The sequence below is a fragment of the Dendropsophus ebraccatus genome, chromosome 2 (assembly GCF_027789765.1).
Source record: "Dendropsophus ebraccatus isolate aDenEbr1 chromosome 2, aDenEbr1.pat, whole genome shotgun sequence".
Taxonomy (NCBI): Eukaryota; Metazoa; Chordata; class Amphibia; order Anura; family Hylidae; genus Dendropsophus; species Dendropsophus ebraccatus.
The window spans coordinates 90,949,944-91,022,032 of record NC_091455.1 but is presented as its reverse complement, the minus strand read 5'-3'; the positions used below and the strand labels follow the sequence as shown (position 1 = coordinate 91,022,032).

The 72,089-nt window shown below is 43.6% G+C and overlaps 1 protein-coding gene across 2 annotated transcripts; it reads left to right on the top strand.

The window, feature by feature from the left end:
* The first annotated feature begins 13,621 nt into the window (after window positions 1-13,621).
* On the top strand, window positions 13,622-68,569 carry RNF144B (ring finger protein 144B). 2 transcript variants are annotated; one of them, XM_069957940.1, is made up of 8 exons: window positions 13,622-13,993; window positions 30,516-30,717; window positions 45,584-45,688; window positions 49,642-49,702; window positions 57,020-57,224; window positions 61,426-61,570; window positions 65,697-65,786; window positions 67,146-68,569. In XM_069957940.1, exons 2-8 carry the CDS (start codon window positions 30,553-30,555, stop codon window positions 67,287-67,289), a joined length of 915 nt encoding a protein of 304 aa, XP_069814041.1. In that variant the 5' UTR covers window positions 13,622-13,993; window positions 30,516-30,552; the 3' UTR covers window positions 67,290-68,569. The 2 variants fall into 2 exon arrangements, with proteins under 2 accessions (XP_069814041.1, XP_069814042.1); XM_069957941.1 differs by lacking the exon at window positions 13,622-13,993 and adding an exon at window positions 14,029-14,152.
* The last annotated feature ends 3,520 nt before the right edge of the window (window positions 68,570-72,089 follow it).

Sequence of the window (72,089 nt, the reverse complement as noted above, 5' to 3'; positions counted from 1 at the left end):
TGCCAAAATTGCTGATAAATTCGTAGCAAGAGGATATAATAGAAGAGATGTGTTACGGACAGAAAATTAAGTGAAGAGGATGGAGAGGAGGACAGTGAGAAGTAAGAAAAAGAAGGATAAAAAGGGTAATGTAAGACCTTTGTTCAGTATGACATATGACATTCTAATTTGATTAAAAAGAGTGTCCTGAAATATTGGGGATTGCTAGCGATCCTAAATATGGACAACTATTTAAAGACAGACCTGTGTTTGCTTACAAAAAGAATAAGTCAATAGGTAATATGTTGGTCAGAAGTGATATTCAGAGGAAAAAGAAAGATAGACAGACATTCTTAGCGAGTAGCAGAAAGGGGACATTCGCGTGTATGAAATGTCAGCATTGTAACAGCATAATCAAAGGAGATTCCATTCATCATCCCAGTCAGGGTACTAAATTTAAAGTCAAAGGATTTTATACCTGTAATGATAAGAACTTAATTTACTTTCTGAAATGCCCATGCGGACTAGGGTACGTCGGACAGACGAGCAGACAGGTTAAAATAAGATTAAATGAACATAAGGCTGCTATCAGAAAATGTATTGAACGCAAAGAACAAAAAGATAGTAAAGAATTTGGAGAAGCTTTAGTAGCGAGGCATTTCGCTGAAGTAAGGCATAATGTGCGTGATCTTAGGTGGCAAGTGCTGGAGCAAGTAGAGGTATGCACTGACAGTGAAGAGAACCACAAGCGGCTGCTGCGGAAAGAGACTGTTAGGGCCCCCGGGAACACAGAGACACAGGACAAGTGGGCCCTATAGCTAAGACCCCCCACACTTTCCCTACCTGCTTGCAGAGCAGGCCCTAAACGACCGTCCGCAACTGGGCGACGTTCCCTTCACTCAAATAAGTGTGAACACAGACTAGAGACAGTACAGACGAACAAGGTACAATGACAGCAGACAAGGCAAAGTCACAAAGACACACAGAAGGACAGGACCAAGAAAGCAGCAAGGAACGTAGGACCAAACAAACGGAGGACGAAAGCCAGAGATGCAACCAGGTAACGGTGAAGCCAGAGATAAAGCAAGAAGAACTGAGCCCTAAACAAGGTAAACTGAGGACTAAGGAGAACACTGAACCAAAAGACAAAGAAGCTAATAAACAAGCAAGGGATCAGGAAACCAGGAATACAGGCAATATCACAGAGGCAGGATCTAACAGACAGACAAGCTGCAAAACTATCAAGAGCCCTGAGTGAAGGGAGGGAGAAGCTTATAAGGGAACAGAAGTCCCGGACTCCAAGCGGATAGGTGGAGCAGGAGAAACACACAAGAAATCACAGAAAGCCAGAGGTGAGGAGACCTGCCCATCACAACACAGCAGACAACAATCAGAGAACAGACCACAGCAAGGAAAGTGCAGGGAGAACTAAGAAAACATGGACCGGAACACAGAAGACACAAGTAGAAAACACAGTAAAACAAGGAACGGATCATGGCCAAAAGCGTAGTCTTTGGCGCAGAGGTCGGATCTTCACCGCAGAGGGTGGCACTGATGCCTTTTCAGGCACGATCATGATAGAGACTTATTGGATCACCAAACTGAATACACTTAGCCCACAAGGGTTAAATGAGGTGTGCAGCTTCAGAGCATTTTTGTGATGCGGTCATATAGTTGATATTACACAGTAGGCTCTTTGATGTTCCCTTCCTGTGTAGATCACGTGTCTTTGTATTCTTGAAATACTTAATGATTATAAGGTATATGTTACGTGATATAGCTCATAGAGGGTTTATTACATCACCTGTGTCTATCCTATAAGACGTTCCTTTCCCTTACGTCCTCCACGCATGAGGAAGGAGGAGTCCCGTCCTCCGAAACATTCGGCGGGAGGCCATAGTGTTTGGCATGTGTAACTGAATACTCAGCCTGTGAGCATTTACTGCGATATACCCTGCAAAAAAAAGCTATGAAAATAAAAAGCAACAAAAGTGTACACTCTGAGTATGAGGGAGAGCTGGCCTACTGAAGATGACGTGATTGTCCCAAGATGGCGGCCAGGGTTGACATCGAATACGTAAGTATAATGCACCACACTTCCGGGTCTAGTGTGGGTGGGGGGAAACATGGGGAAGGGGGGCATTCACTTAAATAACACACATTACAAAGTTGTATAACTTTGTAATGTGTGTTATTTAGTGAATAAATGCTTAACAACGCACTACCCCTTTAATCCATGGTCTGTCCTGGGGTCCATTCGACAGGTGATGCCGTTATTGTCATGAAAAGCAACTTTTAAACTTGCAGCCCTGGGTCAAATTGGCGTGGCCTAGAGTGTCTGTGCATTAGGCTGGCACAACCTCTTTGTCCCTCCTCTCCGCCCTCTTCATCATTAGGAATGCTCCAGACAGGTATTCTCCTATTCTTCACTTGTCTGAACACTGCACAGGTGCCTTAATGATCCAGCCCATGTGCGGTGCTTACACAGGTGATGAATACACCCCTTGAAAAAGGCTACACCGAAACGTGCATCGGGGTGGGGGCAGCCGGTGGACACTTGGATTTTTTCACCACTGAGGGTATTATACTGTTTACCATTATTGTGCATTCTATGTTTGTAAATTATGGATTCGGTTATACACTATTAGGATGTTCCTTATTACTTATAGCACTTAGACTCTTTCATGATACATATTTTTTCATACTTACTGTGCCCTTACCAAAACAACTTATTTATTTATTTATTGTGTCCACCTGCAGCAGCCCCCTCGTGTATGTTTGCTGTTTTTAACATTCTATTCAGCCCTGTTTCATTGCTCATTGAATTAATTACCATGAATTATTATTATCATGTTATATTTTTAACAATAAAACTTATATGTGTTGTAATACATCAGAGGTTCAGTTGTTTCTGTATCGGTGCATAGTTGTAACTAGAACCCAAGTTCTTTAATATTCTAACATTTATTCCCATATATTAGAGTAGTATAGGTAGTCTCTTGTATGGTGGAGTTCTGCATATCTTGTATATGTGTTATGCACAGGTGATGAATAGTAGAAAATATGCCTGGAGCATTCCTAATGATGAAGAGGGTGGAGAGGAGGGACAGAGAGGTTGTGCCAGCCTAATGCATAGACACTCTAGGCCACACAAGTCTAAATTTAGATGTTGACCTGACTCTATGGAGCCACGTCCTCCCAGGATACAGATAAGACATTGTATCATGATTATAAGCTTGGATAATGGCCCAAGTTTTATTATGGTAATCACATTTTATAGACAGAATATGGGGCGGTACTACTCATTCATATGAAATATGTAACATCCAATACAGGCGGGGTTCCAAGTCACAAGACACATACATGTCACACTCTGGTAGGCCAGTCCATAAATGGTCAGTAGCATCCTGTACTGCGCAGTCAAGGTAACACAATGTTTTATTATTCTAAAATTGTTTATTGATAAATGTCTCTCCTTCGTTCCTTGGGTATTGTGAATATAAATGATAACTTTCCAGGAGCTGTTCTCATTGACGTGCTTCCAGCATTCCTCTTCTTCATTCAGAACATCTCTCTGTCACCCTCTGATCCCGCTCTGATCATCTCCAGTCTCTTCAGAGGGCAGTATATATAGGTGTAGTCATATAGGTACGGTGCAAGTAGGTAAAATCACATAACCTGGTCTTATCAGTAGCTATCTGAAGGTACAAGCAGTTTGGGGTGGGCAGATTGTGGGTACAGAGTCACTTTAAGGTCTCTGTTCCTGCCTTTATCTTGCAAGTTATTGAGTTAGTCTCTTTCTGCTTCTGGGTTCTGTTTCCTTGTATCTCCTAATTCTTGCTTTATATCTTTGATCTCCTTTGCTTGCTGCCTGCTCCTGACCATATTGCCTGTTTTTTGACTATGCCTATTGGATCTTGATTTTGTACTTTTGCTGCCCGACCGCTGTGACCCGGATTGCTGACTATTCTTATTGTGTTTGTTCGTCTTGTCTTGTCTTTTGTTTCACGTATCCAGGCCAGGGACCGCCACCCAGTTGCCCACTGTCACTTAGGGCAGATAGCGGCAAGTAGGGTACACTGTCCCTGTCTCTCCTCCATCGCTCTGTGACCTCGTGACAAACGCAATGAGCCGTGACTATCTGTGATGGCCAGGCTTTATGTGATTAGTCTCTTTTTTTTCAACCAGCACAGTTGTGGGCAGAATTGTTCCGCTGAGTGCTGTACCTGTTAGTTTCTAAATGGCTATGTTCACACTACATTCAAAAAAGAGAAAAGCCATCCGCTTTTTCTATTTAAAAAGACGCCAGTTTTTGCCGCAATTTAATTAACTTCAATGCAATGAATGACGGACTGACGTTTTCTGCACGTCAAAATAACGATCATGTAAATTATCTTCGAACGTCTTTTGCAAACACTGGATGTTATTTTTTAGTTGTTCACACACAGTTTTTCTTTATTCACTGTCCTTTCACCATTTTACTATTACATTCAAAAGACTTTTCAATTAACCCTTTGATGACCAGCAGGGCTGTGGAGTCGGAGTCGTGGAGTCGGAGCTAGCTTTGGCTGGAGTCGGAGTCGGAAAAAAATGTACCGACTCCGACTCCAGCTTTAAAAAAATCTTTAAAAAATGTAGAATTGAATTTTGATATTAATTTTACAAGTTTTGCTCATGAATATATATTATGAGCAAGATTCTAATAGGACACTGGCCTTATTACATAAGGGTGGTCATGGAAAGTTGTCGGTCACTATTTGGCAGTTTGTTTCTGAGCTGGAAGAGTCCATTGTGTGGGGGGAGATCTGTGCTGTTCTCTTCCTGGATGCTGGATGACTCTATATGAGCAGCAGTATAATATGAAGATATCCTGTGTAATATAGAGGAGGAGGAGAAGACATAAGTAGTGTAGCTGTAACCTCTGTCCTCAGGGTGGTGTTTTCTCTCTAGGAGAAGATTGTGTGTTTTTCTTCAGTGTTCAATGGCTGCAGCTGTGTGTGTGTATGTGCTATGGCTGCAGTAGGCTGTGTGTGTGCTATGACTACAGCAGGCTGTGTGTATGTGTGCTATGGCAGCAGCAGACTGTGTGTGTGTGCTATGGCTGCAGAAGGCTGTGTGTGTGTGTGTGTGTGTGTGCTATAGCTGCAGCAGGCTGTGTGGGTGTATGCTATGGCTGCAGCAGGCTGTGTGTGTGCGTGCTATTGCGTGCCCCCCCAGTGACCTTCTATATCACTGTGTGACCTCTATATCACTATGTGTGACCCCTCTATATCACTAAGTGTGACCCCCCTCTGTATCACTATGGCTGACCTCTATATTACAGGGATCTGGCATTGTTAGCAGTGTTTCTTTAAATATGGTGAATATTTAGTTAGAAACATAGAAGACTGTCAGCAGGAAAAGATCACCTGCTCCATCTAGTCTAGTTCTGAGTAGTTCAGGACATGGAGGCTGGAGACTGGCTGCATCCACTGCCCACACAGGAGAAGTTGCTTTATATCTTTCCTTATTCCCTCAGATGTCGCCCCAGGATCATGTAGGACATTAGGGAGAAGCTGCTGAGCCAGTGTGATAAATAACTCTACTAGTATATGACTGGCCATTTATGAAGGAGCAGGAGTCGGAGTCGGGAGTTGGAGTCGGTACTGATAAAATTCAGGAGTTGGAGTCTGAGCTGCGGCTTACCGACTCCACAGCCCTGGTATAAATGCCATAAACTATAACAAAAGCTATATAAAATGGATATCACTGTAATCATACCGACCTGATGAATGTCATTTGTAATGTATAGTAAACGGAGTACAAAAAAATGATGAAAAACAGCTGCTAAATTGTGTTTTTTTATTTGTACATGATATACATGATATAATTGAGTCAGGAGTCGAAGTCGGTCCTGATAAAATTCAGGACTCGGCGTTGCGGCTTACCGACTCCACAGCCCTGATGACCAGGCCAAATTTTGTTTTTGCGATTTCATATTTTTCTTCTTGTGTTTGCAATATCAATTATACTTTTCAGTGACAGACTTTTTGTGTGGGTGAAATAAAGTTTCAGAGGGTTCCATGTTCATGCAGTTCGTCCTATGGTAAAACTGACGATATATATGTTTCTCACATCAGTACGATTACAATATGTCACTTAGATAACTTTTATTCTATTTGACTTTTCGAAAAAAGTAAATACTTTATATATGAAAAAACTATAACAGTTGGAGCTATGTCCTATAATAAATTTGTTAACAAGTGGAAGCCTTGGATGGATTCCAGACATTGCATTATGCACTAATACTAGACATATAACAATTCCCCCCCCCCCCCCTCTCTCTCCTAACCCTGTGCGAGTATCATCATCACATCCCCACTTCGGGAGATACCCTTCACAATTGGACCGTAATATCTCTCCTACAAATCTTTAACCTTTAATTCGGGACTGTACTCCAGTACAATATCCACCATGCCGAATATATAACCCCATATGTTATTGGTATTATAATTGTGTACTATAATTGGTTAGTTGGTACAACTTACTGTTAACTTATTGTTTACTTACTGTTCACTTTGTCTGGTATAGGATAAGCTATGTTGTCTAGCAGGGCCGGCCTTAGGGTAGATGGCGCCCTGTGCGAAACTTTCTTTTGGCGCCCCCCCCCCTCCGCCCCTGTTGATACCCCCTAATGGTGACATAGACTAAATCTCACAGCCTCCCATCCCTCCAGACAACCGCCCACAATAAAACCACAAACGGGACGGGAGGCTGTAGTATTTAGATACAATATACTAAATCCTACTACAACAAGCTCCACCCCTAAACCCCAGCCCCCCCAAAACCCCCGACCCCCGATAGAAGTACCATCTATGTATGTATCTATCAATCATCTACCCCCCCGCCCCCCCATTATATATGTGACCTTTTAATCAATTTTTGAATTTTTCCCTGAGATGTGACTTCACTAAAAAACAGCAAATTTGGACTTGGCCTATTAGGCAATTACACTGTTTACCGTGCTGGGGGCAGTAGTTATGTACTGTTTAGCTGTTGGGGTATGCTGGGGATAGTAGTTATGCACTGTTTAGCTGTTGGGGTATGCTGGGGGTAGTAGTTATGCACTGTTTAGCTGTTGGGGTATGCTGGGGGTAGTAGTTATGCACTGTTTAGCTGTTGGGGTTTGCTGGGGCAGTAGTTATGCACTGTTTAGCTGTTGGGGTATGCTGGGGGCAGTAGTTATGCACTGTTTAGCTGTTGGGGTATGCTGGGGGTAGTAGTTATGCACTGTTTAGCTGTTGGGGTATGCTGGGGGTAGTAGTTATGCACTGTTTAGCTGTTGGGGTATGCTGGGGGCAGTAGTTATGTACTGTTTAGCTGTTGGGTATGCTGGGGGCAGTAGTTGTGCACTGTTTAGCTGTTGGGGTATGCTGGGGGCAGTAGTTATGCACTGTTTAGCTGTTGGGGTATGCTGGGGGTAGTAGTTGTGCACTGTTTAGCTGTTGGGGTATGCTGGGGGCAGTAGTTATGCACTGTTTAGCTGTTGGGGTATGCTGGGGGTAGTAGTTATGCACTGTTTAGCTGTTGGGGTATGCTGGGGGCAGTAGTTATGCACTGTTTAGCTGTTGGGGTATGCTGGGGGTAGTAGTTATGCACTGTTTAGCTGTTGGGGTATGCTGGGGGTAGTAGTTATGCACTGTTTAGCTGTTGGGGTATGCTGGGGGCAGTAGTTATGTACTGTTTAGCTGTTGGGTATGCTGGGGGCAGTAGTTGTGCACTGTTTAGCTGTTGGGGTATGCTGGGGGCAGTAATTATGTACTGTTTCAGCTGATATATAGATAGATAGAGATAGATAGATAGATAGAAGGGAAAGAGGTAGAGAGACAGAGGAGAGAGAATCATCAGACTTACAGCAGGGGGACAGGATACTGGAGGCTGCACCAATTGCTGAGGAGGAGGAGGGAGGAGGCACATGGCTGGGCAGAGGTCACAGGTCACCACACTGATGGGACCTGAGCACACTGCAGGCTGCAATGTGGCAAGAAAAAAGTCAGCCTCCCACCCGTGGTGTGTACCGGGGGCGGGGCTTGTCGGCGGGGGGCGGAGCTTACCGGGATCAACCCGGAACATTACTTTGCCAGGTTCCTAGCCCGTCTATCTTCTGGAGCGCCCAAACCAACTACTATGTAAGGAGGGCAGGCGGCCAGCTAGAGGGGTGCTCTGCCAGATAGACAGAACGTCTGTCTGCCAGACCAGTTAGGTGTGCAGCTGACTGTCTGCCAGAGCGCCCCCTAGCTGGCCAAGAGTGATGCGCCCTGTGCAACCGCACAGCTCGCACACCCCAAAGGCCGGCCCTGTTGTCTAGTTCCAGATTTGACAGTTTGCAACACATATATGCTCGAGTCGCATTGCCTCACTAACCCGAGTAACTATCTATCATACAAACGATCGTAGATAACCAACTTACTGTTGTGATTGGATGACTAATACCATATTTACAATTTATTCTGTTACTGTTTCACTGTACAAATGTACTGTTTATTCCTTTTGCCACTATATTGCTATGGTATAACATTGCTGTAAATGACAAAAAACCTTTGAACCTTAAAAACATTGAACTAGGGCTGGGCGGTATACCGCAAAAATACCGATACCGTCACTGGCGTTGGTTAACCGACCTCAACACGGCCAGGACGGTATCTGCGGTATTTTTCCTCCCCTCACCCGGCGGCCGCATGCTATGCTCCCCTCTGTTAAACTCCCTCGCGTCCCTGCTCCTACGCTGCCTGGCCAACTATTCTGCTGTCTGGGGGAGGGTGGGCATGTGTGACGCTCACATTTCTACCTGTTACAAGCACGCGGGGCAACGAGCATTCTGGTGTAGGGAGAGAGAGGGGTGGAGAGGTGGGGGCTGGACAGCTGGATCCTCCGATTAACCTCCCGATCCCAGCCAGGTCGCACATTTACTGGTGCAGGGCAATGGATGAAAGATGCTGCTGCAGGGGCTGAAGATGTGACAGGCTGCATCCAGGCTGCAGCTCTCTCTCTGGTGTGTTCTCAGCGCTGCTGCCGGGCTGCACGGTATTCCCTGCCCCCCCTCTCCCGCACATACTGTGGCTGCAGGGGGTCAGGTATAGGTCTGCACATCCTCGCTCCACGGGGCACCGCTCTCTCTCCTGCACAGGAATCCGTCAGTGCTGGAAGCAGTCCATGTGTGACGCTCAGTCCGCTGCCGGCAGATATATGTGCTACAGGATTCCTGTGCGAGAGAGAGCGGTGCCCGGGGGAGCATGGAAGTGCCGACCCCATACCTGACCCCTGCAGACACTGTATGTGTGGGACAGGGGGGGCAGGGCAGCATGTGACAGTGTGACCGGGGGTAGATATTAGATAGAAAGATATAGGTACCGTATTTTTCGGACTATAAGGCGCACTTAAAATACTATGATTTTCTAAGAAATTGTAAGTGCGCCTTATAGTCCGGTGCGCCTTATATGTGGACCGGGACAGCTCCGGCCTCCATGGCACAGATAGACACAGCACAGCGCAGCGCTCCCTCACCTGGACTCCTGTGCTGTCCCGCTCTCTCCAGACGGGGCTGAGCGCTGCTGTGCTGAGGTGTCTGCATTCCGAAGGGGAGGGGGAGCCCGAGTGGAGGCAGAGGGAAACTAAGGCCCTGTTCTCACTGAGGAAAGGTAGCGGAATTCCACGGCGGACAATTCCGTCGCGGAATTCCGCTACCTTTCCTCAGTGGGAACGGGGCCTAATGCTGCGGCTCTGCGGTAAGCTCGGCAAGGGTCCGGGGGAGACGGTATTTGCAGGCAGGCTGTTCTGTCAGGCACTCTTACCTGTCAGATGAGGGAAGAGTACGGGCTGCCATGGGCTCCCTGCGTGTCCCCGCTGATGCTGTGTGTGACGGAGCAGTCTGCCACACCGCTCCGCCGCCGGCATATGAGCAGGAGGGAGAGGGAGCCGCAGGGACTCCGGAGCCATGTTGCTTTGACCGGGCAGAGGGGAGAGAGGCTTCCAGCTTTCTCTGTGCAGCTTCCTCCGCCGCTCGCCTGGATCAATGAAGGGTTTAGAGTAAAATAAAGCCTTGCTGTGCAGTACAGCAGCCGTTCGAAGCGGGAGCTCGGCCAGGACACAGCCGCTCTCCTCAGTGGCTAAACCACGCCCCCTCTCTCCCACTGTCCCGCTCTCCCTGCTCTGAGGCTCCTAACTATGGTGGCCACAATGCTCCATGCAGAATTCTGACAACGGGATTCGCTGGCAGAATTCTGCCTATCCTGCATGGTGCATTAGGGCCACCATAGTTAGATTCCTCAGTACTGTGACATAAGGAGCTTCAGTAAGTACTGTGACAGGTGACAGGTGACAGGTGACTTGCAGCAGACCCCAAAAATGCCTCCTGTTAAAAGACATGCTTATAATGCTGATTTTAAGCTTAAAGCAATAAGCTATGCAGCAGAGCATGGAAATAGAGCAGCTGCAAGGGAATTTAACATTAATGAATCTATGGTGCGTAACTGGAGGAAACAAAAAGATGCCCTACGCCAGGTAAAGAAGAGCACACTGAGTTTCAGAGGACACAAAGCAAGATGGCCACATTTGGAGGATAAAGTAGAACAGTGGGTTATCGAACAGAGAACTGCAGGGAGAAGTGTCTCCACTGTCTCTATCCGACTCAAAGCCACAGCGTTAGCACGCGACATGGAGATCAAGGACTTTCAAGGAGGTCCTTCATGGTGCTTTCGTTTTATGAAAAGGCGTAATCTCTCCATCCGCGCCAGAACAACTGTCTGCCAGCAACTGCCAAAGGATTATGAAGAGAAGCTGGCCATGTTCCGCACCTACTGCAAAACCAAAATAAATGAAAAGAATATTCAACCAGAACACATCACTAACATGGATGAGGTACCCCTCACTTTCGACATCCCTGTACAACGTACTGTTGAGAGAACAGGGACCAGTACAGTATCTATACGTACCACAGGACACGAGAAGTCTTCTTTCACTGTAGTCCTCGCCTGTCAGGCTAATGGCCAGAAGTTACCACCCATGGTCATTTTCAAGAGGAAGACTTTGCCAAAAGAAAAGCTTCCTGCTGGTGTCATCGTCAAGGCTAACCCAAAGGGCTGGATGGACGAGGAGAAGATGAGTGAGTGGCTAAAGGAGGTCTACGTCAAGAGACCGGATGGCTTTTTTCACAAATCCCCATCCCTATTGGTCTGTGACTCCATGCGCGCCCATGTGACCGATGCTGTCAAAGCCCAAGTGAAGAAAACTAACTCGGAGCTTGCCGTCATTCCAGGTGGATTAACCAAAGAGCTCCAGCCGCTAGATATCGGCATTAATAGGTCATTTAAAGTTAAATTGCGAGCTGCATGGGAGCATTGGATGACAGAAGGTGACCACACATTCACCAACACAGGGAGGCAACGCCGGGCAAGTTATGCTACTATGTGCAAATGGATCGTGGATGCCTGGGAGAAGGTATCAGTCTCCAGTGTCACCCGAGCTTTCAGGAAGGCTAGAATCATCACTGAAGAGCTAAGCAGCAACGAGACCGACTCAGATGATGATGATGATGATGATGAGGGGGACCAGAGAATGCTTGATGCCGAAATCGCCCAACTGTTAAACTCCGACACTGAAGATGAAGAATTTGATGGATTTGTAGTGGAGGAATGAATTGAGAATATACCGCAAGTGTACTGATTTACAGTTACAACTAAACAAGTTGTCAGTTAGTGTTAAAAAGTTAAATAAAGTACGGTATGATTTACGGTCTGTTTTGTTTCATTTAAAGAGAATCAGCATCAGATGCACATTATTGCCATAATTTTTTTTTTGTTTGTATGATCGTTTTTCGTTTGTTCAAACTAGATGCGGTGCGCCTTATAGTCCGGTGCGCCTTATAGTCCGGTGCGCCTTATCGTCCGGTGCGCCTTATATATGAACCTAGATGGCTTAGCAGGCTAAAATTGAAGGTGCGCCTTATAGTCCGGTGCGCCTTATAGTCCGAAAAATACGGTAAATAGATAGGAGATAGAGAGATAAATAGATAGATAGGAGATAGATAGGAGATAGATAGGAGATAGATAGATAGATAAATTTATAGGAGATAGATAGATAGATAGATAGATAGATAGATAGATAGATAGGAGATAGATAGATAATAGATAGATAGACAGATAGATAGATAGAGTCCTATCTGTCTATCTATCTATTATCTATCTATCTCCTATCTATCTATCTATCTATCTATCTATCTATCTATCTATCTATCTATCTCCTATCTATCTATCTCCTATCTGTCTATCTATCTATCTCCTATCTATCTATCTATCTCCTATCTATCATCTATCTATCTATCTATCTATCTATCTATCTATCTATCTATCTATCTATCTATCTATCTATCTATCTATCTCCTATCTATCTATGTATCGCAAACAGTAAAGGCAGCACACAAATCCCAGACCTTGGATCAAGTAAAAAAAACTCTGCAGCACTATGATGGTGGTACAAACGTGGATTTATTCCATATAACAATGTGCAGCAAACTTCACAAGTAATATATGGCGTTCCGGCATCTCCTATGCCATTTTCAAGTGCCACTTGAAAATGGTGTAGGAGACGCCAAAACATTGTGTATTACTTGTGAAGTTTGCTGGACATTGTTATATGGAATAAATCCACGTTTGTATCACCATCAGAAAATGGGGTTTTCAAAAGGGGTGTGGCTTTTAAAAAGGGCGTGCCATAATTATCGTTTAATTTATCGTTACCGCGGCTGCATGTGCGATAAACCGCGATATTGATTTAGGCCAATATCGCCCAGCCCTACATTGAACCAGAAAAAAGTAAATGTTCTTAAAATTGCTCTATTAGCATCCTTAAAACGCTTTCATCCTTTGGTTTATTGGGCTGTGTAAGTGCCATTTTTTGCGCCACGATCTGTACTTTCTATTTGTACCTTGCTTATGTATATATGCAACTTTTTGAACGCTTTTTATGACAATTTTCATGGATTTTTTTTTTTTTTTTTTTGGGGGGGGGGGGGTTGGATCATATCGCCAGGGGGGGGGGCTATACCACCAATGATGGAGGACGAAGGCCCTTTTAATGTACCAACAGCCGTCATTGTGCAGACAGACGACCAAACAGCGAAGTGAGGGATGTCATTTGGAACTCAAAATGATAGATGTAATTTTTTTCTTTTCCAAAACAGAGAGGGAAAAACGTAGTGTGAACATTGCCTATAACTGAAATTGACTTTCTACGGACTTCCTGTGAATCAGACGCTGCCCCGAGCAGAGCCAAGTGGTGACAAGCAGGAAATGTTATATAAGCTCCATTTACACTATATTTTTTTACAGTAAATTAGAGGGGTGAGGAGTTTTGTCTGTCTGCTGAGACAGCAAAGTTTTTAGGGAGGATAAGCTCCTCTTTACAGCACATGTGGGGAGAATGGAGGCTCTCAGGAATAACACATATTGGGCAGACAGCAGCCCAGGGCAGGTATGGAGGCAGTGCACCATCTTAGGTCTGTCAGTGTGTAGTAGCATTCTTCTTCCCTCTCCTGTGACACAGCAGGGAGGAGGAGTCAGGATACCCATGCTGCCCTACTGTGATACATTGCACAGCATTAATAAACATTCTGTGGGTTTCATGTTGTACTATGGCAGCAGAGCAGAACAGTAGCAGCAGCCGCCCTGAGGTTGATGTAATCACCTGCAGCTGCACTGAGGAGCCCCAGATGGGAAGTAGGAAGTGCTGCTTGTAGGCTTCCTGTACAATTCCATGCAGCGCTCTCCTACATACTGCACACAAGCCGTGACGTGCTCTCAACATAATGGCAACTTGCTTCCAATAGACGGAGGGCGGGGATTACCTCAGTGCCACAACAGCGGCAGCGACACGGTGCCTGGGAAGGTAGAGAGCGGCTGTGTGTGCAATCCTCCCGGGCTTGTGTGTGTGGAGAGAGGAGGGGGCACAGCTGCCTCACCGCGGGCTGCTCGTATACAAGGTAAGCGGGCTGCATGCAGATGTGCCCGGCTGGGCTGGAGCAGTTTGTGGACCCTGAAGACGGGCTGTATGGATAACATAGCTGCATATGACTTATACTGACAGGAAGATACAAGGATAGGACAGTTGTCTGCCTCTGTCTACAGCTATTATAACCACGGTATACCTTCTATTATAATGTGTGTATACATATGTATCCTGGCATATCAGGACACCTACCATACACCTAGTGCCCCCCTACCTGCCAGCTTCTTCCATTGAGGAAACAAAGGACCCAACACTAAAGTAGGTGATCAACAATTCCTGTCAGTCCACAGGACACATGCTCAGGTCTCACCTATCACTACAGGCGGAGTCTTGTATAGAAACAGAAGATTGTCTGCAGGAAAAGACCACCTGGTCCATCTAGTCTGCCCTCTCAGTATTTCCTTATTACCTTAGGATAGATATACGTCTATAGGTTTATATTCTGTTATTGAGAATTTAGCAACTGGAAGTACTGTATCCTCCAGGCATCTACTACTTCATTAGTTAAGTAATATTTTCTCATGTTTAGTTTTTTAATGAAAACACTTTCCTCTTGAACCTTAGCCCTTTAACATAATTAAATGAGTACTCCAGATACACAAAAGATATCATTACATAATAAGATTTAATACACTGCTTTAATAAAAGTTTTATATTGCTGTAAAAAGTGTACTTTTTCCTATTCATATGTACTTCTATTTAGTGGCAGCAGTAAGGGGCAACACGGCCCCTCTGCTGCCACCTATGTTAGTGTCAGGAACTACAGGGCTCTAAACCCTATAATTCCCAATCCCCTGTTCTAGCATTATCGCTATACAGAGTGGGGGTTTGTTCCTTCTATCTACTGCTTATTCATATATATACAGTACACTAGGGTGAAGGCTGCCTGACACAATCTTATCTGGCAGCCTCTGCACAATGAACAGAGCTAGTGGTGATAGCAATCACTGTGCGGAGGCTGACAGACACCATGATCGTCTCGGGTAGCCGCACTATTAAAGGGGAAACAATCATCCCAGTCGGGCTGATATGGTTCCCTGAGCTGCTGGCCATACTGGCTGCGGCTGCAGCAGGAGCTGTATACCCGGGGGAAAAAAAGGACTTTAATCCCCCGGGCGTGTGACAGGCAGCGGAGGGGAGGTAGTCATCTGGGCGGCTCCCCACCCGTATCTAGTCACCATGCTCTGCCTTTCAGTGTGCGCTCGGAGAGGATGAATGACAGGTGGAGAGGTCCTTTACTGGGCTCTCTGCCTCTCATTCATCCTCTCCGAGCGCGCTGACAGGCAGGGTGGGGAGCTGCCCAGATTACTACTTCCCCGCCACGGCCAGTACGTGCCACTGCTGCAGGAGCTGTATACAGCAGTCCAGGGAACCATATCAGCCCGATTGGACTGGTTCCCTTTAAATGCAAACCAAGCCACAAATATATATGAAACAGTAATAGTGTCTGTGTGTGTCCTGACATGTTAGGAGTAGCCTTCAGAAAGGTCATCTGAAGATGTAAGTTGGCCCGGAGTCATCTTCTGTCAGGCACCCTCTTCCCGTGTACTGTATATAAGAATATACAGTACACAGAGGGAACAAGCCCTGCTTTGTATAGGGATAGCGATGTTTGGCAGTGCTAGAACAGCAGGGGATTGGGCCTAGAGCCCTGCAGTTCCTAACACAAACAAAGGTGGCAGCAGAGAAGCTGAGTCGCCCTTTACTGCTGTCACTAAACGGAAGTACATATGTATTTGAAAACAATATTGTTTTGTAAAGTAATATAACTTTATTAAAGCAGTGTATTGGCAAAAAAATCCATTTTGATCATAAACTATTCAGATTTAGATCCTTAAAGGGGTTGTCCTCCGTAAATCACTTATCTTTGATGCTGCGGAGACATAACAGAGCTGTATAAATACCCATCCAGCTCTGCCACAGCTGACGGTTTCCAGGTCTTCCACTGTCCACAGCGTTTTGGTGCTGTCCTCACAGCCTCTGCTGATGTGCTGTTTTGTCAGGAAATTACCACTAAGCACAGTCAGTATAGTGCCTATCGGAACGGGATGTCAGCAGTAGTTGTAATGAAGAGGATATTGGTGGTCAGCGCAGCGGGTGGCCTGGAAACAAGCAATTCCAGCAAAGTGAAAGGTACGTATAAAGCTTTATTAGATCTCCACAGCATCATCATTTCATTATCATCTTATGCTGGACAACCCTTTTTAAGTATTATATGTTTTATGCATCAGACTGTCCACCATTTTTGTAGTTTATCTTTAAACCAATTCTATTATATTATGTATTTGTAGGTGAGGTCTCCAGAACTGTCTGCACTGTTGATTTATGGCTGTCAGAAATCACTACCCCATAATCCCTTTCTTCTGAGTTTAGAGGGGTGATTATTCTCCATCCACAGCGGGGCCCAGAGTTACTTAGGAATAGACCATGAGTTGCGCATGCACGCTGTTGCTTTATTCTTAGTCTATAAAGCTGACTGAGATGGGCCAGTACTAGAGATGAGCGAACCGGGTTCGGGTTCGAGTCCATCCGAACCCGAACTTTCGGCATTTGATTAGCTGGGGCTGCTGAACTAGGATAAAGCTCTAAGGTTGTCTGGAAAACATGGATACAGCCAATGACTATATCCATGATTTCCACATAGCCTTAGGGCTTTATCCAACTTCAGCAGCCACCGCCAATCAAATACCAAAAGTTCGGGTTCGGATGGACTCGAGCATGCTCGAGGTTTGCTCATCTCTAGCCAGTACAACTCTCAGCTTAAGCAGCTCTTCATAGACCATAAATGGAGTACATGGCTCACTGCTTAATTCGAAACAAAGACTCTGCCACATTCTTGAAATTGGGGGTAAGGGGAGGTCCCTCCGTGATACACCACCAATCTACATTCTGGTCTTTGCTTCTCTCGGTTGCTTGTTAAAATGGCACTGGCCTTGGCGCTGTACAGTGTACATTTAGGCCTAACTTCGTAGCAGCTTTAGAATGCTAACAATATAGGTATGTTGACATTGGCACTGCTCTTTATTTTTACTCTTTAAACTCTGCTGCCACTTGTGACTGTAGTAATGCTAGGAACCGTAAGGTTATTAAAGGGGTAGTGCGGTGCTCGATATTTATTCACTGGTGCGTCATCAGCTGCTCAATCGTGACTGAGCAGCTGAAGACGCCCTGGAGGGGGGGGGGGGGCGGCATGAGGGACGGCTGGAGCAGTCCGGCCGGCCTCCTGAACATTATGTCATTGTCCCAAGATGGCGGCTGGGGTCGACAGTAACGCGGTGAGTGAAATGCACCACACTTCCAGGGGTGGGGGGAACACGGGGAAGGGGGCCATTCACTTAAATAACACACATTACAAAGTTGTATAACTTAGTAATGTGTGTTATTTAGTGAATAAATGTCGAGCACCGCACTACCCCTTTAAGGGTTTGTGTTTATAGCTATGGCACTGCTTTTTGCTGTTATCAATAAGCAAGAATGATGTTGTCCATGTCATATGTCCACAACCAATATAAAGTAAAGAGAATCTGTTGCCGAGATTTGTTTTTACTGATTGGAATGTGTTTTTCTTTTTCTTGTTTCTATTTTCTGATTTTCATTTTTTACATTTTATTTGTAGTACATTGTTAAGGGGGCTGCCATCTTGCGTAAGCTGTTTACAGCTGTTGGTGACATGCTTTACAGCAAAAAGTACTAGAAAAATATGGTCTAGCTGATAGGGTCAGTTCACACAGAGTAAGGCTATGTTCACACAACATATTTTTTCGTAAAACGGACGTGATTTATACGGAAATATATCGATTGCTGCCTAGGAATCCCGGCCCAAGCGTATACACATAGTATACACTCCAGCCGGGATCTCTCACGGCACCGCAAACAACTGACAAGTTAGTTTTCTGCGGCCGCTACTCATTGAATAGTGGTCGCAGAAAACCATGTCAGTGCACACTATGGAGCGAGCGCATCTGGCCGGAATAATCTTTTCAGAGAGCGGCCGGGTCACGGAACGGACGGTCTCTTGTGCTGTGGGAGGATAGCCTAAAACTGGTGGAATTCTGTGGCAGAAATCTCTGCCGCAGAATGCAGCTAGTCTCCGTGTCATACAAGCAGTCTATGGGAGGGCTCGCGCCTCCTCTCTCTGAGCGAAGAGAGGAGACATGAGCCCTCCCACAGATTTCCGCCAGTTTTACTCTGTGTGAACTGGCCCATACAGTATCTGTTGTATTTTCATAACAACAATGTGACTGAAGCAAATGAAAATGAAAGCAGAATATAGACACACTGTACATAAACCATGTTTGAGGATTTTGACTTGTTAGAATAAAGAATCCTCTGCAAAATCTTGTTTGTAGTCAGACTTCCTGGTGTCCTGTGTCTTTTGCATATAAACATAGTAGACAGTAGGTTATGAGACAGGTTATTTAATGACCTGGCTTGCCACCATAGATGATTGGGTATCTCAGGAATTTAGGTTGCAGAAGGCAATGCAAAGGTGCATGTGGCCATAATTATGGTAGTTCTTTTCTGAAAACTACAGAACCTTATGGTTGCTGTGTCATGCCTCTATAAGATAAACACATTACAAAAGATCCTTGCACAGGAAAATAAATGCAAGTGTATTTCCTCTCGTACTGAGATAATCTCATTAGCGGTTCCTTTGAAATCCCCCAATATTTTTAGCAAGATCAAAAGTAAAGGCTGTAGATTTAGGAGTGCTGATAATGTATTGCTGAAATGCAACTTCCTAAGCAGCAGGGGCCACCGCAGTGGTGGATTTAGAGCCTGAGCAAAAAATCATGCTTTGCATGTAGCATATGTGAAGTAAACTGCCCATTAAGGTGTGCAATGCAGATAATGTGGTGACACTGTGACTAGTGGTAGCATTAAAGAGGTAGTTCACCAAGAGCACCGGCCGGTTCCGGTGCGTTAGATCAGTGGGTTTAGGTTAAAGCGGATGTACCTGGTGGTACATCTTTTTTAACTTATCCCTTATCCACGTAATAGTTGATAAGCCTCAGACCTCAGGATGAAAACATCTATATATGGTTTGATGCTACCTTAAAAAAATGTTACCCTGTACATCTCTAAGGCTAGGTTCACACTGCGTTTTCAGCATCCGTTTAACGCATCCGTTTTTTGCAAAAAACGCATGAAAAACGGATTGCAAAAAACGGATTCATTTGTGTGCATCCGTTTTTCCATTGACTTCCATTATAAAAAAAAACGGATCTGTTTTTTTTGGCGGACCAAAACGGACCAAAAAACGTTGCTGACCCTATTTTTCTGGACGTTAAAAAAAACGGATCCGTTAAACGGATGCTGAAAACGCAGTGTGAACCTAGCCTAACATAGAACACCTAAAGAGTACTTTGTGCCCCTTGTAATAAGCATGAATCCCTCAAAATTTCAAAACTTATAACAAAGCTTTAATAAATCCATCACAAAAAAACATACACACCCCAGGATCTGACCGCTCGGACCCTCCCAAAATCTCAAAAATGGTGCCCCTACTCCTTTGTTTCAACAGAGCAGTGACTCACAAATATACACTGTGCATGTATTGCCTGTGGAGCTGCTGAACCCTGCAGAGTACAGCAGTCCTGTGGATAGAGGAGATGCTGCTTTACTCAGAATAAGACTTTGCATGAAATTAGGAGCACACAGTGGTTTAATCTATAGGCATAATACATTTCAGAATTATATTAAAGCAGTGTGCATGAGCTCTCATATAGAATTTTGTGTTGACACAGAATATGTACACTCTATCACAGGAAATCCTGATCGAGTCCAAGCTTGTAGGAAAAAAAAAAAATTGTAGTATGTCAGTGCCTTCTACCTGACAGGTATGTTCTGTATGCTGACTGGTGTGGTATTGTTTTGTGTGACATTTGTCTGCCTCTTTTGAAATATTTTGCTAGGTCAGCCTAAATCCTTTAGGTGTGAGCCCAAATTCCATAATGTCCTAACGATTGTAAAAATCGTGTTTTTTTTTTTAAGCAAAGCATGGAAAACACAGGACTTACTGTGTGTTTTAGACTTTCGCTGAGCCAGGACTTTCGCTAACACCAACCCCCCAACCCCCCCCCCCCCCTGGACTCACCTACTCGCTGCTGCCGCCGCGTGTAATAGCGGTGGCAGAAAGCGGGGAACGAGGAGCAAACGAGCACTAATAGCGCTTGTTTGCTCCTCTCAGTCGGTCTGTGGAATAGGGCCTTATAGTGATGTCACGATACCAGAATTTTGAGTTCGATACCGATACTAACTTTTTTATTTCGATACTCAATACCAGTTCGATACTTAGTAAAGTATAAAAAAAACAAAACAAAATACAGTGGTAGAAATATAATACCCCTGCACTATTACAGTGATACCAATTTTTGGACTATTTTTATTTTATTGTGTTAAAAATAAAGTTAGTGATATCTGTCTAAGACAGCTCTGCTACATCAGCTATCACTAAGACAGCTCTGCTGCATCAGCTATCGCTAAGACAGCTCTGCTGCATCAGATACCTTGACTGCCCACACAGCTGCTATCTGCACCAATCACCAAAATTGCTGAGGAAGAGGAGGTTACACAGGATTGCACACAGACTATAGCCAGAGCAAGGCCGACCCCCCCCCCCCCCCCCCCTTGTCACCCCCCACATCACTGATGTCTGCTCCTCACAGCCCCGTCCCCTCCCCCACCTGCCAGCCGGCTGGATCCTCACATGTGCTGCACATCCACCCGCCTCCTCTGTCCTTCTCTCCGGGACCTCCTGCTCTCAGTCTTCTCTCCCCAGCCGCCTCCTCCGTCCTCCTCTCCGGGACCTCCTGCTCTCAGTCTTCTCTCCCCAGCCGCCCAGACCTCTGTGCAGCTCCGGCTCCGCTGCATAAATCATTTCCCTGATAACAGTGTCTGGCCGAGCCGGACTCTATTATCAGAGAGACACCAGCAGCGGGGGTCTGCTACACACAGTAGCCACCCCTGCTGCATACGGAGTGGTTAGATGCCGCTGTCAGTGTGACAGCCGCATCTACACAAGTGCCGGCTATTTGAAAATGGCGCCGCTGGGAGCTGAGGGAGAGCACCGCAGCGGAGGTGACCGCAGGGGGCAGGGAGAGGCATACAGAGAACACGGCCGGCGCTCTGATAGCCGCCGGCCGTGTTCTCTGCACTGTACTTTATGCACTGCACTATTATGCAGCGTAACATGAAGTATCGATACCAGGAAATCCTGGTATTGAATCGTTTTTTTTTGCCCGAATATCGATAGTAGTATCGATATTTCGGTGCATCGTGCATCCCTAGGGCCTTAACTGTAATCTGTTGGCTTGATGAGTATACCCATAATCCATCATTGAGAGGTTAAGAACTATCTTTAGCATAACGGGGAAAAAAAGGAGTCTTGGATATAACAATATACTCTCCTTGCCACAACATCATTAAAGGGAACCTGTCACCGGGGACGCGGGCACATTTATTGTTGTTTTGTGGGACTCCAAAGCATTGTAGGCCATGCCTGTTGAGTCCTGTAAAATTACAGTATATACTTGGAAATAGCCCGAACAAAATCATTCGGAAACTTCATTCAGTTCAGTGGGGTCCAGCAAGGGTAAGCAGCAGCATACAATGGTATAACTTATGCCTACATAGTTTCGTAGAGCACTTGAAGCACTTTTTTTCTTTTTTTCTTTTGCATACTGCAATCTCTGAACACAGCCTCAGGTAAAGGGTTTCCTACTATAAATACTGATTTCATAGAGCAGTAGTTCTCAACCTTTCTAATGCTGTGACCCCAAACCAGAAAAAAATGTGGCAAGTTGCAAGTTTTTTTTATATAGAACAGTGTGAACTACGTCATAGGATACACTGCAGTTTCTGCACAGCATGTCATGTTTCAGGGCTCTTTCACACTATAAAGTAGAGGTTTCTACGGTTGAATCCACATCTCATTTACTTCAATGGAAGACCGGTGAATTCCGCAGAAGAGTCAGAAATGCAGTTCTGGCGCATGTCTCTAACTCCTATTCAAGTCGAAGTGGGAGGCTGCAGCAGATTCCGATGAAATATAGAGTTACTAGGAAAAAGCCTAGTGTGGAAAAATTAAGCAACATGCTCTATATTTGAGCGGAATCCATCGCAGCCTCCCATTGACCTAAATTGGAGAGAAAGAAATGTGTCAAACTGTCATTTCTTCATCTCTTATTGAAATCTATAGGAGGCTGCGGCGGATTGTGTGATAAACCGAGATCCTCAGGAGCTCTCTTCCACAAAATCCGCCACACTCACAATGAAATCAATAGAGGGGATTCAATGCCGGAAACTGATGATTTAATCAGTTTCCGCATTCAGAATATGGGAAAATAGTGGGAGATATGAGAGATAATTATACGTTGGGGAACAGTGTGAACTACATCTTATAGTAGACCGATGTAGTTCACACTGTGTAAATGTATGGTGTTTTGTTCACACACAAAGAACCTTACACTTACACCGTATTGGGTCTATGGTGTGTGCACTGTTACATTATTAACCTTTTTTACAGGCTGTCTCTCAGGCTCTCTTGGCTCTCCACCTCAGCGTCTGCCGTTCGGCAATCAGCAAGCATTGGACACACGTGTGGAGCATTTCCCCCGCCTGTAACCCCCGTAGGATGATGCAAACACGTCTGCGCAGGCATTCAGTTTGGAATGCTTATCAATAACCCTGTGCGTTCCAGCTGAATAGTGCCGCTGCTGCAGACGGGAGTGCGAATTCTCAGCGGCTAAATATACAGTGGGAAAAAAAAGTATTTAGTCAGTCACCAATAGTGCAAGTTCCACCACTTAAAAAGATGAGAGAGGCCTGTAATTGACACCATATGTAGACCTCAACTACGGGAGACAAAATGAGAAAACAAATCCAGAAAATCACATTGTCTGATTTAGTAAGAATTTATTTGCAAATTATGGTGGAAAATAAGTATTTGGTCAGTAACAAAATTTCATCTCAATACTTTGTTATATATCCTTTGTTGGCAATGATAGAGGTCAAACGTTTTCACAAGGTTGGCACACACTGTTGTTGGTTTGTTGGCCCATTCCTCCATGCAGATCTCCTCTAGAGCAGTGATGTTTTGGGGCTGTCGCTTGGCAACACAGACTTTCAACTCCCTCCAAAGGTTTTCTATAGAGTTGAGATCTGGAGACTGGCTAGGCCACTCCAGGACCTTGAAATGCTTCTTACGAAGCCACTCCTTCGTTGCCCTGGCGGTGTGCTTTGGATCATTCTCATGTTGAAAGACCCAGCCACGTTTCATCTTCAATGCCCTTGCTGATGGAAGAAGATTTGCACTCAAAATCTCACGATACATGGCCCCATTCATTCTTTCATGTACCCGGATCAGTCGTTCTGGCCCCTTTGCAAAGAAACAGCCCCAAAGCATGGTGTTTCCACCCCCATGCTTTACAGTAGGTATGGTGTTTGATGGATGCAACTCAGTATTCTTTTTCCTCCAAACACGACAAGTTGTGTTTCTACCAAACAGTTCCACTTTGGTTTCATCAGACCAGAGGACATTCTCCCAATACTCTTCTGGATCATCCAAATGCTCTCTAGCAAACTTCAGACGGGCCCGGACATGTACTGGCTTTAGCAGTGGGACGTCTGGCACTGCAGGATCTGAGTCCCTGGCGGCTAAGATGGTAGTCCTTGTTACATTGCTCCCAGCTCTCTGCAGTTCCTTCACTAGGTCCCCCCGCGTGGTTCTGTGATTTTTGCTCACCGTTCTTGTGATCATTTTGACCCCACGGGGTGAGATTTTGCGTGGAGCCCCAGATCGAGGGAGATTATCAGTGGTTTTGTATGTCTTCCATTTTCTAATTATTGTTCCCACAGTTGATTTCTTCACTTCAAGCTGGTTGCCTATTGCAGATTCAGTCTTCCCAGCCTGGTGCAGGGCTACAATTTTATTTCTGGTGTCCTTTGACAGCTCTTTGGTCTTCACCATAGTGGAGTTTGCGGTCTGACTGTTTGAGGGTGTGCACAGGTGTCTTTTTATACTGATAACAAGTTTAAACAGGTGCCATTACTACAGGTAATAAATGGAAGAAAGAGGAGACTCTTAAAGAAGAAGTTACAGGTCTGTGAGAGCCAGAAATCTTGATTGTTTGTAGGTGACCAAATACTTATTTTCCACCATAATTTGCAAATAAATTCTTACAAAATCATTTTGTGTCTCATAGTTGAGGTCTACCTATGATGTAAATTACAGACGTCTCTCGTCTTTTTAAGCGGTGGAACTTGCACTATTGGTGGCTGACTAAATACTTTTTTTTTTTTCCCCCACTGTATGTATTTTCCCACTGCTTTAGGCAACCCCTGTGTTTTGCCAGGTTTGCAACCCACAGGTTGAGAACCGCTATCATAGAGATACATGTAGCGGCAGCAGCAGCATGCAGATCTGGGTGGGGTTCAGAGGGGAGGGGTCTGCGAGCAGCCAGAAGATATCTGATAGGTGTTGATGTCATACTGTAGCTTACAGAAAGTCAGCGGACAGATCATTTTCTCTGACACCTTGAACACTTTTTTTTTTTTTTGTGGTCCAGGCTGGTGATCACATGACCCAGGTACCGTAGCCTTATTATTTATCTGCTCAAATCCTGATAAGTAAATGGACACCAGACAGGAACCCAATAGACCCCATTAAAGTCAATAGGATCTGTTGGCACCTGTTGTGCAAAGGACTGTACAAATCTGTTTTTTTTTGTGTGAAGTAAACGGACTGTAATAAAAATACAAAAACAGAATAGAGCAGGCATGTCCAAACTTTTTTCGAAGAGTGCCAAATTTGATGAAGTGAACATGTGCGAGGGCCGACCATTTTACATGCTACATGCTATATGCCTTATAACACAGGCAGATAATAGCAAGCTGGATACCTGGGGGGCCGTAAAAGTTCGGAACGCGGGCCGCAAATGGCCCTCCGGCCGGACTTTGGACATGCCTGGAATAGAGCCTTTTGACGCAGATGTGAACTAAGCGTTTTGTACATGCTCCATCGTTGTTCATTGTAGTGAATTGATTCATAGATACGTTTTGATTAAAGAGGACCTTTCACCCCCCCCCCCCCATTTTGGGGTGACAGGCTCCAGATCCCCTTATACTGACCTGATCCGGCCGAGTCCCGCTCCCGGGGCGGAGATATCCTAGTCAGAAGCTGGCGCGCACTCTGTGGAGATAGGTCCGGCGCCCATAGAGAATGAATGGAGCCGGACTCATCTCTGCGCCGGCTTCTGACCAGGATATCTCTGTCCCGGGAGCGGGACTCGGCCGGATCAGGTCAGTACAAGGGGATCTAGCTGGGGGTCGGGAGCCTGTCACCCCCTGACAGGTCTCCTTTAACCATATCGCCGCCAAGACAGATTTCTCACCTTTGAAAAAAAACTGATAAAATCTGTAAAATTTGTAAAAGGAATAAAAATCATGTTTTACTTTCATACCCATTCCATACCTTCTGGCATATTGGGAAATGGCATCCAGTGCTTTATGGGTCTTTGGAAATATATATTAAATAAAATTGACTTTTTTTTTTTTTTTTTTTTTTTTTTTTTTAAATCGACTTGCTTACAAAACATAGCTATGTAGACTAACATCAGTTTCCCATTATAGAGTGAGACTGTTGCTTGTTGGCACATGCACTTTCTACTTGCAAGAAAGTACATCTGCTTGAGTCATTACATAGTGTGTCTGCTCTGATGATTACTTTAAATTTCCATACAGTAAAGGGATTTTCCTGGGCTTTTTGTAGGCGAATAGTAGGAAAAGTTCTTTAAGAATATACATATATCATTTTTTTTTTTTTTTAAACTCTGCCAAACATACAACTTTTATTTTATGTCATAGGCAACATTGTGACCCATTCTATCTCCCATACCAGCACTTAAAGTATATCATTGCTGTGCTTTACTCCTGTCCCAACATATCCCACTATATCTGAAATATGCTCACGCCATACTCCTTGCCTAATAACTTTTTTTTTTTTTTTTTACCTACAGACCCACATGAGCCCTTATTTTTTTGTGCCACTAATTGTACATTGCAATGGCAGACTTAAATTTTCCATAAAATATGCTGCAAAACTGGAAAAAAATAATTGGCGCAGTGAAATTAAAATAGAAAGCAATTTTTTTTTATTTGGGAGGGTACGATTCCAATGATATGTAACTTTTATAACTTTGATTTTATTTGAGGGCTATAAAATTAAAAAAATTTTTTTTTAAAAAAAAATAAATGTTCCTTTAAAATTGCTCTTATAACTCTTTTATTTTTTGGTCTATGGGACTTCATAAGGTGCCATTTTTTTTGCGCCATGATCTGTACTTTCTATCTGTACCTTGCTTGCGTATATGCAACTTTTTGATCACTTTTTATTACAATTTTTCTGGATTTGATGTGACAAAAAATCAGCAATTTCGCACTTTGGTGGGTTTTTGTGTTTGTCATTTACAGTGCGAGATCAGGAATGTGATAATTTAATTGGTTGGGTGATAACGCACGTGGCGATACCAAATATGTTTGTTTATGTATTTATTTTTATTTATAAAATGGCAATGGGGGGGATAATTTAACTTTATATTAGGGGAGGGGATTATTATTATTTTTTTTTTACACAGTAATTAGAAGCTCCCTGGGGGACTTCTAATACAACTACACATATTTATCATATAGATCAGTGTAGCATACATTATACAGACCTACTAGACCACCACGGATGCAGGGAAATAGCTATTTAAGTGCAGCTTTCAGCTTTGAAAGCTGCATCTAAATAGCTAATTAGTGAACTGCCATTGGAATGGACCGGCCCCCAATTCCCCCCCCCCCCAAAGGTTGGCCCATTTCAATGGCCACCGAGGGGGCAGGGCCTAGATGCCAGTGACATCACGTAGGGGTGAGGCCTACTGCACCGATGTGGGCGAGGCTAAGTGGCACAGTGGTGGTGAAGCCCCCCCCGCATAGGTGGCACAATCCACCACTGATAAAAATCTGTTTTCACTGAAAAAAGTACCAAGAAATCTATTATAAAGTAAGGTATGAAAACTGCAGAATTTAGGCTTTACAGCTTTGTAGAGAAGTCCTCCTACAGAAAGGGAGTGACAGTATCACTTTAAGTCAGCACTCTGGAATTATGGACGCTTTAAAAATTTGTAATAATAATGGAAAAATAAAGTTAGGATCCTTTTAATGGCAAAACAGAAACACTAGGACATGCTCTTCTAAATAAATCCAGCTGGGGAAAAAGGGGACAGCACTTTTATCTAACCCTGATAAATGTCCCCTAATATCTTTTCCTCAAGATAAGCCATTAATATCTGATCAGCAGAGGTCTGACTCCTGACACCTTTGCCGATGTAGATGTTTGAATAGACAGTGGCACTTGTGTGAGCACTGCAGCCTCTTCAATGGTTACTGCCCCTCCTTTTGCAACACATTTAGTAGCCATGATGAAAGGAACCATAGTGTTGTCCTGTTCACTTAAAGGTGCATTAAAGGGGTTGTCCAGCGACAATCTTTTCTTTCGGATAGCCGCTTTTAGGGTAAATTCACACGGGCGTCTCGCATAAAAAAACCGCATCTAATCCGCAATACACGTATTAATAATAATAAGAATAATAAATGTATTACGGATTAGCTGCGTTTTTTTTTTATGCGAGACGCCTGTGTGAATTTACCCTTAATCAAAGATCTGTCCTGGGGTCCGTTCGGCAGGTGATGCAGTTATTGTCCTAAAAAACAACTTTTAAACTTGCAGCCCCATGCCAAATGGGAGTATCTGTGCCCTAACTTTGCACCACCCCTCCGTCCCCCCTCCCCACCCTCTTCATCATTAGGAATGCCACTGGAACATTTTCTCCTGTCTGAACATTGGACAGGTGCTTAACGATCCAGCCCATGTTCAGTATTCACACAGCTGAGGGATAGGAGACAATCTGCCTGCAGCATTCCTAATGATGAAGGGGGCCAGAGAGGGTGTGCCAGCCTAATGCATAGACATTCTAAGGCCGGCCATAAGATTATGATGAGGTCACTTCCATTGTTATCCTCACCCTCCTTCCTTCTTTCACCTCTGGCAAAGATCATTGTGAAGGTATTTAGGTGTGTTATGGTAAGAGCAATATCTATAGCAACCTCCGGATTTCAGTTTACATGAAGTGAATAAACAAACATATCCCTCAATTTTTAGATGACTGAACCTGAAAGTATGTGTCGATGGAATGCAGAAATGTCACACAAAGCATATCACACCTTAGTAAGATCATATAAGAAACCAGCTCTGTGAACTATTTTAAAATCTAATCAAGTATATATACTAATCTTGCACTTATTTTTTATGTAATAACAAAACTGCTGACTGAAAAATCATTTATCTACCTTGCCTGCTTTTTAATTAAAGGACAACTCCGGCCAAAACTATTTTTTAATATGTTATTACATATGGAAAGTTAGACAAATTTCTAATGTACATTAATTATGGAAATGCACATATAGGGCTATTTCCCTTAATTTAGTAGATCAGGGAGACTTCAGATTCTCTAAAATACTGTGATGTCACGAACCGGGGGGTGTAATTACAATAGTGTCCAGCTGGGGGCTCACTATAGAAGTCGATGAGTACCATTGACTTCTATATATAGTGTGCCCTGCTGGACACTTGCTCCCCAAAGTAATCCATAAATTTATTTAACCAGTACATTTGGAGGGCACCGAGCAGGGTGGGAGAGATATGCCTATGCATCTACCTCCCCCGTCCCTCCCTGCTCTGTGCTGCTGCTGCCACTTATACATATTACTACTAGTCCCATTATCTGCTCATAGTACGAGCAGATAATGGGGGAGTGGTACCTGTGCAATCCCCATAACGCTGCCACACAGCTGCTCCTCACAAGGGCTTCAGCATGCCCCCTCCATCGCTCCCCCTCCTAGATAACAATTTCTAACTATCCCGTCTCTCCCACACTGCATGCCGGCCGGGGACAGGAAACACCCCCACCTCGTAGGGAGCATGGCGGTCCAGGTGCTTCCTGTCCCCGGCCGGCGTACAGTGCGGACCGGGAGGCTGTATGTGGGAGCAGAGAGCGGCGGTGAGCTGCGGGATAGTTAGAAATTGTTAGCTAGGAGGGGGAGCGGCGGAGGGGGCATGCTGAAGCCCTTGTGAGGAGCAGCTGTGCGGCGGCAGCGTTATGGGGATAGCACAGGTACTACTCCCCCATTATCTGCTCATACTATGAGCAGATAATGGGAGGAGTAGTACTGTGTATATGTGGCAGCAGCAGCACCGAGCAGGGGGGGGGGAGGTAGATTCATAGGCACATCTCTGCCTCCCTGCTCTGTGCCCTCCAAATGTACTAGTTAAATACATTTATGGATTACTTTGGGGAGCAAGGACACTTGCTCCCCAATGTATTCAATCAAAAACACACTGTATATTACATTTACATACATATCCATTGTAATTTCAATGGAGTGTCCAGCAGGGGCGCACTATATATAGAAGTCAATGGTGCTCACGCCAATTTGACACAGGGCTGCAAGTTTAAAAGTAGTTTTTTAGGACAATAACTGCATCACCTGCTGAGCGGACCCCAGGACAGATGTTGGATTAAGAGCAGCTATCCGAAGGTACAAGCGGTTTGTGGGGGAAAATTGTGAGTACAGAGTCGCTTTAAGAGGCTGGGGGGGGGGGGGCACCCGGGGGGGGGGCACCCATCTAAAACAGAGGCATGTGATCAACTACCAGTATGGCAGAACCGCACAGATATGGCAATACATCATATAGACACATCTATATAACGTTTAATAGAAAAAAAAAAAACTATCCAGAGTTTCCCTTTTAATCATCACATCTAAACAATTAAATGACTGACAATGGAGTAATCTCCTGCGTTGGTCATTACCAGTGGGTGCAGACAGCACCTCCTGAGTCTGCACCATACTCCTTTACCGGTGTTCGTCATGGGCTGGGAAGGGGTTAATATAAAAGATATAGGGATAAGCTACAAAGTGTTTGGTCTACTTCAAAGTGTCTGCTTTCTAATGTAGCCCATGTGTTTTTTATGGACATATTAAGTAGCTTTCCCTAAATGTTTCCTCTTGTGTCAACTACACATCAGTGTACTAAGTGATACAGTCATTTTGTTAACTGGTATAATGCCAACCATGTTTGTAGTCTGTTTTTTAAGACCTGACATCAAAGTACGAATTCATACATTCCTGAGTAATATACTCCTTTAGATAATTATTGCATAACTGTACCAATATATCACTATGTAGCTTACAGCAAGGTAATCAGTTTTGAAAAAGTTTTAAATTGGCCAGTATGTTACATTATTGTCTTCTATAGACTTTTTGGATGGATAATGGTAAAAGTATATTGGTAATATTATCTGCCCGACCATGTTGTTGTGATTGAATAGCATTGTTAGACCACATTCCTTAAACTTTATATTAATCTCTCTATTTTACCACTTTTTTTCTAGTACCAGAAGATAAAGATGTTGACCCCTTAAGACAAGTATGGCTTCTGCTGGTAAAATCTGTCATCATGCCATGATGAATGGCAATTCTTCTCCTGGGGAGTTGGCTCTGGAGCCTTTGATTTTGTGCAAGCTGTGTCTGTCTGAACATCCTCTTGACATGATGACCACTCTTCGAGACTGCAGCTGTATCTTCTGCACAGTGGTAAGAGGTTTGTCCTTATAATTGCTGTCAAATGTTATTATGGGTTTAAAGGTCTGATGATTGGAGAAAACACCATTAAAATAATTTTCTATAACCACACATTTTTAGGATCCCTAAGTTAAATTATCCTTAGGGCCCGTTCACACTGCGGAATTGGTGTGGAGATTCCACTTGGAAGCCCGGCCCGCGGACTCTGCGCTGAATCCTTCGGCATTCTAAGGGCCCGTTAAAACTACTGAATTCTACCTGCTATCTCTTTTAATGGGAGGCCTCTGTTCTCCGCGCCTCTCCGCTCAAAAAATTAAAATGTCAATTCTTTGAGCGGAAAGGCGTGCGAACTTGACAGAGGTAGCCTACTTTAAGTATATTCAAGTGAAGCAAGCATGGGATAGTAATAAGCATATTAAAGAATTAACAGTATCAGTAGGATTTATTAACCCTTGGTCACCAAGCCTATTTGGGCCTTAATAACCAGGCTAATTTTTCAAAATCTGACCTGTCTCACTTTATGCGCTTATAGCTCAGTGATGCTTTAACGTATGCTAGCAATTCTGAGTTTCTGAAAAATTTGGTCACATCAAAATATCTTGAAAAATTTTGAAAAATGTGCACTTCAAATTATCAATATGTCCTCTTTATTCTGGCTTCATTTCGTGAACTTTTTTTTAGAGTGTTTACAGGGTGTATCAGCAAATTATCAAATTTTCATGCAATTTCCAAACTTTTTTTTTTTTTTTTTTTTTTTTTTTTTTTTAGGGACCGGGTTTTTTTAAGTAGATTTGTATACTGGAAACCCACTTAAGTGACTCAATTTTGGAAACTAAAAATCTAAAAGAATTAATCTACAGGAAAGTATTCATCATTAGGCTGTAAAAAATGGAAAATAAAAATTTTTCACTAATCTATTTGTTTACATTAAAGTATCTCATTTTCACAAGCAACATGAGCGAAAACGTACCCCAAAATTTTTAACGCAGGTTCTCCTGAGTACAATGGTACCCCATATGTGGGAATAAACCCCTGTATGGACACACAGCCGGGCTCAGAAGGGAAGGAAGCGCCTATTAGCATTTTCAAGGCAGATTTTTCTGAATAAGTTTCTAAGCCCTTGATAAAGCTTGTACGGCGAAATGCAGCGTTGGGTGAGTGGTGGTACTGGGCAGGACAATACGCTATATACCCAGAGGTTTGATTATATACTTGTATGAATTATATACTATACGTGGTATTGCACTTGGTTGCACTTTAGACTGCACTTGCAGCTTTATACATATAGGTTTATTTTTTCATATTTATTAATTGTTTGGATTACTATGTATTATTTACCTTTTTTTTGCCTCTGTGGGTCGATTGATATACCATTAATGGCTTAGTATATAGTAGTTACATTATTTATTCATTTGCTCTGCCCTGTATACCATCTGATGTATGTATTGTATGGTTTTCTGCTCCCTTTTTAATGTGTTTTTAAACAACAAAAATTTCTTTGTATGTAATAAATTATTTTTTGATAAATGTAGAGTACTGTCCAGCATTGTTTATTTGTAGGTGTTGTATAAGTTTCTAAGCGCCAGGTGCGTTTGCAGAGCCCCTGTAGTGTAAGCAGAATAGGACTTCCCCCCCCCCCCCCCCCCCCCCCCCAAAAGTCATCCCATTTTGGAAAGTACACCACTTAAAGAATAAATCTTGGGGTGTGGTGAGCCTTTTGACCCCACAGGTATTAGAGGAAAGTATTCAAAATTAGACAGTAAAAATAAAAAAAAATAGAATTTTTCCAATAATATGTTTGTTTAGTTTGAAATTTCTCAATTTCATGAGGAACAGGGGCGAAAAGGCACCCCAATATTTGTAACACAGGTTCTCCTGAGTACAACAGTACCCCATATGTAGGCATAAACCACTGTATGGGCACACAGCAGGACTCAGAAGGGAAGGAGTGTCATTTTGATTATGTGCAATTTGAGGGTGTTTTTACTGGCTATCTGGAGTGGTAATGGACAATCTGGGGTGGTTACAGGCAGTCTGTGAAAATCTGGGGTGTTTACTGGCTATCTGGGTGTGTTTACTAGCTATGTGGGGTGGTCATTGGCAATCTGAGACAGTTACGGGCAATCTGAGACAGTTACGGGCAATCTGGGTGGTAACAGGTAATCCGGGGCACTTGACTTTGGTGACGGGATAAAAAGTGCCGACAGCATTTGGAACAAGCGATCAGCAGTTTATAGTATATACCGCTGATTGCTTGTACCGGGACCACACAGGGGGGTCCCCAATCTTTGCCCCATGCTCTCCGCCACCTCTAGTGGTGGAAAGAATGGGGCTTTGATCCTTTTTAGTAACCCATTACTGTGAACAGATGGCGGCGGGGGGCAGGGTGGGGACATGTTTTCATCTCCGCTCACCATGGATTCATGGTGAAAAGCTGCGCCGGCAAAGCTGCGTCGGCAATGCCTGTTACCATCGTCCGCCGTTATACTGTTAACAATGGCGACCGCCGGTGCGTGGGCCAGCCGGGACGGTAGCTGAGAGGAGGGGGCTGCGGGCCTTATCGGCATCGCTGCACTATTCTGTGCTTTCACGGTAAAAAGCTGATGGCAGCGGAATAGAGCCCATAACTGACTGCCGTAAAAATCTGTATCAGCGGTCACTAATATAATAAATGTATTCTCTGGGTCACTATGGTTACGGCGATACCAAATTTGTATATATATATTTTTTTTTAACTATTACAACTTTGGCACAATAGAAACTATATTCCTAACAAATCCACAAAAACTGTCGCCACATTGCAATATCCATAGCATTCCTATCTTTGGAGCAACAGAGCTGGCTTAGGGCTTATTTTTTGCGGAAAGATCTGTAGTTTCTATTGATACAAAATGTTACATATATATGATTCTTTGATCTCTTTTATGACGTATTTACTAAAGCGGATTGATAAAATACAGAAATTCTGGTACTTTTTTTTTTTTTTTTTTACAGCGTGTGTTGTGCAATATAATCAATGATATAGTTTTATAGATTGGGTCGTTACGGACATGGCGATACCAAACATGTATAGGATTTGTGTTTTGATCTGTTTTATGTAACGGTTTATTGTGTTTAGGAAATGTAATGCACTTTTATTATGGAGGGGGGTCTGGGGGGGTTGTTTTGTGTTTTGGTGCACTTTTTATTATTTAACACTAGTGTATATTACTGTACACTAGTGTAATACTAAACAGTGATCATTCATCACTGATAAAATAAACTGAACTGCTTCTTCTATAGTAGAGACAATAAACTGCCCTGCCACTGTAGTGCTGTGTATTGTGTATGTCAGCATCATGCTTACAGTCAATCTGCTCAGCAGTACCTCTGTTATGGCTGAGCAGAGGCATATCCATGGTAAGCCCGGGGGCTTTCATTAGGCCCCTGGGATTACCATGGAGACCATTGGGGAACCGGATGCCGGCGTGGGACATCGCGATCACATGAGTATGTCCCGCGGCCACTGGAACCCGTTAGATGCCGCTGTCATAATTTGACAGCGGCATTTAACGGGTTAAACTACCCGGAGCGGAGGATCCTCCACTCCAGGTAGTTACAGGGTGAGATCAGCGGTCACACTGACAGCTGAACCCCCGCTCTGCCGCTACAGGGGGGCGGCAGAGCATTCCGATACATACACGTAAAAAGGCATCTGTATTGTAATAAAGCCCATTAGTGACCGCCGTTAAAACACATATGGGCTGTCACTAAGGGGTTAAACTAGTAGAGAATAAATGTGACCAATCCTCCAGATGCTGAAATAATGGCCAAGTCTGTATGTTACAAACATTCTTGTCTTGGATATACTCAATGTTGTATACTCTGTACTCATTGGGGGGCATTTATGAAGTCCAGCGTTTTTTACGCCGGGCTTACAAATGTCCCCTGAGCTCAGGGGATTTATGTAGAGGCGCATTGCCTCTACATAAATCCCGATCGCACAGAACCCGTCCGTTCGAAAATTTTGGAACCTACGCCAGCTCAGAGCTGGCGTAGGTTTTAGTATTATTTTTCCACAGGAAAAATGATAAATGCAGTGCATGCAGAGGCCGCGCCCCCTCTGCATGCTGCCGCAACCCCCGTAACACCTACACCCCGCCCCACTGGCGAAGGTGGGGCAGATGCGAAAAAAATATTCGCAAAAATACCATTTGCAAATATTTTTATGCGGCGTGAAAAAAGAAAAAATTATTTTTTACACTAAAACGTTCTAGCCTTCAATTTTTCATTTTCATCTTAAAGAGATAAAAGGAAAAAAAAACACAAAACGTGTAGTGCAGTTTCTTCCGAGTACGGAAATACCCCACATGTGGACATAAAGTGCCAAGCGGGTGCAGGACGAGCCTCCAAAGGGAAGGAGCGCCAATTGGCTTTTGGAAGCTGGATTTCACTGGAATGGATTTCAAGGGCCACAACGCATTTACAGAGCCTTCGTGCTACCAAGACACTGGACACCCCCCACAAGGGACCCCATTCTGGAAACTACACCCCTCAAGGAATCTAACAAGGGCTGCAGTGAGCATATGGACCACACTGTTCCACATTTGTGCCTGTCACCAATGTGCCGTGAAAGTGAAAATTTGCCCGTCCATTAAGGGGTCCATATCCTCACTGCACCCCTTGTTAGATTCCTTGAGGGTTGTAGTTTCCAGAATGGGGTCACTTGTGGGGGGTTTCCAGTGTTTTGGCAGCACGAGGGCTCTGTAAATGCGACATGGCATTCATCATTCATTCTAGCCAAATCCAGCCTCCAAAATCCAAATGGCGCTCCTTCCCTTCGGAGGCTTGCCCTGCGCCCACATGGCGCTTTATGTCCACATGTGGGGTATTTACGGACTCTAGGGAAATTGCTCTACACATTTTGTGTGTTTTTTTTTCTCTTTTAACCTCTTGTGAAAATGAAAAATTCAAGGCTAAACCAACATTATAGTGTAAAAAATTTAATATTTTATTTTCACGCCACATTGTTCCACATTTATGCCCGTAACCAGTGGGGTCTATATGCTCACTACACCCCTTGTTACATTCCCTGAGGGGTGTAGTTTCCATAATGGGGTCACTTGTTGGGGGTTTTAACTGTCTTGGCAACACAGAGGCCTTTTAAATGCAACATGGCCCTTGAAATCTATTCCAGCCAAATCCACCCTCCAAAAGCTAAATGGCGCTCTGTCCCTTTGGAGGCTTACCCTGCACCCGCATGGCACTTTATGTCCACATGTGGGGTATTTCTGTACTCTGGGGAAATTGCTCTATACATTTTGTGGGTTTTTTTTTAGCCCTTTTAACTCTTTTAACCCCTTGTGAAAATGAAAAAAATCAAGACAAGAGCAATGATTTAGTGCAAAAATTTAAAATTTTTTACACTAAATGTTGGTCTAGCCTTGCTTTTTTCCATTTCCACAAGGGGTTAAAAAGAAAATTAATGCAAAACGTGTAGAGTAATTTCCCTTGAGTATGAAAATACCCCACATGTGGACATAATGTGCTATATGGGCACACGGCAAGCCACCAAAGGGACAGAGCGCCATTTACAGGCTGGAATGGAGGATGGAGGCCGTGTCGCAATTACAAAGCTCCTGTGCTGCCAGGACAGTAGAAACCCCCCACAAGTGACCCTATTCTAGAAACTACACCCCATAAGGAATCTAACGAGGGGTGCAGTGAGCATATGGATCCCACTGGTGACTGGCACATGTGTAGAACATGTGCCGTGAAAATAAAAAAAATACCATTTTTTTTTTTTCACTGCACAAATGTGCCCGTCACCAGGGGGCCATATACCCTATGCCCCCCTTGTTAAATATCTTATGGGGTGTAGTTTCCAGAATGGGGTCACTTGTGGGGGGTTTCTACTGTCCTGGCAGCACAGAGGCTTTGTAATTGCATCATGGCATCCTCTAATGGGAATGGCGGCCATACCTACTTAGCTGGGGAAAAGGGACAATTTTAATTTATTTGGGGGTATTAGGCCAAATATTAGTTTATAAGGTTGAAAAAGGCAGGTGTCCATCAAATTCAACCTGTGTTGATCCAGAGGAAGGCAAAAAAAACCCTTTTGAGGCAGACAACAGTAGCCTCATCACAGGCGAAAAATTCCTTCCCAACTCCATAATGGCAATGAGAATAATCCCTGGATCAACGTGACCCCTAAAATAGGAATAAGGGACAGAATTTAGAAAATGTAGAACTCCAATGACGTGTGGCACGCTTTGAAGCGATTCAGCATGCAGAGGCCGGGGCGATCAGGACAGGTGTCACACTGGAAAATGGTGTCCTTCCTGATTCCCCTGTTACGCCACACTGCACTTCTTCTTCTGGGGTCTCCCGTTCTCCAGTGTGGGGGACGTCACCTGGAAAATATTGCCCTGGTGCGATACGGGGTCCTTCATATCCAGAAGCGCTGGGTCCGCTCCATGGCTGCTAAATATTAGGGCTCTATTACTGCTTCTGATATTTTCGGATCGTGCAGCAAGCTACAGTAGCTCGGGCAGCAAGGGACCGGAAGAGGGGGTGCTGGTATAAAAGTTATCCCCGTACAGGTGGTGACCTTTATCCAGCAGTGGGAAGATCAGTTCCCGGACGATCTTCCCACTAACGCCGAGGATGGGGGGCATCTGGGGGCTGGATTCGGGTGTCCCTTCCTTCATACACTCTAAGGTTACGTGCACACTGCGGAATGGAGACGGTACTGGTGGAAAAGACGTGTCTGGGGGGCAGCGTACGCTACACTACCCCCAGACATGTCACTGGATGATGAGGATAAATGGAGGAAAGAAGGATCCCCCCCCCCCCCCCCCCATTCATCCTCACTGGCTTTTTCGGTGTCGGAGGCAATAATAGCGTATGCCTCCGCCGCCGAAAACACCCTGGGGGCCATCTTTGTACCGGGACTGGTATATGGGGTATGTAAATGTGTAGTGGTGTAGTGTAAAACTTTATTTTGTGTAATGTAGTGTTTTTTTACATGTTTTTTTAACATTAAGTATAAAAAAAAAAAAACATACGCCAAAAAAGGTGTTGGCTGATAAATGCCATTTATCAGCAGACCGTGGCGGTAGGATATAGAAAAAAACACCGTACGCCAAAAAGGAGGAGTCGCTGGTTAGCAGCTCACTTACGTGCAATGCTGATCAGCACTCAGCGGCGGTAGGGTGCGGAAAATTAAAGAAAAAAAAATTGGGAAAAAAAACCAAAACATTTTCTACATGCTGAACATTCCTGTAGCTACTGATAAGTGTATAATATTACACTTATCAGCCGCTAGGGGGCAGTATTCTGGAAAAAGCCGAAGATAGACGACGAGGGACCCTGAAAAAAGCCGAAGGGGACCTCCGGAAATAGTCGAAGATGGCGACGCAAGAAGAGGACGCCGCAGACCCTGAAGACGCCGAACGGGACCCCGGATCAGGTGAGTATGGCCCAAATACTTGCTCTGGACCCCTCAGTCCAGAGCAGGTATTTTACATTTTGGGGGCACTTATATCGCCGTGATCGGCTGGTCGTTCCTGACAGCACCGACCGCCATTTTTTCCGGGTCATCAGGTCACCGATGACCCGGAAAGCTGCAGATCGCCATTTGCTGATCTGAATTAATCAGCCAATAGCAGCGATCGTCAGCATCGGAGGGGTTAACCACCCTCTGTGCCGACAAGCTAAGATGGCCTGCTATACATTATAGCAGGCCATCTTCCCTGATCGCTGCGTGTGTACACACAGCGATCGGGGAAACCGCGGGCATACATTTACGTCCATTTGCGTTAAGGCACGGACTTCGGGGGCGTAAATGTACGCCCGCGGTCGTTAAGGGGTTAAACATGGTTATTCACTTAAAATAGATTGCATGTACTGATCTATGCTATGCAGCCCCAGTATACAGCAGTAGAGATGTACTGGTGTGTACTATACCAGAGAGCTGACGATTGCAGCTTCAAGACCTCTTAGGGGCCAAAAAAAAGTAAATGAAAGTTAAAAAAAAGGTTTATAAAAATAAAGCGTAAAAAAAAAAGAATATATACAACAGCCAGAGACCACTGCTCATATTTTAGTACTATTACCACTATACTTTTTTTTTTTTAAATATATTTTTATTCAGATTTTACACACAAACTTCCCTAAAAAGGAAGAATAAACATAAACCCAAAAAAAAAAAAAAAAAAACATACACAAAGAACAAAGGAAGCAATGGGGATAACAATATCTCTCAAAATACAGGCCTACAACCTGAGGCAGGAATAACAGTGTAAGATAAACCGCATAGTACAACAATAATTAAATGGGTCGTGAGGTTTTCAAGGTGTTACTCCCCGGTCAAGAGCTACTGCGGTCGACGATGGGACTTGTAAGCGTCCCAGAGTGCCTGCCAAGTCTTGCTGACAGTACCATTCAGTATATCTAAAAGGATACATTATGTTGTGTATGTCCTGAGTACTGTAATGGGTTTCCAAGAAGGATCGCCAACGTTTGAGAAACTTCTTGACCCCTGAGTGTTTGTGTCTCTCTGCGTAAACTCTGTCTATACCAAATAACTGTTTTAACTGAGAAACTACCATGGGAACCTCCGGGGCCTTGTTCGACAGCCACTCCTGAAAGAGACATCGGAGCGCTACATGTATGACTATGTGGACTATGCCTGGGACCTTCACTGACCCCTCTTCCTCTGGGGGTCTTAGTTGATGGAAGAGAAAGGCCTGGGGGGAGAATGGTATATCTGTCCTCCAGTGCGTGTGGATATAGTTAGCTATGTCTCCCCAATATGTTTGGGTATGCGGGCAAACCCATACCCATGCCACAAGTTAGTAAGGGGTAAGTCACATTTTGGGCAGGCCGTGAGTCTGTCAGGGAATTGCGGAGAGGGGAGTATATTAAAACGATAAAGCGCATTATGCGCCAACTTAAACTACGTCTCTCTCCAGCGTTCATTTATGATAGTATAACAATATGCCACCCCTGTAAGATGTGTTCCTGGATTTGTGGATCTGATGTCCATTTAGCCCATATTGGAAACAAAGCTGTCCTATCTATTTTCAGGAAGGAGTTTCTAAGGGCATTGTACAACTCTGAAATAGGTCTTTCTAGGAGCAGATCCCATTACCACTATACTTTTACTGACCAAATCCTGCATACCGAGATGGATATTACCAATAATACAAGGGAAAAATATTATTGCCACACCATGACCACTACTATTACAACCATGCTGTTACTTTCTAAATTCAGTAAACTAAGCCAGATTTTTCCAACAGAACCAAGTTACAAGGGACAGATAATACCACCACATACTGACTAATGCCACCACTCTGCTACTGAATAAAATCCACTCTACAAAGACCAATATCTCCTCATACAGTGACCATATAGAGGTAGATCCAGCTCTACACATGTTCTGTACATCATATAAGTGACTACAGTGCAGTTACATCTAGTGACTCACGAGGACTCGTTCTCTTTGTGAATCATGAGCAATGTCTTCTCTGAGTAAGTCACTGGGGGCATCTTCTTTGATTAGAGTCGATCAAGTTGCCTTTTCTTCAATTAGCCTGAAGGACTTCTCCCAGCCAAGACTTTTTGTTCCTATGTACTTTTGTGCCCCATATCATATTAGGCTCCTTTATGCCCCTATATAGTATTAGGCCCCTCCATGAAGCTCCCATACAGTATTATGTCCCTCAGTACTACTCCCCTATAGTATCAGGCCTCTCTGTGGAAGTTCCATGTAATATTAGGCCTCTCTGTGCATATTCCATATAGTATCAGGACCCTTTGTGCTTCTCTTATATAGTAGATGGCACCTTCTGTGCATCCCCCATACAGTAGATGTCCTTCTTCACAGCCCCCTATAGTACAGGGCCACCTCCTTTGTAGCCCCACTCCCCTCTGTGTAGTCTCCCAATAATAAATGGCCCCCAGTGTAGTCCTCTCTTGTGTAGATGGGCCCTCCTCCTGTGTAGTCCCACCTTTAGTAGGTGGACCCCTGTGTAGTCCTCCCTTTAGTAGATTTCCCCCAGTGTAGCCCACCCCCCCCCCCTTAGTAAATGCCCCCATGATTATAAAAGATTAAAAGTAAAAAATGCTTTTGTCCCTGTGTTCCAGTCTGCGCTTAGGGAAGGCCCTGCAGCTGAAATTAATCGGGGGCCCTTCAGAGGATCGAGTCTTCCGATTAGCCTCGGAGTGATGTGCAGCTGCAGGGCAAAATCAGATGTGGGCAGTTTGAACAGCCCTGGGCCCTCAGGAGCCTCAGGCCCCAGGCGACTGCCCGAACAGCCCACATTATAATCTGCCTTTGCAATTGTTGAGCGTGGCAAGTTTTTTTTGTTTTTTTTTTGACGTGGCTGAATTACAGAATAATAGTTTATTAGAGCCCTTAGGGCCCTGTAATACCAACAGATTATCTGACAGATTTTTGTAAGCCAAAGCCAGGAGTGGATTTGAAAAGATGTAGAATTTCAGTCTTTCCATTGTTACCTGTTCAATGCTTATAGTCCATTCCTGGCTTTGGCTCAACTAAATCTTTCGGATAATCTGTTGGTGTAATAGGGCCCTTAGACATCCACCAGCTTTTTACTGTCTTTACATTTGATGGCATGACTGGTAAAGCCACGATCTGGTGATCATTTTTGTGTGTGAATGGGCAATCACAACCATGCTGAGGGTCAGTAACTGTATTGTGTCTTTGTAGCTGGATACATTCTACATTGCTTTTGTTCCATTCCCCGAGGGTCTACTTTAGGGCATCCTATGGTCTTTTGTCCCACAATGACACCAAGAAACAGACTTTTTGTTAGTAACTCATAAAACCTTTTCTTGATGAGTTCCCTAAAACTCCCAGGTCCAACACAGTTGCTTTTCTTCTGGCTTTTAGCCATCCGCTAGTTCTTCTTATTCCTTTTTCTGACCCTTCATGAGCATTGTTTAAGGTTTACCGTTTACCTTCTGTTAGCTTCTATTTGTTTTCTACAGACTGATTTCTGCAGTGTAGGAAGAAGCACAGAAGAGGTATAAGGATACGTTCACATCAACGTTTGACCATCCGGCACCATTCCGTCTACCTTTTCCGTTTTGGAGTAAGCAAAACGGAAACTGTCGGATCCGTTAAAATCCCCATAGATTCCCATGCTATTTTAGTGTGCTCCGTTTGCCCTAATTGTGCTCCGTTTGCATGCAATCCGTTCAAGATCCGTTTTTTTGAACAGAAGAAAAAATAGTGTTAGCAGTATTTTTCTTTCCGCTTAAAAAAACGGATCACGAATGGAAAGTGTACTTCCGTTTTTTTTTTACATTGTAGTCAATGAGGACGGATCTAAAATGGAAGGTATTTCAGTTCACATCCGTTTTTTTTCATCCGTTTTTGCACTGAGCATGCGCAGAAGCAGCAAGAAACCAAAGAAGAATAAATAAACGGATAGAAAAACGGATGCTGACTGATGCAAACGGATGCAAACTGATGTACAAAAGTCAGTTTTTTTAAGCCAAAATACAAACTGACCATTAAAAAAAGATGAACATTTTGCAGTCAGTTTGAATCAGTCTGCTCATCAGTTTATGCTCATCCGTTAAATTTAATATGGACAGATCCGTTAGAAACAAAAAAAAAAAACGCTAGTGTGGCTGAGCCCTAAGTTGTGCAGAAGGAGCTAAAATTATTTACTTAGTATTGCTTTTTTGTGGCAGCTTTTACAGTCTTCTGTTACCAGACCTAATTAAGGTATAAAAGCTGAGCTGTGATTGGTTAGCTCCAACAGTGTGGGTTTCAGGCAGCTTCACACCTCCTCTTGCCTCAGAGTGCCACTCTCTGCTCTGAGTTAGAAAAAAGGGTGGTTTAATAATGGATCTTTTATTTTATTTTTCATAATACTAGTGTTGTAGCTCGGATGTTCTGTTTCTTTTGTGGGGAAAAGCCTGACGCCTTTTTTTTTTCCTAATTTGCGCAATCCTCTCCGCTCATTCTCCTGATCAGTACGGGTCTGAGTCTTCCGACCCGTACCGATCAAAACTTTTGACATGTCTATGACATTTCAAAAGTTTTTTTGTAACACAGTGACACTTTAAGAAAGGTAATTCGTATGAGATCAGTATAGGTTGCTTTAAAGGGGTTATCCAGCGCTACAAAAACATGGCCACTTTCTTCCAGAGACAGCCCCACTCTACATGGGTCGATAGAGGAGCAAACGAGCGCTCTCAGCGCTCGTTTGCTCCTCGTTCCTCGCTCGCTGCCACCGCTATTCGTCGCGGCTGCAGCGAGCGGGTGAGTGCTGGAGGGGGGGCTTCTCGGAGGATCGCTGATTGTCCGGGCAGCCCATAGGATACAGCAGCGTCTGCTGCCGATGCTCCTATTCAACGGAGCAACGGCAGCAGATCGCTGCTATATCAGTCGCTTGTTTTTCAACATGTTGAAAAACAAGCGACTGCAACGATCAGCCGACATGAACGATGTGGGCTGATCGTTGCACTCTATTCCATGGGACGATTATCGTCCGTAGCGGCCGATATCGGCCGAATACGGACGGTAATCGTTCCGTGGAATAGGGCCTTTAGGTGAGCCTGCTCCATGAACAGCATGATCAACTGCTGTGTTTAGCGGACCCCTGAAGCTAATGACTGACACCAGTGGATTATTGAACCTTTCACTCATTTAACCCTTTCAGTGCTGTAATGTAACACTATTGCAGTATTGAATGGGCTGAATTACAGGTGCTGCATCTGTCAGGGTCACTTGACAGCCGGAGGTCTATACTTACCCACAGTCACTGCTGAAGTGTCTCTGCTGAAGTATCTCTGGTAATAGTCTCAGGCAGCACCAATTCCACTGATCTATGCAATGCTTTTATTTTTAATCCTGCACGGTAAATGGACAAAAAAAAAACACCTCAAAATTGCTGATTTATGGTCGCATCATACATCAGAAAAAAAGTTAATAAAAAGAGATCAAAAGGCTGTAACTAAACCAAAATGGTGGTGGTGGTGACCTAGGATCCAGTGTCAACAAGAGCTTCAAGGGGAACACCATCAATCTATACAGTTACTTGCGGGCATTTTGATAAAAACCTCGAAATCCACTGCGATTGTCCCTCTGGGCCTTTGGCATTACCTCCCAAGGGGCGGCCCTTGAGCTCGGGGGTATCCGATTTAACTGATGACACTGTGACTTGAAGTGTACATTCCGGTGACAATAAATACAGTAGGGACTACCAACTGTCACTGACAAGACCACACAGCCCTTTCTGGGTAAAAGGTGGACGGAGCTAACTTCCCCTGGCCAATCACTAGAGTGTGATAGGTTGCAGAGGAGGAGCACTGATCAAGCTCAAAACTTGTATTAGCAATTGATACATAACAACATATTAAATAAGTAAATAGCAGAACAAAATACCACTACAAGAGAGCTAAGGAAGAGCAGCAAATACATAGGCCCTAATACAGACTGTCTAAGGTTGCCAATAGCAACAATACATCTCCAGACTCCTGACAATAAATACCGTTCTGGTACCAATAAAGACTATGGCTCAAAAAAAATCCCGAATACAGCTCTTTAAATGGGGGGAAAAAAATTGTAGGGATTAAAATGGAAGATTTTTTTTTTATTTTATTTAGCATGTTTAAAATTGTTTTTACATTTTTTAAAAGTTCAAAAACAACACAAAAGCTATATAAATTAGGTATCACTGTAACTTGGATGGTATTAGAACAAAATCCCCTAATATTTGCTAAATCGCAGTGTCTTTCTCACTTTTACCCCACAAATTATTTTATAGTAAAATAAAAGGAGTCATGGGAAAGTACAAATAGTACCACAAACAATAAGCCCTGATATGGCTCTGTTTATAGAAAGATAGAAGTGGTATGAGTTTTAGAAGGCAAGGAGGAAAAAAAAATAAAAATCAGATAATCAGATGTGTACCACATACATGTATGTAAAGGAAAACAAATGTTCTGTTTTTAACTTACATCCCTGCACCACTTTTCTTCCCCATGCCATGGATCTCTCACTCCCTTTCACTCTCACTGTGACCCCTGCTACCATGCAACAGTGCAGACACTTTCCCACAATCTCCCTTGCTTGCATTTGAAGCAAAAACCAACTGCGAGTACGAATGGGACAGAAAGTTACTGCAACTGAACTGAGCATGAGTCATGCAATTTATGCTACATTCATGCATGCGCAATTTTGCGGAGCTTACAGACGGGAAAGGTAAGTAATGGATTCGTTTTCCGCCCAGCATGATGTGTCAATGGCATGCCGGCAGCAGGAACCTCTTTGAATCGCTGCAGCTCTGTCATTACATTGCTGCGACGATTCAAAGAGCTTCCAGCAGCCAACTTGACATTGAGATTTTTTTAATAGAAGTAAATAAGTAATCTCTGGCACTTGATGGGGCCAGTTGTTTTGAAATAATTTATTTCTTTTTCAGCTATAATCACCAAGATGAATCTATTGTTTCATGCAAATTGCCATTCATGTAGGACTATATTTAAATCTGCACTTGTATTTCCGTATTTCAGTTTCTTATAGTAATACAAGCAGAGTCTTAAAAACACTATTGACTAAAATAGGGATCCATCAGGTTCCTGCCATTGTGGCTGTCATTTTACTGCAAAAATGCAGCGTGGTTTTTTTTTTTGTGTGCTAAAACCTCATGTCGTGAGAAAGCTCTCTATCTTTTATGCTCTTAACAGGACATACAGCATACAATGAAGTATTGCCGTATTGAGACCACCTAGTATTGTCATTGTATTGCCATATTTAGACCAGTGTAGAATATTTCAAGATATGTCCATGCTGAGAATGTGGTAATAATAGATAGTATTTTTGATAAATGAAATTTTTTTTGTTGCCTTCTAGTGCCTCAGGCAGTATGTACAGTTGGCAGTTCGTGAAGGATTTGGTTCTCCCATTGGTTGCCCAGATATGGTGTGCTCAAACCGTGGTCTCCTACAGGAAGCAGAGGTACTGACATTAGAACAAGTTAGTTAAATCAATGCCTCAATTTTTACTAAACCAATTTCGGGTACAAACCCACACACCGTATACACAGCAGATACGCAACAAATACGCAGCAGATTTGTTGGTACAGATTTGATGCTGTGTTCAGTTATTTAGATCTAATCTGCTGCGTTTTTGCTGCGTGTTTGCTGCGTATTTGCTGCGTATCGCAGCAGTAAATACGCTGCATATACGGTGTGTGGGTTTATACCCTTCAGGTGTTTTACTTACCGCTAATATGTACCTGGCGTCGATCTGTCATTGCTTTGATATTTTTTTTTGCCTTGAGGTAATGTTTACTTTACTTCGGCTCAGTCAGTGTGTGTTATTTCTATCCAGATCAAAATATCTATGAACTTTAAAACTACAAAGCTACTGTTGTACTTTTATAACTCTAGTCATAAACTCCTGTTCCTCCAGGCTGGTATGCTGTGTCTGCTTCTGCAGAAGTATAGATCTATAAAGAACTTTGTTCTGTTGTAATAAAAAGGATATGACATACTGATAAGATTCTCCCTCTCCCTCTGTGTGTGTATATATATATATAATATATTTATATATTTATACAGAATAATTGGGACACCTATATAGCCACATTTAGGTCATTGCATTCTTAACTAGAGATGAGCAAACCTCGAGCATGCTCGAGTTCATCCGAACACGATCATTCGGCATTTTATTAGCAGGGGCTGCTGAAGTTGGATAAAGCTCTAAGGTTGTCTGGAAAATATGGATACAGCCAATGACTATATCCATGATTTCCACATAGCCTTAGGGCTTTATCCAACTTCAGCTGCCACCGCTAATCAAATGCCGAAAGATCAGGTTCGGATGGACTCGAGCATGCTCGAGGTTTGCTCATCTCTATTCTTAACCTATTAGCCATAAATATGGAGTTAGTCTGTACCTTCTTTACAGGTACAGTATAACAGGGCTCCAGACTAAAAAATTTACCTGGGAGCCATTGGCTCCTAACCTGAAAAATTTAGGCGCCAAATAGAATATTTGGTCGCCAACATTTTAAACCATGTAAAATTAATGTTATGTTAAATGGGACTTACTGTGTGCAGAGGCCACGGCAGCCTCCTCCTCCTCCTTTAGATCCTTTCTTTTCTTAGTTTGAAAATGTTCAACATGGAAACTTGCAACTTGACAACCATATACAGTCTGACTCAGTACTTCAGCTTCACTTGGCTAGCCTTTTAATGAGGCTTACTCTTCTGAACTTGAACTTAAAGGGAACCTGTCGACCCCCGTGCCGGGGTGACAGGCTCCCAACCCCCCGTTAGAGCCCCCTATACTCACCTCATCGCGCCAGGTCCCGCTTCTGAAGATGGTCGGGTCACGGAGATCTCAGCCGCTGCAGCTCGGCGTGCGCTGAGAGATGAGTCCAACGCTCATAGAGAATGACGGGAGAGTCTAGCGCTCCGTCATTCTCTATGAGCGTTGGACTCATCTCTCAGTGTGCGCGCCGGGCTGCAGCGGCTGAGATCTCCGTGACCCGACCATCTCCAGAAGCGGGACCCGGCGCGATGAGGTGAGTATAGGGGGTTCTAACGGGGGGTTGGGAGCCTGTCACCCCGTCACCGGGGGTGACAGGTTCCCTTTAAAAGCTTGCAACAGTCTATACATACTGAGCTAGACTTATGACTGCAGCCATAGTGACCCCCCACAAGATGTGTATATAGATAGATATATCTCTCACCTAGTGACTAATGCAAGTGACCCCCTACAATACAGACACCTGAGGGGCCCTGATAATAATAATTGTGCATATATCTATCTCCCAGTGTCTGCAGCCAGTTTGCCCTACACTTATAGATGGCCCCCTCCCCCCATTATAGATGCCCCCTCCTCCCCCCCATTATAGATGCCCCCTCCTCCCCCCCATTATAGATGCCCCCTCCTCCCCCCCATTATAGATGCCCCCTCTTCTCCCCCCCTTATAGATACCCCCCCCCATTATAGATGCCCCCTCTCCCCCCCATTATAGATGCCCCCTCTCCCCCCCATTATAGATGCCCCCTCTTCTCCCCCCCCTTATAGATACCCCCTCCCATTATAGATACCCCCTCCCATTATAGATGCCCCCTCCTCCCCCCCATTATAGATGCCCCCTCTCCCCCCCATTATAGATGCCCCCTCTTCTCCCCCCCTTATAGATACCCCCTCCCCTTATAGATGACCCCCTCTACCCCCATTATAGATGCCCCCTCCCTTCCCCCATTATAGATGCCCCCTCCTCCTCCCCATTATAGATGCCCCCTCTTCTCCCCCCTTATAGATACCCCCTCCCCTTATAGATGCCCCCCTCTCCCCCCCTTGAAGATGGCCCCTCTTCTCCCCCCCTTATAGATGCCCCCCTCTCCCCCCATTATCGATGCCCCCTCTTCTCTTCCCCCATTATAGATGCCCCCCTCTCCCCCCATTATAGATGCCCCCCTCTCCCCCCATTATAGATGCCCCCTGTTCTTTCCCCCCTTATAGATGCCCCCCCTTCTCTTTCCCCCCTTATAGATGCCCCCCTCTCCCCCATTATAGATGCCCCCCTGTTTTCTTTCCCCCCTTATAGATGCCCCCCTCTCCCCCCATTATAGATGCCCCCCTCTCCCCCCATTATAGATGCCCCCCTGTTATCTTGCCCCCATTATAGATGCCCCCCTCTCCCCCATTATAGATGCCCCCCTGTTATCTTGCCCCCATTATAGATGCCCCCCTTCTCTTCCCCCATTATAGATGCCCCCCCCCCCTTTCCTCTATGCTAAGCAGTATTTAAAAAAAACAAACACACAAACTCACCTGACAACCCGCTCCCCCGGCGATCCTCTTCTTCTTCGGACGCTGTCCCCGGCTGATGCGCGGCTGCCGGAGGTGTCCCGTCCTATCCCCGGCAGCGCGGCGCATCAGTGAGCTCTCTGTACGCCGGGGCTGTGACTTCTGACACAGGAAGCGTCTCTGACGCGCGCTTCCTGTGCCGGAAGTCAGGGCCCCAGGCAGCTCACTGATGCGCCGCGCTGCCGGGGATAGGACGGGACACCCCCGGCAGCCGCGCATCAGCCGGGGACCCGGACTTAAAAGAGACAGCACGCCGGGGCCAGTCGCAAATGGCGCCCAGATTAATAAATCTGGGCGCCATTTGCAAAATATCAGTCGCATTGGCGACCATTTTGGTCGCCATCTGGAGCCCTGTATAACAGCTTCCACTCTTCTAGGAACACTTTCTGCAAGATTTTATAATGAATTTGTGGGAATTTCTGCTCATTTATGCCTAAGATCATTTGTGAGGTCAGACCAGATATAGGTATAGACCTTTATATACTGAGGTGCAGTCGACCTAGAACAGCAAAAGGCTAAACCCAAAAACTGTTTCCAGAAAGTAAGATTTCTGTTCAGTGCCAACCATTGGCCTAGACCAACACCTGAAAAATAAACCCATAGCATTATCCCTCCTCAGACAGGTTGGCTTTTGAGAATAAGCGATTCTTTCATATATGTATGTCAAGGCAGACTGATTTTATTCACCTCTGTAAAACGCATAAATTCAGAGATTAGGAAATGTCTTCCAATAATTTAGTCTGTCTTCCCACTTTTGTAAAAATAAGGGCAAAAAATCATGATAATTAATAATGGCCGTTGTTTTGCATCAAATGCCCTCATTTGCTTTTATTTTTACATTGTGGGAGCCTATCCATATAATGCAAAATCTTTTGATCTGCTGCAGGTCTGTAATCTGGGATGGCAATCCCAAACAGGCAATGTCTTGGGTGAATCAGTTATTTTTGTTAAACAAGTTTGCCAAAATGTACATATACCTTATTTTGTCTGCTGCTACGTATTACTTTTACAAGCAGATCTTGCCTACAGAATTGTACGTTTTCAGAGTAATGCTGGCCTTTTCATGTTTTTATTTTTCTTAGATTGCTTGCTTAGTATCCATTGAACAGCTGCATTTGTATCAGCGTTTAAAACTTGAACGAGGTATGTCTTTCTTTACTAAAATTGCATATGCATTTATGATGCAGTTGTTGTGTTTCTGTTTTGCAACTTTTTAACAAAAATTATTATACAATGATTGGGTTTTTACCTAAAAGAACATGCAGAAGCATTTACACAACGTTGAATAACATCTTAGGAACTTTATTAGGCTATGGGGCAAATCAACGGGAGAAATGTTTGACAATACGCCCGCCTTTAATGCATAATGATTTTATTATGTCACCGATTGAGTTATATTGATGCAACATGACATACAGTTATGTCATGGTGGTCACATGAGTACAGGAGCTGTGCCCATGCAGTGACTGACAGATAAGTTCAGAGAAGCAGCAAATCAGTGAATCGACATATTAGCAAAAGAGGGGAATTAATTCGCTCACTCCAACTCCATGCCAGATGTAAAGTTTCCCCTCCTCCCCTCAGTTGATACCCAGAAAAGAAGTAGAAAATCTCTTTCAGTGCAGTCAAAATCTTAAGACTTGGAGGGACATTTATTAAGGGCCCTATACATGGGACGATTATCCTGCAAAAAAATCGTTATCGTTCAAATTTAAACGATAAGCTTTTTGTGTGTATGCTGGCAACAATCAAATAATTTCCGTGTTGTCGATCCGCTCTTTTAAGTTTACCATAAAATCATCCTATTAGATCGATTTTTCTTTTTTTTTTTGATGATGAACGATTGCAAACGAGCTTTTGGGAACAACCCGAAATAGTTTACCATAACGCGCTGAGGCTGCAGTGACGGTAATTCAGGATACAGGATGACATGCGCGACAGGTCCCGGCTATCGGTGACAGCCAGGAACCTGCTGCAACTGTCAGTCATGCTGACAGTTAACCCTATAGATACTGTGATCAGCAGGACCACAGCATCTACAGGGCTTCAGACAGAGATGTCTTCCTCTATAAAGGGAGAACTCTGTCTGGTAACCATCGGAGCTCTGTGATGTGATCGCAGAGTCCCAGTGGTAGCCACGGAAGCCGGGAGCCTCAAGCTTCCGGTGTCCTGGTTACAGAGGCTGGCGGGGAAGGGAGGTAAGGCCGGCTTAAAGCGTAACTATAAAATATTTTGACCATTCAGTTTTAGTTAGGGCATGATAAGAATGTTTGCAATATACATTAATAACCTAAAATGAACAGTTTTTTAAATACATAAGGCTGATTGTCCCCTCAGAGCTCTGTCTGGCTCTGAGTTATTTCTGCCGTCCTGCTGGACACGCCCCTGCCTGAAGATCCGTACCTAGTGTACTGACTCTGACAGCAGCATCAGATAACAGCCCTGACACAGAGAGAAACATAAACAAAGCCTCCTCCCCTCCTCCTAGCAGCACGTTCTCCCCCCTCCCCTCACAGAGGTGACTTAGCAGAGCTGAGGGTGTTGTGTGAGGAGCAGCGCAGGGGAAGAGCTGGATGGAGGGACAAGTACTCAGTGCTTCAACCAGGGGGGACATGCCACCATGACTCCAATGTGCTGCATGAGGGAGAGTGGGTGAGTCACCGAGGGGAGGACTACAAGTCCCAGCACAACACAGCTATAGTCCTTCCATAGTACATATACACTATCAGGTGTCTGCAGTAGGTGCCCCCACCTCCATGGCTGACATTATCCTACAGTGTTAGGAGAGCAGATGACTGTATCTAATCCCACTGTGTGTGATAGCATCTGCTGGGGCTCTGTATCTAATCTTACATTGTGATACTGTATGCTGGGGCTCTATCTGATCCCACTGTGTGTGATACCATCTGCTGGGGCTCTATCTGATCCCACTGTGTGTGATACATCTGTTAAGGTGCTGGTCAGTGAATGAAGGGACCCAGCCAGGGAGATGAGAGAGGAGGCCACGCCCACTTTCTCTCAGCCAGAAGAAAAATTCATTTATTCTTCTGAGCCAAACAACTGGGGATATCTCAGCAAGCGCACAAGCTATCAACGCAGTTTAGGGTAACACATGGGCTTTTTTTTTGAGAAATTTCATTTTTTGGCTACTGAAATTATAGTTACACTTTAAACTTGTGCCCGCAGGCTCTGCCCTCTTTCCTCTTTCCCCTGCCACTGTTAAAAGCTACTAACAGCGGCTGGGGGCAGAGCTAGGGACTTATTATGCTCATTATGATCCTGTAAGCTGAAGTAAAAAAACGAACTGGGCATTGATGAATCGATGACCCATGGTCTCATGAAAGGGATAACAATGATTTTATGGTCTGCTTGTAAGATGCAGTCAATGACACATGAATCTTTTTTTTTTTTTTTTTTTTTTTTTTTTTTTTTCCCGCCTGCATACACATGAAATGATAATCGTTTAAATTCGAATAATATAATTTTTCGCATGATCGCCCCGTGTATTAGGGCCCTAAGGTTTGTGCCTAGTGCAGACCAGTGAAAAGTCGCTTTGTAGCAAGAAGGTAAAAATGAAAGTCAAATCGTTTTGACCATCTCTGACTTCTATTATTACCTCCTTGTTGCACTTTGATGGCCTTTATGGCATTTATAAAATATTGTATGTTAAGACCAAAACACTTTGTAAAACTAGTAATTTGTTCTGAAGCCCCAAAATTGTATCTATAGGGATTCCCATAGAAAACCTCACCTTTTCTAGAGAGAAGGACGGCCATCCACTTAATTTCAACAGTGTTTTCAATCCACTCCTTGTTTTGGTTGCAAAAATACCGTGTGGGAACATAGCCTAAGGGTGGATTGACACGCACCACATTCGCTGCAAATATTCACATTTCAAGTTTCTTGCAGTGAGAATCTTGTGCTATAGACTTGTAAAACCTAACTACTTAACTCCTAACCAGGGCTGTGGAGTCTGTAAGCCGCAGCTCCAACTCAAACTCCGACTCCTGAATTTTATCAGGACTGACTCCGACTCTGACCCCTGCTCCTTCATAAATGGCCAGTCATATACCAGGGGAGTTATTTATTACACTGGCTCAGCAGCTTCTCCCTAATGTCCTACATGATCCTGGGGCGACTTCTGAATGAATAAAGGAATATTGTATATAAAGCAGATTCTCCTGTGTGTGCAGTGGATGCAGCCAGTCTCCAGCCTCCATGTTCTGAACTACTCACAACTAGACTAGATGGGGCAGGTGGTCTTTTCCTGCTGACAGTCTATGTTTCTAACTAAATATTCACCATACTTTAAAGAAACACTGCTAACAATGCCAGATACCTGTAATATAGATGTCAGCCATAGTGATATAGAGGGGGTCACACACAATGATATAAAGAGGGGTCACACATAGTGATATAGAGGTCACACAATGATATAGAAGGTCACTGTGGGGGCTTGCAATAGCACACACAAACACACAGCCTGCTGCAGCCATAGAACACACACACACAGCCTGCTGCAGCCATAGCACACACACACACACACAGCTTGCTGCAGCCTTAGCGCACACACAGCCTACTGCAGCCATAGCAAACACGCACACACACGCACGCACGCACAGAGCTGCAGCCTTAGAACACTGAAGAAAAACACACAATCTTCTTCCAGAGAGAAAACACCACACTGAGGACAGAGGTTACAGCTACACTACTTATGTCTTCTCCTCCTCCTCTATATTACACAGGATATCTTCATATTACACTGCTGCTCATATACAGGCATCCAGAAAGAGAACAGCACAGATCTCCCCCCACACAATGGACTCTTCCAGCTCAGAAACAAACTGCCAAATAGTGACCGACAACTTTTCCATGACCACCCTTATGTAATAGGGCCAGTGTCCTATTAGAATGTTGCTCATAATATACATTCATGAGCAAAACTTGTAAAATTCATATCAAAATTCAATTCTACATTTTTTTAAAGTCTGAGTCGGTACATTTTTTTCCGACTCCAGCCAAAAGTAGCTCCGACTCCACAACTCCGACTCCACGGCCCTGCTCTCAACACCATGTTTACCTGTCCGCGTTCCCCTGGTGCACTCCCACGTGCTTTTCAGGGTTCCTGTACACTAAATCCACCCTTAATAAAGTTTTTAGGTTAAATATATGTGTAAGAATTGTTGATGATTTTTCTAATTTTCCCTTTTACTCCCTTTAAAATGAACCTGAAATCTTGCAGTTTTCATTCTTACCATAAGGTCTAAAACTAAGTTCTGTCTGTGGTGATAAAAGGAGCCTGCTGTAAAGTGAACTTTGCAGAATAACAGTGACTGGTGACACCAGTAGATAGATACTCTCAGTATAAGACTGTAGCAGCTCCCTGTGGAGTGACCTCTTCAAACGTCACACAGTATGCTTAGTAATGTTCACATACATCAGGGGTGGGGAACCTCCGGCCCGCGGGCCGCATCCGGCCCCTGACACCTCCAGATGTGGCCCGCGGCTCCCCTGTGACATGCGCCGCTCTGGAGGAGAAGGAGCCGACACACACGGCATCCTCCTGTGTCTGTGACAGCTGCCAGGAGGATGCTGTGAGTGCCGGCTCCTTCCCCTCAGAGCGGTGCACATCTTCTGACTCCTGCCCTCCTGTGACGTGCGCCGCGCTGGTGAGGCAGGAGCTGGCACAGACACAGGAAGATGTGTTGTATGCCGGCTCCTGCCTCACCAGTGCGGCGCACGTCTTCTGACTCCTGCGGGCCGCGCGCGATGACGTCATTTCATCGCGCGCCGCCTGCAGGAGAAGACCGGCACAGAAGAGAGGAGGGAGAAGAGGACCTGGACAGCGTGGGAGCGGAGGAAAGGTGAGTGGGATGTTTATTTTTTTCATTTGGGGCAGACACTGGGGGTTAACTAGGCCACCAGGGACATGACTGGGGGGTTAACTAGGCTACCAGGGACATAACTGGGGGGGTTAACTAGGCCACCAGGGACATGACTGAGGAGTTAACTAGGCCACCAGGGACATGACTGAGGAGTTAACTAGGCCACCAGGAACATGACTGAGGAGTTAACTAGGCCACCAGGGACATGACTGGGGGGGGGGTTAACTAGGCCACCAGGGACATGACTGAGGGGTTAACTAGGCTACCAGGGACATGACTGAGGGGTTAACTAGGCTACCAGGGACATGACTGAGGGGTTAACTAGGCCACCAGGGACATGACTGAGGAGTTAACTAGGCTACCAGGGACATGACTGAGGAGTTAACTAGGCCACCAGGGACATGACTGAGGGGTTAACTAGGCCACCAGGGACATGACTGAGGAGTTAACTAGGCTACCAGGGACATGACTGAGGAGTTAACTAGGCCACCAGGGACATGACTGGGGGGGGGGTTAACTAGGCTACCAGGGACATGACTGGGGGGTTAACTAGGCCACCAGGGACATGACTGAGGGGTTAACTAGGCCACCAGGGACATGACTGAGGGGTTAACTAGGCCACCAGGGACATGACTGATTGGTTAACTAGGCCACCAGGGACATGACTGGGGGGGTTAACTAGGCTACCAGGGACATGACTGGGGGGGTTAACTAGGCTACCAGGGACATGGCTGGGGGGTTAACTAGGCTACCAGGGGCATCACTAAGGATTCAAAGGGGCATCACAAGGGGTTAACTACAATAGCAGGGGCATTAGGGGAACAATACTTTGCCTTGTTCGGGTGCTGCAAACCCCCGCTACTAACTGCCGCGCACGGTATAACATTGAGTGCGGCCCTCGAATGATTTTATTAAGGCCCGACCGGCCCTCGACATGGAAAAGGTTCCCCACCCCTGACATACATCTTAAGGGGATAGGTCCTGTCTATTTTCATCTATGTCCATGGGGCTTCCTGTAAAGCATATCGCTAAATGCTGTCAAAAATATGTGATCAGTAAAACAAAATGTGGGTGACTATAAAGACACCGCATGTGAATATGTCCTAATACATTTTTTGATGGTGGTTACATTTTTTTTGTGAGAATTTGGAAACAAAGCCGTTCTGATCCAATATGCATAGAAAGTTTGTTTACATAAGTCATCATTCATTGACTAAATTGGGAATAATCTGTATTTACCAATGAACATCTGTCACAAAAACCTTATGGTTTTTATTACTGTTTTTTATTACTGTTTAATACTGTTATAGTAGGCTGTTTCTTTATAACAAATGGTGACTAAAAGTTAGCACCATAGTGCAAGTGTTATTTCATCCAAAAGGCATCTGTAATGACAGATGGAAAATCTTCCAGAGCAGTAGTTGTAAGGGTACGTTCACACTTACCGGATCCGCAGCTTATTTTCTGCTGCAGATCCGCAGCAGATTTCATTGAAATAACTGAACAGCGCATCAAATCTGCACCATCAAATCTGCTGCGGATCCTGTAGGTGTGAACGCACCCTAAAGAAATATCCTTTCTTTCCTTTGTTCTCTTTCCTTCTTGCTTAAAGGAACATTTCTATTATAGCTGTTACTTGCTGTTATGTGCTTATTAATAGAGTAGGGTCACCCTAGAAAAAATCTCAGCACACTATAAAAATTAGCAAACGGTTAAAACCAGAAATAAAAATGCAGCTGATACCAAATTTTGCTGCGGATATGCGGCAAATCTGGAAATGGCACCTATCAGATGCTATCATACATCAGACCCTTAAAATGTTATGGCCTATAAAAACAAACATTGATCTGATCTGATCTGATCTGAGCTGATAAAGGCCCTAGAAATTTTTTAAAGAAGCGCTGATCTAGCTGTGGCCAGTGATTGGCTGAGTGGCCTGTCAGCTCAGAGACCAGCTGTGAAGCTGCAGTCGCAGAGCCGAGACGCATGCAGAGCGCAGGAGAAGACCAGGAGCGTAATGTATTAACTGTTTGTTCAATCGTCAGCCGACGGACGCACATCACTATTACATGTAGTGATGCACGCTGACACCCTATGATTTTAGGTCAGGGCTCAAAGAAATATGTAATAGGGCCCTTACTTAAATGTTGCTGGTGTTTTACTTACCCCGTCCCGCTCCCCTGGACTCCTTGACTGTATTGTTTTGTCACTTGTATATGTTGGGGATTTTTTTGTGTGTTTTTTTATCATATTTTTACTTTAAATAAATAAATAATTAATTAAAAATAAATAAATGAAAAAACAACAGTGTCGCGGCTCACAGAAGTTCGATCAGCAGCTATTACATGTCTCTAAACTGCTTTGGTAGCAGAATTGTTCTCCATTTTTACGATGTTGCACAGGCTAGGAAGAATGCACTGTAAATAGAAGTTAGAGATTATTGTAAGGATTATTCTATAATGAACATACATGTCTTTCACCGTAAGCATGCTATTATCTAGAGTGTGTTATGTCTATGTGAATGACATTTACATGGTCTATGGTAAAAGTTTATTTTCTGGCTATTCTTTTTCAGAAGTTCATATTGATCCTTGCCGAACGTGGTGCCCTACTGCAGACTGCCAAACAGTATGCCAAGTAGAGTTGAGTGATTCTGGTGTGCCTGTGTCAGTGGACTGCAATGTTTGCCATATAAAATTTTGTTCTGCATGCAAAAGGAACTGGCACCCTGAACATGTGTGTCAAGAAAAGCAGCCAGTAGCTGTGCAACCTGAAAAAGGGTAACTTGATTTCAATCAGGTTTAATATAATGATAAAGTAATTAGAAATTTTTTTGTTCTATGCCTTGATAAACATGACACCATGTTTGGGCTATGCTTGCATCTAAAAATACCCTATGCTTGTGGTATGCACACAGAAGAAACTGGCTGACTGTTTATACTACTGGATACTTTGATGTCAATGTACCACGTATAGTCTAGAAATGATTGGGTTGGGTACATTTGTTAGCGTATACTGTTTTATGCAGGAGTCAAAAATACATGTGGCCCACATAAGTCCCACACACACAAAAAAAATGGTTGTGTTAGCAAATGTACCGAAAGTAGTCACTTCAAGACTATAGTTGGTACATTTAAATCAATGTATCATCAGCAGAAGGACACTGTAGTTGACATGATCATACTGTTTGGCTGTTTTTTTGAAGTGTACCAGAAGCACAGACTAGTTTTTACATGTCAATGTAGCCTTACAGCTGTAAAAAGAACTAACTAGCACACTACTAGAATCGTGCGGATAAGCTTCGATAGATTCCGTGCACGCTCCCGCTTAAAAATTTGGCCGTCCCATCATTTTATGTTCTGGGGGATTCCACTGCTCGTGAATAGAACTAACGTGTCGATTCTTTTTTTTGGGGCGGAGGGCGGAATGTGCCTGAATAGAATAAATCCTATGGGACGGGCAGATCTTCAAGCAGGAGCGGGCGGGGGCAATCCGCCAGAGCTAATCTGCACGATTTTGGTAGTGTGCAAGGGTCCTACGAGTGGTTTGTCTAAACACTTATGTCTCTTATTAGCCTACTACCAAACCCCCACACATCTTCTATTAAGTCATGTTGCTTTCCTCTGGTTTATTGCAGCTTCTGTGGTAGCCTAAGATATTGTCAGGATTGTCTAAACATATTGTAGCGTGTGGAATTGTCCGATCTGTTAAAATATAACATTATTGTTCCTGCACTTTGAACGGCAAAAATGGGGGGAAAAACACCAGGATTGCTGATTTTTTTTTTTTTTTTTTTTTTTTTTTTTTTTTTTTTAATATATATTTTTTTTATATATTATAAAAAGCCATCAAATTTTTTCTTTTACGCCACTATGATACTAATAAAAACTAGAGATCATGGTGCAAAAAATGACGCCCCAACCAGCCCTGTGGGTAGAAAAGCACTTCTACACTTCACTGTGCTGTATGCCTTTTCCATAATCAGTGAGCACACATACAGGTGGTTTCGGAGCACTCGGTGTGTGTGAGTGTTCGGAAAGATTGTCATTTATTTTATGCAATTTAATTTGTAGTGGGTGCAGTTCCAAAGCAGAGTTAAGCGTCTAATATACCAAAACTCTGGGCACTAAGCCTGGGGGTGAAATTCCTCTGTAAGTTACCACATCCCTAAAATATATCTTTTTTTCACATATCTTTTAAATTAAATAATATTGAGAACAAGGTGTTCTCAACATTTTTCCATTTAGAGAAATGTGAATAAAAGTTATATTTTGGGTCCTAGTGCCTACAGGGTTTGGTACAGTTCCCACCATAGTGTTAAAGAGTCTAGGATAGTCACGGTTTCCCACTGTAAATGGCTCCAGTCACTAGAGGTTTCCACTGTAGATGACTCCAGCCAGCCTGGGTTCCCCATTGGAGACAGCCCCAGACAGCCAGGTGTACACACTGTAGTTGGCTCCAGCCAGTCAGAGTTGTGGGCCTCTGACCAGTCCCTACAGACATATATGACTGAAAATCACATACAGTATCAGACATAAATATGTATGTGTGTAAAAATTGGAGAACACAGATATATTTGCTGATTTGAAGCTTTCTATCATATTGGGACCTATAATAATGAAACAATTTCTTTTAAAATACAGCAGCTGGAGTGATCATTTGGTCACCTCTGTTCCTCTCCTTGAACACCACCATGGTGCTTTGTAACTCTTATGCTGCGTTTACACGAAACGATAATTGGCCCGATCGTACGATTAACTATGTCGGAGTAACATTTTTTTTTTTCATAACAATCAGCATTTAAACGGTACGACATATCGTACAGAAAATTCGTTTTGCGATCGCTTAAGCCTATCTCACACATTGGTTAAACCGGCGATCGACTGTTTACACGGAACGATCTGTGAATTTTTTGCGAACGTCGAACAACCATTTGTGAACATGTTGTAAGATCAAAATAAACGATTTCTCGTTCGTCGTTTGATTGTTCGCTGCGTTTACACGTACAATTATCGTTCAAATTCGATCGTTATCGCGCAAATTTGCACGATAATCGTTACGTGTAAACGCAGCATTAGGGTCCTATTACACGGAGCAATTTCTAACGATTAACGACTAGTGATAAACGATTGCAAACGAGATTGTTTATCGTTAACCTGAAATTGTTCACCATATTACACAGAACGATGGTCGTTATTACGATTGTTATAGCGATCGTTTATTCCTTCTGATCTCAGGAAAACATCGGCAGAGCTGTGCGGGCTGTGGCTGCAGGAGAGGATAATAGCAGGGGGATGCTCAGTGTCCCTCCAGAGCCCTGTGTCCCTCAGTGTCCCCCTGTCATCATCCTCTCCAGCAGCCACAGCCCGCACAGCTCTGGGAGTCGGGTCGTGACATCACCACGTTATCCAGGAAGTGAAGCCTTGATGCAGTAGTAAGTGCTGGGAAAAAAGCAATTCATGTGTATATTGCAGTGTATATTGGTAATTTGTATAACTTTTGCGGGGCAATACAATACTTAAAAAAAATTTTTTTGCCGGACTTCTCCTTTAATCTTTGTGAATTAATGATCAAATTCACCTCAGAATAACCCTCCCAGCATTACAAAAAAGCTTCAATGTTGCAGATAAAGCCTGCTAGGTATTTGTTTAAATGAGCTGTATCGGAAGGGAGGGGGAGGAGAGGGGGAGATAGCGAGAAAAGCTCACACACATTTTGTGTTTTCAGCAAAAAGCAGCAGCTCAGAACCAGGAGAAGGAGACTGAATAGATAATAAGTATGGAAGGAATTGTTAGTCTCACCATGGGCAGCAACATATCAAAAGTTATGTTTCATAGCAATAACCCTTTAATAGGCTAAATGTAGTCTACACAGAGCATGGAGAGTGACTGAATAGTCACCAGTAGACTTTGTTTAGTCTATTAAAGTAAAAAGGCATGTGTTATATGTTGGAATACCTTTTGGGGGTATCCTGTGGTATACTGAGGACATGTCCAAAAAGTTTGATGTTCACATAATGTTACTATTATTATTTATTCTAAAATTAGAGAAGCCTAACAGCACTGACCTTCCAGGGTTTCTAAATCCTCACAACTTCTACTGTCTCCAGCTGCAGCCTGACTACTTTACTGCGTTCTGTAGTCGGCAGACCATATACAGCTTATAGACTGCCAGAAAAGGATCCCTGTAGTATGAAACAAACTCCACTTGCTTTATATAATTTACTGAAAATATTCTTGATGTCTTTTTTCCAGTTACATAAATCTATGGTTTGCTAAGATTAGCCAAATAGTGAACAGAAGAATTCTTGGAACGTTCTAAAGCACCATTATTATTTTAGTACAAAGTGTTTAGTAGAAACAAACCAGTAATTAACACATACACACACAACCAGTCTTTCTGGTTTAGGAGGATGGAATCACATTTATCAAAGCCATTCCTGTATATTTTCTAATTCTTAAATCAATCTTAAATCATGACCTTTAAATTTGATAAAATATGTTATATGCCCCCATGTAGAATAGAGCATATTATAAATAGTTGAATGTTGTCTATACTCTGTTATTTTGTTACCTTGATTTTATGCAGTCTTTAAATCATGAAAGGACTTTGTATTCAATTCATATTTATTCATTTGTTTTAAAATCCCCCCTAATGACACGGCCTGGTCAGTCTAACACACAGCAGAGACTGGATGCCTGGCCACTGCTTGCGACAGCCGGGTAACCATAACAGACAGTGTGGGAGCAGAGGGAGGCAAGTCTCTGATACATGGAGAATCTGTTCATATTCATGGAAAGGAGACATGTGCACAGCCCTGCTGATCTGACCATCCATAGATGCAACAATAGCAAGATCAACATAAGGAAGTCCAGCACCAAAATTGTTTCTTCTTTGCTTAGTGAAGAGTAATTGTGACGTTATGAGTTGCCATTGTGAAATCATTGATTTAGCTTGTTTCAATTTACTTTTTTTCCCCAGGGTCCTTGTTGGTGCAGATGTAGATGCTTGTATCAAGCAGTGTCCTGTTTGTCATATTTTTATTGAGAGGAATGAAGGCTGTGCCCAGATGATGTGCAAAAACTGCAAACACACATTCTGTTGGTACTGCTTACAAAACCTTGATGTAAGTATTTATCTACTTTCACTACTATGCTACTTTGTTATCAATTTTTAATGTTGATAAGCTACAATATTATGTGCTACCTTCAAATGGAGGAGCATATTTTTGTGGCAGAACCTTAGTTAATGTTATGTAAGAATATGTTGAGGTTTTTTTCGTCTCTCCTTAACCCTTTAAGGACCGTGCTAACTTTCGTTTTTGCGTTTTCGTTTTTTTCCTCCATGTGCTTAAAAGGCCATAGCACTTGCATTTTACACCTACAGACCCACATGAGCCCTTATTTTTTCCATCACTAATTGTACTTCGCAATGACAGGCTGAATTTTTCCATAAAATATGCTGCAAAACCAGAAAAAAATTATATGCGCAGTGAAATTGAAAAAAAAAACGCAATTATTTTTCTTTGGGGGGGCTTCATTTTTACGCCGTGTGTCCTATGGAAAAACTTAGTTGTTATATATGTTCCTCAAGTCATTACGATTAAAACAATATATAACATGTATAACTTTCCTTGTATCTGGCTTGTAAAAAAATTAAAACCATTGTTAACAAATATACGTTCCTTAAAATCGCTCTATTCCCAGGCTTATAGCGCTTTTATCCTTTGGCCTATGGGGCTGAGTGAGGTGTAATTTTTTGCGCCATGATGTTTACTTTCTATCGGTACCTTGATTGCGCATATGCGACTTTTTGATCGCTTTTTATTACAATTTTTCTGGATTTGATGCGACCGAAAATGCGCAATTTTGCACTTTGGGATTTTTTTGCGCTTACGCCATTTATCGTGCGAGATCAGTAATGTGATTAATAGTTCGGGCGATTACGCACGCGGCGATACCAAACATGTTTGTTTGTTTGTTTGTTTGTTTATTTATTTTTATTTGTAAAATGGGAAAAGGGGGGTGATTCAGACTTTTATTAGGGGGGGGATTTTTTATTAATAAAAACACTTTTTTTTACTTTCACTTACAGTAATATGAAGCCCCCTGGGGGACTTCTATATACACAGAACTGATCTCCCATTGAGATCAATCCTGTGTATATAATAGAGCAATGATCCATCAGATCATGGCTCTATTATAATGGTCTGCTGCAGACCATCTAAATAGATTGCCGAGCCGGGAACAGCGTCTGAGTGACGCTGAGCCCCGGCCGGCTCAGTACAATGGATCTCCCCGCCGCGATCGCATCGCGGGGGGGAGATCCCCCACTACACACCAGGGAGAGGGGCCACATTCACTGTTCAAATGCAGCTGTCAGCTTTGACAGCGGCATTTGAATGGTTAATTAGCCGGCCGCGGCGGCTAATACACGCGGTCCCTGGCTGCACTTAGCAACCGGGGACCCCGCGCTGCAGAGAGGGCTCACGCCGGGAGCCCTCTCTGTTTACTCTTAACGGCCGCATGAGGGGTATACCCGTCATGCGTCGTTAAGAGGTTGAAGGAGAAGTCCGGCGAAAATTTTTAGTAAAGTATCGTATTTCCCCCCAAAAGTTATACAAATCACCAATATACACTTATAACGGGAAATGCTTATAAAGTGTTTTTTTCCCTGCACTTACTACTGCATCAAGGCTTTACTTTCTGGATAAAATGGTGATGTGACAACCCGACTCCCAGAGCTGCGCAGGCTGTGGCTGCTGGAGAGGATGATGGCAGAGGGATGCTCAGTGTCCCTCCAGTGCCCTGTGTCCCTCAGTGTCCCCCTGCCATCATCCTCTCCAGCAGCCACAGCCCACACAGCTCTGGGAGTCGGGTCGTGACATCATCATTTTATCCAGGAAGTGAAGCCTTGATGCAGTAGTAGGTGCAGGGAAAAAAGCACTTTTATGTGCATTTACCATAGTAAGTGTATATTGGTAATTTGTATATCGTTTGGAGGGTAATACAACAATTTAATAAAATTTTCGCTGGACTTCTCCTTAAGACTAGACAATGTAAAGATGTGCCAGATATTCAAGCAGCACGAGTCAATTTAAAAAATCTGGCACATTCTCACACTGTGTACTTTTCCACTTTTTGAGAATTAGACAGTTCTTGATTATCCCCACTATATGTGGACCTGTAACAACATACTGTACTTTGTCGACTTGAACTATAGGTGTATATTTTTAGTCAGTCATCATGGAGAGGACAAAGCCAAGAGTTTATTATAAATTGTAGGTCTGTACTTAAATATGATATCGGCACAAATTTACTATCTAGACAGTTTATTGTTGGTTTTTGCAGTACAGTTTTGGTGCCCGTTTCCGTACACCAGAATTTTAGTTAATTACAATACTTCACAAGAAGGAACCTCAACAACCTCACAAATTGCAATTTTAACCTGATAAAGTGGGTGTGTTCACTGTTTTTTTTTCCTTAAAAGTTAATCTGCCAGCTGCAATTCATGATCCAAACTGCTGACACTGTTAAAGGGGTATTCCAGCCAAAATAATTTTTACATTAATCACTAGCCCACCCATAGCTTTCCATCTTTTGTAAAATGAAGTAATTGTGAGTTATGTGCTTTTTTTTTTTATTGCATTTTACATGGAGTCGCCCCCTCTGGATGCAGAAAAACAGCTAAACAGAGTCCTCTCATTCTCACTCCCTGCTCCTGGTACCATCTTCCAAGACGTTGATGGCTGAGGTGCAGGAGATGTGGGTAAAGTTGACTCTGAGTTCTTCGGGGATTATGCCCCTGTCCAGGGTAGAGGTGACCCCCTTCCGACCCCTGTGGTCTGTCACTTGTAGTCCTGCTGAAAGCAGATTCCAGTGTCACCCGCCCCAAATGCCCCTGACATCTGCTGGCTGTGCCGAACACCTCAACACAGTCTTTTAGCAATGCAGGGCAGAAGTACTAGCGACAAAGCCAAGGTAGTTATTAGACCCAGGTCTCCTTTAAATGGCTGCCTTAAGGGGTGAGACAAAATCAGCTTGTGACATCACCTTTACTGAAGGGTACGGAAAATGGACAGTGACATTACAGAAAATAAAGGAATCACAGTCTTGTGACCCAGCATTAAAACACAAAAACTGTAAGAGGTAAATAAATGAAAGTACAGTAATACCTCTGTTCTCGAACTGGTTGGTTCAGGAAGGCAGTCTGAGAACTGAGCAGTGTTTTCCCATAATAATACTGCTAATGTGTTTAAAGCGACTCTGTACCCACAATCTGCCCCCCTCAAACCGCTTGTACCTTCGAAAAAGCTGCTTTTAATCCAAAATCTGTCCTGGGGTACGTTTGGCAGGGTATGCAGTTATTGTCCTAAAAAAAAAAACAATAAAAAACAAACGTTTAAACTTGCAGCCCGTGCCAAACGGGAGTATCTGTGCCCTAACTTTGCACCACCCCTCCGTCCCTCCTCCCCACCCTCTTCATCATTAGGTATGCTCCAGGCAGATTGTCTCCTATCCGTCAGCTGTGCGAATACAGAACATGGGCTGGATCGTTAACCACCTGTGCAATGTTCAGCATGGAGAAAATGTTCCAGTGGCATTCCTAATGATGAACAGGGTGGGGAGGAGGGACAGAGGGGTGGTGCAAAGTTAGGGCACAGATACTCCAGTTTCGCATGGGCTGCAAGTTTAAAAGTTGTTTTTAGGACAATAACTGCATCACCTGCCGAACGGACCCCAGGACAGATCTTGGATTAAAAGCAGCTATCCAAAGGTACAAGTGGTTTGGGAGGGTCAGATTGTGGGTACAGAGTCGCTTTAATTGGTTCCAGAACCCACGGATATTTACTACAATACTCATTTATTGCATTGAAAAGAGCCCAGTTCAATCACTGCAGTACATGACAGAACAGCACTATACTGTACAGTACGTTACTGTACAGTACAGAAATGTTCAACAAAACCAGCATAGTACAGTAATGCACAAACTCTTCACTCATCCTTTACAGTATAGTGTCCCCCCATCCTAGCACTGTAAAGGATGAAAGATGGTGGTGCACTGACTATACTACTACTGTACTGTATATGCACTTTAGTTCAAGTTCGTAAGCGTTCGAACACTGTGGGTGTTGTAAATTTTATATACAGTAATACCTCAAAGTCAATGCAATGCTAGTTTATTGAAAAGTCCTGAAAACCCCTTTAACTTTCTGTGTTTATCTTCTGAGACACATATATTTGTTTTTACAGAATGATATTTTTCTACGGCACTATGACAAAGGCCCTTGCAGAAATAAACTTGGACATTCAAGAGCATCAGTTATGTGGAACAGAACACAGGTATTTTAAGGGAAAATAGTGTCAGGTAGCTCTGTAATTTCTGCATACTTTTAAATACTTCCACAATCAAAATGACAAGATGCTTTCCTTTACCCCAAAATAAATACATTTATTAACCCTTTCACATCAGCCATATGGCAATATACGTTCCTTCTGCTGATGCCCCTGTGCAGTAGGAATGTGTATATAATCTATATATTCCTCCCGTGAAGGGGTTTTGATGTGTGTGGGGCTGCATCAGCGGATTTCACGCTGCAAGTTTTTCATAATGAAATCCGCTGCAATAATGACTACTATGTAACTTAATGGCAATGTATTTCTGCAGCAGCGTATTATGTGCGTTTATTTGTACCATGTGGATTTTGTCTGGGAAATCCGCTGCAAGGGTGGGTTCATACTGAGGAATTCTGACGCCATAGACACCATTCTATGCGCCGGCGTATTCCGCTATCCGCCGAAAGAAGTGACATGTCACTACTTTCGGCGAATAGCGGAATACGCCGGCCCATAGAAAGGTGTCTATGGAGCCGGCGGAAAGGCGCGCAGATAGACTGCAGAATTCTGCGGACATTTTCCGCAAAAGTTCCGTAGTGTGAACCCACCCTCACTTCTTTCGTCAGATAGCGGAATACGCCGGCCCATAGAATGGTGTCTATGGAGCCGGTGGAAAGGCGTGGCCGTGCCCGCAGACAGACAGCGGAATTCCACGGACATTATCTGCAAGAATTCCTCAGTATGAACCCACCCCAAAACAGTACGTGTGAAGGCACCAAAAGGCTATTTTCACACAAACTGTTAAAATTAAGTGGATGGCTGCCATTGGCTGACAGCCAATATTTTATAGTAATGACAATTATTTGTCATTAAATGGCGGTCATCCACTCAATTTCAAGTGTGTGAACATAGCCTTTCTGTGTGTTTTCAATCCACTGCTGGTTTTGATTGCAAAATACTGATAAAAAAATCCTGTATTTTGACATGGCCTAAAGCTGCAATTCTTAAAGGGGTTGTCCGGAGATAAAAAATTATTCACAGAATAACACACATTACAAAGTTATACAACTTTGTAATGTATGTTATGTCTGTGAATGGCGACGTCACTGCTGACGATCGGAGACCGTGGTCGGTACGTGACAGGTAATGTATAGCGCACCACACTTCCGGGTACACGGGTTGGGGTGGTGGGACACGGGGAACGGGGCCATTCACAGACATAACATACATTACAAAGTTGTATAACTTTGTAATGTGTTTTATTCTGTGAATAATTTTTTATCGCCGGACAACCCCTTTAAAACAAAAAACAACTTATCATATTTCATTTCTTTTCTTTTTTTTTTTTTTTTTTTTTTTTTTTAGGTTGTGGGTATCCTTGTTGGCCTAGGTATCATTGCAATTGTGACATCCCCCTTATTGCTTTTAGCATCACCGTGTATAATCTGCTGTGTCTGCAAGTCTTGTAAAGGAAAGAAGAAAAAGCAAAGTCCACCACCAACTACATAATTCAGACAGAACTGTTACCTCAAAAGAGTTTAAACATCAGTCACTAGGCATTTACCATTCATGAACTTGTTATATGGATGAGCAGCCCTATATAGGCTCAATAACTATAAGAGACAACCTGTTATTTTTTTTAAGCATTCTATTTTGGCAATATACTGTTACTTTTGAAAATGTTTTATATAATATACAGTGTATTGACATTTTATTCTATATTTCTCATTCTCTACTTTGTCTAAACCTATTTATATTTCAGAGACTGTTATGAAATCTAGATAAAAGGGAATCTGTCAGGATCGGAGCTACATGTCTGCAGCTCTAATCATGAACTAGAGCTGACAGATTCTCTGCAAGTACAGCACTGTCAAATGGATTTTTGTTTCTATCAGTGCTAAGTTATTTTTACCAAACTTATTTTAGTTTTAAAATATGATTCATTATTTTTCCTTTGTTGGGAAAAAAAATCTTATTTGCAAAATGTGCAATGGGTTCAGAGCTTTTTCATTGTATAATATACCTGAGCAATTTAACCGAAGGAAAAAAAAATACATGCTGTTTTTAAGAAAACAATCCATTTGTGCTAATGTCATGTATATTAGAGAAATTATCACAGTTTTAACACAATAAAGCAGCACTGGTGGAGAAATGCTATAGGCTTGCGTTTTAATGTATTGCAAATGTTCCTTATATCAGGAATTTGTTGCTTTGATCTAATCTTGTCCAAATCTGAAAAATGTATTTGGGTAGGATAAAGTTTTGGCTGTGAGCTAAATCCTTTCTATTTGACTTTAGATTAGAAGTGACTTGAAACCCCGACTACAAACTCCATTTTAAAGAGGAGGTAGATGTAAGAGACCTAATACATAATGTAATCTACTAGAAATATATCAGAAAATGTTTTTCCCTCCTACATTTCTATTATACTATCTATTTTATAAAGTAATCCTAAAATGTTGAAGTTTTCATTCTGGATGCTAAGCCTAATAAGCGGACAGTTCATGTTTTATAAAGAACACTTACCAGCAGATTCCCCATCACTGGCAGGGTTCCAGTAAAAGGTGACACCAGTGTATTGATAAAACACTGTTCACAGCTCACCCACCCCCATGTCAAATGACCTCTGTACAAGACACAGAGCATGCCTAGAAAACTATTGCAAACATATTATTAGGGTCTGCTTCAGACCGTTGCGCCTATGTTCATGGGTTGTGCTGTAAAGCATATCTGTAAATGCTGCCCCCATAGTAATGTTAAAAAAAAAAAAACGAAAATTAAAAAAAAGTAGAAAAAAAAAATGTTTCTGCATCTGTCTTTAAGTGTAAAAAAATGTAGTTGATCTATTCACTTTAAGCCCTGCACTAAACACAGGTCAGTATCTAGTCAGATTGTGTATTGTCCCACAGGATCTTGCAAACTTCATGGCATACTATGGAAAAGCAATAGCATTACTACACACGTGTGCTTGTTCAAAACTATGCCTGATACACTGTGAAAATTACTAAAGTTATATAAATGAGAAAACAAATGTACTGCATTATATTTATATATACTCGAACTATTAATCGACTAGGGTCGGTGTTAGGGGGTAAACTAGCCAATTGCTTTGGGCCTTTAATAGCTAGGGGGCGAAAACTGTGTTTCTGCATTACCCTGCATTTAGCGCAAATCAGAAAAATTACAGTTGTGCCTCTTGTCCCCCAGCAGTTTGGGCTGCACAGAGACCAGAGATAGATTTGAGTGTCATTGGCATAAAAGTGTTGCAACAACACAGATGCAAGTGGTACTTGCATCTGTATCATTGAAAAAAGATATGGTGGAGAGTGATACAAGGGAGTCTGAGAGTGTTTGAATGCCGTGGTGTTTAAAGGGGTTGTCCAGCAAAAAACTTTTTCTATCAAATTAACTGGTATCAGAAAGTTATATAGATTTGTAACTTACTACTATTAAAAAAATCTCAAGTCTTACTGTACTCCTGTATGTCATGCAGGAAATGTTGTTTTATTTTCAGTCTGACACAGTGCTCTCTGCTGACATCTCTGGCTGAGACAGGAACTGTCTAGAGCAGGAGAGGTTTTCTATGGGGATTCATAGAAAACCGAGACAGTGTTCCTATCTCGGCCAAAGGTGGCAGCAGAGAGCACTGTGTCAGACTGAAAATAAAACAACACTTCCTGCATGACATACAGTAGCTAATAAGTATGGGAAGACTTGAGATTTTTTGATAGAAAGTTATATAGATTTGTAATTTACTTCTGACGCCAGTTGATTTGAAAGAAAAAGTTTTTCGCTGGACAACCCCTTTAAGGTTCCTGTCAGGACAGGCAAGTTTCTGGGCTGGTGGGGGGGGGGGGGAATCAGGGGAAGAGAATGTGAGATTGTAGTCCTGAGATACGGAAAGGTGCCCGGAGGCATTCCTAATGATGATATGAGCAGGGAGGAGAGACGGGCGTCGCAATCTTAGGGCACACACACTCTTAAGCCATGCCAATTTGACACATGGCTGGGGGGGGGGGGGCAGACTGCACAATTTACAAAACATGTAAGCAAAGTTTTTGAGTTGCAACTCTCACCTCCCCATGGATGTCAGAATGTCAGTTCCCTTTGGCAACATAAGCTGCAGTATTAAGATTTATATTGGTCACCCTGACCCTCATGTAATGATAAAAAAATATCAATGTGTAATAATGAATATTAAAATGATTATAATGTTTTTAACAGTCACCCTGATCACAATGTACAGTGATAGGAAAGCAAGAAAGAAAAGCAAAAATTGGCAGCACCTGTATGCCGCTGTTCACACTGCAGGTTGCATGCTGCTTGCGGGTTAAGTACAGACAAAAATACAAAAAGTGGAACAGCAACCCACAGGTGCAAGATCTTACCATATATACACTCCTCCCAGTGTACACACGATAAAAACCTGCTCTGTAGATATTGAAAAATGAGGATCTTGATTATTTTGATCAGAGTGTACCATGCCACCACGTTAAAGGGAACCTGTCACCCCCCGTGCCGGGGTGACAGGTTCCCGACCCCGTTAGAGACCCCTATACTTACCTCATCGCGCCGGGTCCCGCTTCTGAAGATGGTCGGGTCCCGGAGATCTCAGCCGCTGCAGCCCGGTGCGCGCGCTGAGAGATGAGTCCAACACCCATAGAGAATGACAGGAGAGTCCAGCGCTCCGTCATTCTCTATGGGTGTTGGACTCATCTGTCAGCGCGCGCGCCGGGCTGCAGCGGCTGAGATCTCCGGGACCCGACCATCTTCAGAAGCGGGACCCGGCGGGATGAGGTAAGTATAGGGGTCTCTAACGGGGGGTCGGGAACCTGTCACCCCGGCACGGGGGGTGACAGGTTCCCTTTAAGGTGTCCTCAGAGACATGGTCCCTACTCTAGCATTTTCTCACTAGCAATGGCCTCTCCTGGGCTGAACAAGCCTACAACTGGGCAGAAAGTTGTTATTTTTTTTTTATAGCACCCTTGGAACATGGGTGGAGAGCAAGCCAAATAGAGGTAGCCACACACCCCACCGTCAACAGAAATAAAAGAAAAAATTGGCAGCACCTATTTGTCTCTGTTCTCACTGCAGGTTACACGCCGCTTGTGGCTTAAGTACAGACAAAAATACACAAAGTGCAACAGCAACCCACAGGTGCAAGGGCTTACCATATATACTCCTGCCAATGTACACATGATAAAAACTTGCTCTGTACATATTAAAAAATGAGGATCTTGGCAAACTATGTCTCTGAGGACATCTACAGAGCAGGTTTTTATCATGTGTACACTGGGAGGAGTATATATGGTAAGCAACTGCACCTGTGGGTTGCTGTTGCACTTTTTGTATTTTTGTCCGTACTTATGCACACAGTAACATTATACTGGGCAGGTATGGCTTAACCTAAGAACATTCGCTTACAGCACTTAAATAAGTTAACCCCTTAACGACACATGTCAGGTCCCTGGTTGCTATGTGCAGCCAGGGACCGCGGGTATTAGCCGCCATGGACTGCTAATTAACTATTCAAATGCAGCTGTCAAAGCTGTCCCTGGTGTCTAGTGGGAGATCTCCCCCCCCCCCCCCCCCCGCGATGCGATCGTGGAGGGGAGATCCGTTGTATTGAGACAGCTGGGGCTCAGCGTCGGAATGAGCTGATCCCGGCTCTGCAATCCATGTAGATGGTCTGCAGCAGACCATTATAATAGAGCACCGATCTGATGGATCAGTGCTCTGTTATATACACAGCATTGATCTCAATGGGAGATCAGTGCTGTGTATATAGAAGTTCCCCAGGGGGCTTCTAATTACAGTATGTGAAAAAAGAATAAAATGTTTTTATTAATAAATAACCCCCTCCCCTAATAAAAGTCCAAATGACCCCCCTTTTCCCATTTTATAAATAAACAAACAAACATGTTTGGTATCGCTGCGTGCGTAATCGCCTGAAATATTAATGTATTTAATTTGTGATCCCTCACTGTAAACTGTGCAAGCGCAAAAAAATTCTGAAGTGCAAAATCGCATTTTTGGTCGCATTAAATCCAGAAAAATTGTAATAAAAAGCAATCAAAAAGTCGCATATGCGCAATCAAGGTACCGATAGAAAGTAAAGATCATGGCGCAAAAAATGACACATCACACAGACCCATAGACCAAAGCATAAAAGCGCTATAAGCCTGGGAATAGAGCGATTTTAAGGGACGTTTTATTTTCTGTACATGGTTTTAATTTTTTATAAAAGTTATACAAGTTGCATATCATTTTAATCGTACCGACTTGAGGAACATATATAACATGCCAGTT

Bases quoted from the DNA above. Each gene is read 5' to 3' on its own strand.
- RNF144B (XM_069957940.1), top strand. From the start codon at position 30,553: ATGGCTTCTGCTGGTAAAATCTGTCATCATGCCATGATGAATGGCAAT. The intron at 61,571-65,696 runs GTAAGTATTTAT...TTGTTTTTACAG, and splicing joins ACTGCTTACAAAACCTTGAT to AATGATATTTTTCTACGGCA. The intron at 65,787-67,145 runs GTATTTTAAGGG...TTTTTTTTTTAG, and splicing joins TTATGTGGAACAGAACACAG to GTTGTGGGTATCCTTGTTGG.